Genomic DNA, 71,648 nt, shown 5'->3' with positions numbered 1-71,648 from the left:
ATTGTTACCAGAAAAAACAACAACTTTAAAATAAAGTGACATTATAGAATCTGAAAAGATACTCCTAGCTAACAGCTGTGCTAAACTAGCCTTAGCAAAATCTGACTGAGCCACTTTCTTGTTCTCACTTCCTAAACTGATTCCTCAGCTAATAGTTATACAGTTAATACTATTAACTGTATAACTAAGATGATCTTAAATTAATATGTATATGTAGATTAATCAGTTTGAAAATGAAGTGTAGTTCAAAACCTAACTAGCATGGTTTAGCAGATGCTGTTCCAACTTTTTCTCCAGTCCTCGTCCTTGGACTTAGTACATATGCTGCAATGTAAGGCTGCCTCTATCTCTAGATTCAGCCCCCACACATACGCAACAATATTCTCAGATCACACTTCAAAGCCACACATCCAGATTTCTGTAAAAACATAACTTCTTTCTGCACATTACCTGACAAGAGAAGCTGGGTTTGCAGTGGAAAGTGACAATGATTTGCATCGCCTACATCACACCTAATGTAGTAATACGACTTGAGACGTTATTTTCAATGTTACGCTTAGTTGATTCCCATTGGTGGCTAAAGAGGCATTTGAGTCAAAATTGAAGAAAGTTAAAAAGGCAGCCATCTTTATCTGCTTTGGTTAATAAATTGAACAGTTGGGTAAAAAGAGCAGTAGACTGAAATGATGGAGTCAGTAAAGAATGACAGCATGTTATTCATCATGATCAGCTTGACCCTGTATAAAGGAGGAGACAAGGGAAAAGGTAATAACTGGAGCATAGTCAGAAATACTCATTTAAATTGAATCTATCAAGGCAAAGAACCTGTAAGACAAAGTCTTCCTGCGCACTCAGAACATACATGAACAAAAATATATAGAAAAGTGAATTTGAGTGTAAGAGTAAAAAATAAAGGGATGCTGCAGATGTAGCATACTATCGTCCTTATCTTACACTGTGCTATAACATATATTGTATGCTGAATTAACTAAATATTCTATATTATAGAACAGAATAAATGTCTGGCAATCTTGTGTTTGGTGGTGGAGGTTTAGTAGGTAGCGAAGACGAGTCAATTCCTAAGTTAAGAGTTCTGCGTTATCAGGCTGTTTGTTTTAAACCTCTTTAGTCCAAAAGAAGGCTGAAACCCGTGAAGGCTGCATGTCACGTTTGCAGCTGCAGCTTTGTTGTAATTACATTTCACTCTTCACTGAGTATGGCATTGTAAAAGAAAGAGTGGTGGTTAAATTAGTCATGAGTTTTGGGTTACTTTTAGGGATGCACCGATTGCAGTTTTCTGGCTGATCGCAGATTGCCAATCTTTAAGAACCCTGACCTTGACCATTCCAATAGCAAGAAAGTTGCTGAGTTGGTAACAGTAAAGTAACTATCCTTAACTGCAAACATGCAGACATGATATGGTGGGTCGGTCTGTCAGTCAAACCTCTCTTGTGGCAGAGTAAAGGAGAACAGTGGCTGATTTTTAGACCTTTACCCAGGTAGTTAAGATCAGTGGACAACATCAGCTTCATATGTAAGTATCAGTCGATCACTGATCTCCGAAAATGAGGGAAATCAGGCCTGAGTGATTGATTCACCCCTAGTAACTTTAGTAGTAAGTTGATATATTTTAGAGTATAATTTAGAACTCCCAACAAATAAATATTTTTTTCTACAATTAAGGTGCAAAAATCATCTTCCTCCTTGACTAATAAGACATAGTTTGGGTTTTGAGAATTTTGAGATTACATTAATAGTAACAATTTTAAATGTTGATGAAACATTTAACTTTTTCCTCTTGTAAGATTTAACAAGAAGAATGTGTTCACTCCCCGCTATAAGAAAGCTTCTTGTCAGTTTTACCTTGAAGAATTGAAGCAGAAACATCTTACCTGAGCCTCACACACGGAGAAATAGACCCAGAAGTATACTAGCACACTTATTTGTCATATATCAGAAGTCTGCAAAAGACAAAAAGCAGTAGAAAACAAACCTTTTAATTTGGTAGCTGGCTGGCTAATATATTATCTTAAAGCTAAAGTTAAAAGAATTGATCCCATAGCAGTCATTGTTAGATAGACCATCAAACTAAAAGGAAGAACACAGTGGATAGACTTTTGTTTGGAAACATGCACCAATCACTTTCAAACGCAAGCAAGTTCAAAGAACAGCTCAGAATAGCAGTCACTGAAAAAGACCTGAATGAACCATCAAATATTATCTTAGACCTTATCAAGATATAGGTTGATTCAAAAAAAATTCTGATGAACATGACATTATTTAAAAGTCATGAAAATTATCCAAAACACTGCAGTAACCATGCCAGACCTATAGGCGGCAGTACAACACCGCCATGACAAAAAACACCCAAAACAGAGGCATGAACTTGAACGTCACATGTTGATGTTCTTGAGGTTGAGAGTTGCGTTAGAGCTGGGGTTCTGTCTTTAGCTCAATGTTTTATGGTTATCAACATGAAAACTCAAAGGTGGCATAAGGGGAAACACCAGGTTGGCACTGAAAGACCTTTTCAGACCTACAGTTTTCACGGCTCCTAAAGCATGCTTTTTATTAGAATGCAAAGCTGAGACAATAACAGCTTGTTATGTACTTTGCGTGATGTTATTCCTGTGAGAAGAGCAGTTCAGTAGAAGCTAGTTATGCAATAGTTAACTGTCAACCTGTTAGCTTGCGAACCTGAATATATCAATGTTAATATGTCCTTTATTCAGCATAATTAGCTTATATTCACACCTTTTAGTACATGAACTGAGTTTGTGTCACAGCTCAGAACTGTGCAGATCCACCCACAGAAGATACCTAATCTCTACGCTGTAAGATTTGACTTACAACTTGAATGTTACAAAAGATGCGCTAATTTTATGATGATTGAAAGAAAAATTTTAAAAATAAGTAGAGCAAGGAAAAGTTTTGTAGCCATGTAACAAGTGACAGAAAACAAGTTTGATTGAGGGTGAAGGGGAGAAGCCTAATGAGAAATTCACCCACCTAACACTACCAGTGTCTGCACTTGGAAAGTTGAAGTTACTACACTCTATAAAGCCTTTCGCTTTCAACTGTGACTTTCAAAAAGGGCTTAAAAGAGAGCTGAAGGAGTTTTTGTTTGAGTTACTTACTCTTGTGTTTTTGTAAGATGAAAATGGTTGGAAAATCGTTCCAAACCTTCAGTTTTTCCCACTTAACAAGTGGGAACAACAAGTCTCACAGCATGTCTCACAATTTTCCCATGATTCCAGTTTCCTCTCAGTGTCATCTGTACAAATAAAACTGTTACAGTTTTATCAATCCTACCCTAAGTTAGTGACTGCATATAGAAAAAAAAAATAAAAAAATTATTTTCCTTTACCAATTCAAACAATTCTTAGTGAGACATTAATACCTCTAGTGTCCATCTTTCTTATTACTAGTGTTAATTACAGATGCCTTAAATGGAACCACTAACCTTAGTACCATGGTCTATCTGCATGTAAACATCTTAACTACAAATATCCTCAGATTCTGATGGTATGCATCTATTTACAAGATGATTAAAGGTTTAAAATCGGTTTGGTGTTAGTGCACACAGTTTACAATAACAGGAGGAGCAGCACACCGATTTACACTTATTGCAGTATGCTGTGTCTCTTTACACTATCAACTTCAACAGCTTCCTGTGATCTCTTTGCACACCATCTCTATAGTTTTTATTATCTACGAGTTACAACAGAGTGTAGGCAAAACATTGCACAAACTTTGACAGGTAGACCTTACAATCATAAGTCCGTTTGCTCCTGTACTCAGAGAAGGGCATATGGCTGGGTTCTGTTTTTCACATTGGGTAAGGCTCTATGCACCTGGTGTTATGTCTCACTACATAGATTCCACCTGCCAATAAGACTGGAATGCACATTTCAGTCTGGCAATAATCCCAGCTCTTAGAGTGACCCAAACAAAGACAAGGGCACAAGTCACAAAGTAAGGAAGGAACAGTGGCTACATCACAGGGTGCTGACCCAGAGTGGTCTGGGTTTTATGGACGGCTGCAAGACGAGGTGAGATCTCAGTGCGATGGGACAGTTTATGAACACAAAGAATCAACAGTTAGCAGTGGCAGCCCTTCTCCGGGGAAGCAGTTGCAAGTTCCTCTTCATCATCACCCGGGTAGAGGACCTTTGCAGTGAGGCCACTTTTAACGCCATCCCAGCCATCACGGGTAACGATCTCCCCCATCTTCATCAGCTCGAAGATATCTCTGGTCAGCAGCTCGAACGCCCGGTCCACATTGCTGTTGCACTTAGCCGACGTCTCGATGTAGCGGATTCCCAGATCGGCGGCAAGCTGCTCGGCCTCATCCCGGCTCACCTTGCGGTCCTTGTTGAGGTCGCTCTTGTGGCCGATGAGAATGTAGACCATGTGGTGGGGCAGGATGTGCTCGCTCACCTCCTTGTGCCATTCTTTCACATGGTCAAAGGTCTTGCGGTTGGTGAGGTCAAAGACTAGCAGTCCCCCAACAGAGTTGCGGTAGTATGATGTTGTGATAGACCTAGAGAAAAAAGAAATTATTGATAAATTCATAACTCAGAACAAATGTATTCTTCATCAAAGCAAAGCTTATGTTGGTGTGCTCTAGAAAATGACTGGTCATTCTCCTAAGATGAGTGAAAGAAAGTCAGAAATTTGAGCTAGGGGGTTTAGGGAAATTGGAAAAAAAAGTCACATTGTCTAGTAGACAAATTAAAGTTGTGCAGAATCCACATCAATAGTTTCCTAAGCTCCATTTTTTCAGAGACATACATTTCCTGCACTATCAATCCTGCTTTTAGTGTAGGTCTGAGATTTATGTCTCTTCTGAGAAGTCCAGATACAATCCGATTCAAGGTTAAAGTTCTTGTCAGATCAAGTGTTGAGTCAGGTCTAGAGCTGGTTGAGATCACACCAGTCCCTCAATATTTTACACTATCAGAGACAAGCTGTAGGTCAGCTCATTAGATTTTGGAAGCCATTTTACAAGGTCTGCATGAAAAGATTTAATCAGCCTGTGTTGTGTGGGTTTCAAAGGAAATTCTTAATCAGCTCTGATAAAGATGGCTTGATCTCACACTGACAAACTTTGAAAAATCCAACCTCTAATTAGAGAATGTTTATTCAGTGGGGATAATTATCTATATTAAGAAATAAAATCTTTGTTTACACTGTGGGTTAGTGGAGGTTTTTTTCTACATGAAGGTTCTGGCATTGCTTTTTCTGATAGGTTTTTGTGGACTCAGTCTTGTTTTTGTGTCTTTCTCCATTCCGCTGCTCTGAAACCAGGTCATTTATGTTTACTCCCAGTCGGTCGGGACAGATGCCCTCTCGCACTGAGCCTGGTTCTGGTGCTGCTGGAGGTTTCTTCCTGTTAAAGGAGAGTTTTTCCTCTCTACTGTCACTACGTTTACATGCTCAATATGAAGGATTGCTGCAGTGAGTGACACAACTCTACATGCTTGTCCAGGAGGAGTGAACGCTACAAATCGATGACATGATATAATCTGCTGAGTTTCCTTTGACAAAATTAATTTTACAAATTTGAATAATAAACTGAACCTGATGACACTGATAACTAGTTGAAATATATGTACTTGGCTTTTATTCTGACTATATGACTGGATTTAATTGGCTTTACTTTGTAAAGTACCTTCAGACAATACTTCTTTTGAACCAGCACATTATACACTAAGTAAACAAAACTGAATAAATGTAACATAGAATGAGTCTTTTCTTTTTGACATAAAATTAACATCCTCACACATACTCCATAACTTTTAGCCTTTCCTGGTTATCAGGTCGCAAAGCAAAATTAATGTTCTGGTAGAAAAACAGAAAATGGAGAAAGAAAACAGATTTCAACTGAGACCTCTACATAATTCAGCAAGAAGCAAACTTGATTGACCCAGACAGACACCCACCGAGCACCACTAGAGTGGACACACTCCCAAAGTGGGGGAGAATGTAGGATCTAAAGTTTCTACAGGTTGTTATGGAGACACGTTGATTTTAAGACGGGGTCAAAGTCACTCTATGGAAAGCTGTTAATACTAAGTAATTGTGCTGAAAGCTTTTCCAGTGGGTTCAAATTTGAAAATAAAACAAAAGCACATTCACCGAGGTAAGCACTTCATAACAGTGTGTAGTTCAACTGCCATCTGCTGTACCATCTGAACTGGCTGTCATGGTAACACTACATGCGGCATGTGTGACTTCACCAGAGTTTCCTTATGGCATGTTCCAGTTCTCAGCAGCTTCCTAGTCTGTATTCCTGATATTTATAGCGATTACTGAGTCAGCATTTACACAATGTAAGATGACAGCAGATGTGCTACGCTAAATGCAACACTACCACGGTTCATAGTTTAAGAATGACATCAATAAATGTGCCTGTGATATGATGTATGCATTCTGCTAACAGGAAGAAGTGCAACACAAACAACATGTTGGGAGGCCGTCTGGATAAGGCGCTACGTTAGCATCAGTCATGGTTACTGATAGGGAGACCAGAGAATCAGAACCAAGCAGTGGTCTTCAACCCTTCATCTCAAACTGGGCAGGTTGCATGATCAATAAATATAGCTGACTTCCTGTACACTCCCTTATTCAGCGTATTAATGATATCAATGCATGGATGGATAATTTCCTTCAATTAAAGGCACATAATGACATTTTATAGCACAATCAAGTAATTCTATTACTGCCAGGTGTTGTAAAAATGTTTCCTATAGATCAATATGACATAGAAATTTTACTTTCTATATTTTTATTTAAGGCCTTGAATTTGGACCTCTGCTCTTTCTAAAACTCCGCCTTCAGGAAGTCATCAAAACATGGCTCCTCTATTAACTCTTTAACAAAGTTTTTTATTTCTTTTGCTCTGAGAAGTATCTCCTGTAATGAGCTCAGCAGATTTACAGTTCCACCAGGTGTTGCTAATTGCTGCTAGCTAGTCTGAAGGAGCTGAGTGGGGGACTCACAGGGAGGACTACTCTGAGACAGAAACTGCAGCTCAGAGGAGGAGCTAGCAATAGTGGAGGCTGGTTAGGCCATTTGAACAGCCGAATGGTTGCCATGGAGATTAAAGGATTTCTCAATGCATGAAAGGATCAAGGTAACACTCCAGGTATGTTTTTGATCAGGGAATAAACATTATAACATGATCTAAAGCTAAAAAAGTCAGTTTGACATGATACTGTCCCTTTTAAATAAAAATAAGATAGAAATGCATCAAAATGTCAATGTGCAATGGTGCAAAATGTCTAGCACAATACGGAAGCCTTTCTCAGTTCACTGTCTGTTAAATGCAGAAATGAAACATGGAATTTGGTCATAAAAACAAACAGTGATTCAGTTTGGAAAAGTGGATGGATCTTCCTGTTATCATTCATGTAAAGGTTAACACATTTTCTATCAAAGGGTGACTCTGAAAAAACAAGTACCATATTTTCCGCACTATAAGGCATAGAATGAGTCTTTTTCTATACGCATTATAAGGCGCATAGAATAGACGCTACGGTTACCATCCGTATTGAACCTATAGGAGACAAGGGTCCCCGAGTACCTTATATACTACGCTGCCCCAGTCATTGTTTCACTCACACTCGTGTGCGTGTGTGTGTGTGTGTGTGTGTGTGTGTGTGTGTGTGTGTGTGTGTGTGTGTGTGTGTGTGTGTTGGTGTGTATGTTGCATAACCACACACTATTTACTGTGGGGAAGAAGAGCAAGGCTGGTGTGTGAAAGCATTGGTCCTATAGCAGGAGTGAATCATGATGTACAGGATGTGTGATGACTGGCTGAGGTCACAAGGTCAGCATGGGCATGTGGACCACCCAATCAAAACAACATCTGCTATTAAAATTCACATCCAGACGTTCTGGAAATATATTTTGATGAATTTAGGTACATAATTTAGACAAAAAAAAAAGATTTGTCTCTATATAATATTAATTAGTGGGAGGGGAAAAAACTATGACATTTTGGTTTCTGGGCTGAACTTTGACAACAATTTGTCACATAATAACCAGAGATTTTAATATGTTTTATTGAGATTTTATGACACAGTGGAAGGAAAATGAGATGTAGTCTCAACATTTCTCTCAAATAATACATTTCAGAATTGTGGCTTGCATTTGTACTCAGCCTTCCCGAGAGGCAGCACCTTACAGAGGAACCTTCCTCTGAACTAACGCTTTGACTCTACCAGCTGTGAATATCTGCAGACTGACCTTTGAACCCGTCCTGCCTGAGAACTCCGGCTCAGGCAGATTGGATGGAGAATAAAAATCTTTCTACCAGCGCTGGAACTAATGATTATGTTAGTAACTGATTATGCTGATAATTAATCAGTTAACCAGATGAAAAATTGTTACTTACGGAGATTTTGTTTTTCATTTAACCATGTCAGCCTTTTTTTTAAACACAATACAAGGAATGGCTGGAAAGATGCAAATAAACAGTTCATTTTGTTTAAATAAGAAAAACTTTTTTTTTGCCTAAAAATTAATAATAGCATTCATTTTGTAGCAAAAGATGCACCTGCAGCAAAAAAAAGCCATCCTAACATCAACATGTGAAAATCTCAGGCCTTTCTGAGGAGTATTCTTTTGATTAAATGATTAATAATTGCACAACAAAAGGTGCTTAATATGAGATTTATATTTGTTTGTTTTCTTACAGAATCGCAGATGAAGCTAAAACTGCCACATGAGGACTTCTCGAAAACAAACAGCATGAGTTCTGTTTTTTCTGGGTGAACTACATTACATAAAAAGAAAAACCGAGTGGCATCCTTGAGCGGAGTGAAGCCTGATGGGAAACACCTTCAAAAGGAAAAGCAGATCTAAGAGCGAAGCTGCTTCTTAAAAACAGAGAGTCATTTCTGTCCGACAGCCCAGCAAGCATCACAAACAGCAACAGCTGGCTGACTGCTACAATAGTTACACAAATCTAGATTAGCTCTGACTTTGGCGTTGCCCTGGAGACCGTGGGACGGGAGGATGGGGATTCAACCCGCGGCCTAAATAAGAGGAGACTCCCCATCATCCGCGAATGAAATGCTGCGTGTCTGCTGCTGTTCCCCCGGCCGGGCCGTCTGTCCTCACAGCCTCGTTATGATTCTCCACACCGAGGCAGAGGGACGGTCTGGGTGAAAAATGACACACAGGGCGAGCTGCCACACACACAGGCCCGCATTATCGAACCTAAACCTGGCTCATGATGGCTGCTGCGTCGCGGCTCAGCGTTCACATCAGATCTGATCCCCGTCGTACCTGAACCGCTCCTGTCCGGCCGTGTCCCAGAGCTGCAGCTTGATTTTCACCCCGGGCTCGATGTCCAGCGAGCGGGCGTAGAAATCCACCCCCACAGTGGGATCCGCCACGTCGCTGTAAATCCCGTCCGTGAAGCGCTTCAGCAGCGACGACTTCCCCACGGTGGAGTCCCCCAGCAGGATGATTCGGAACTGGTATTGCCACAAAGTATCCATGGCATGACTAGCGGCAGAGATGCGGCGGTGGAGGAGGTGTTGTGTGTGTGTGTGTGTCGGGTGTGGGGGGGGATGCTGGGTGGGAAACAAAGCCGTGTGTTTTCCACGGAGCCCCGGCTGCTGCTGCTGCTGCTGAGCGGCCGCAGCAATCATGTGACAGCTTTACCTCTGCTCCACTCCACAGACACAGACCGGAAACAGGAGCAGGGACGGAGCGGGCCAGGCGGCTTGTTAACAGAGCGTATTAGTGAAGTATTAACCAGCTTCAGCCTTTATGTGAAACCTGTAGCATGATGCTAACACTGCTTTAGCTTTATTCCCCCTCTGCTGGTAAACCTCTGAGCTCAGAGCCGGAGCTGTCCGCGGTCCTGAAGACTGATGTCACCCCCAGATTAAAACTGCTGTGGTGGTCACGTGCTGATCGAACTATTACTGGCAATAAAAGCTGGCGATACCTTATACTGCTGTGTTTTATTATTTGGAAAGTCCAGTTTCTGCATGCTTGGTGAGCTCAGTGGCCTCCATTGCTGGTCAGTTGGAGGAAGTCTGGAACCAGCAGGACTTTTCCTGGAGCCGCTGCCTTCTGAACTGAGCCATCAGCTCAGAGCAGAAGGGCTTCAGTCAGGGAGGAGACCAAGAACCTGATGGTCACTCTGTCAGAGCTGCAGCGTTCCTCTGTGGAGAGAGGAGAAACTTCCAGAAGGACAACACGTTCTGTGGCCAGAGAGCCACTCAATAAGTGTCATGGCAACCAGTCTGGAGTTCACCAAACAGCACCTGAAGGACCTCTTAACAGGACAAACAAGATTCTCAGGTCTGATGAGACAAAAGTTGAACTGCCTGGTGTGACGCCAGAAACATCCTGGATGAAAACCCGCTGAGGAGCGTCCTGACCTCAGACCGGGGCGTCGGACAGCGACTCCAGAGCACACGATATCCACTTCTGAAAGGCTTCAGAACCAATCTGTGAATGTCCTGAAGGGGCCAAACCAGAGTCCAGACACGAATCTGATTGGACATCTCTGGAGAGAGCTGAACATGGCTGACAGACGTCTCCATCCAACCTGATGGAGAAGAACGGAGCAAACAGCCTAAAGAGAGGAGGCTGAGCTGGAGGCTGCAGGTTCAGACTGGAGGCTGTTAAAGCTGCAGAGGAGATCAACATGTCTGTATATACTTAGAGTAAATGTGATTTCTTCGGTTTCTGTTTTTAATAAATGTTTTTCATTTAATACAATTAAAAAGGCTCACATAAAAAAAACAACTGATTCCTTAGAGGACTAGAGTTTGACACATCTTCTCATAAGGATAATAAATAGCAGAATCAGAAGAATTTTATTGTCATTGTCATAAAGACAACAAAATTGCAGCTCCAGTACAACCATCCACCCCACATGGGAAGTGGGAGAGGGGGGATAGTTGGCTGAGGCCTTGCAGTCCAACAGGCGCCGCCTTGAAGAGGAAATAGGTAAAATAAGAAAAAATATGGGTAATAAAAGTACTTTTTTTCTCTCTACTTAGAACTGATTTTAAACATTGATGTACCTCTGTTTATGTGTTCATGCTCTGCTGTTTCTAACTGATTACAGTAATTACAAGCCCCCGTTTGATGTTTCCCTTTAAGAAAAACAGAACCCTGTAAGGCCAGTTCTCAGACGTTATGTTACTACTTCTTCTCTCCAACTTCCATCCCTACAACTATCAACCCTCATGGTCTTTTGGATGTTATTTGCTACAGGTGTCATTATTACCCTGTTGTTCCTGCCACATCCTAATTATTTTTGTTTTAAACGACAGATTTTTCCCGCACATGCTCAGAGGAAGGTCTAAGTTAATAACTTCAGGGCCTTTTTCGCTTATCTATCTACTTCTGCATTTCCGTCAACAACTAAAATTATAAGTTAATTCAACTGGTGCGTAGGTATCCCTGCGCCCAAACTATTCTTTTCACTGGCGTGATTAGCAGGTACCCTCAGGAAGACAGCTATTTGATAAATTCAAACAAAAACACATATCCCATAATGCTTCTGGGTCATGTGACCTACAACGGCCAATCGGTTAGAGACAACAGCCTGTATAAAAGCAGAGGAGGCGGCGCGTTTCCTTCTCTTTCTTTGAGAATCTCCCGAAAGAAGTAGTGCTGTAGTAAAATCAGAAGAAGAAAAAGCGGTTCTGTAGATCTGGTAAGACCTTGTTGAGTTTAGCTAACATTATGCTGAACGTTAAAAAGCAACTAGTTGATTAAGTGTGTTTTAATATTGAGCGCAGGCGGCTAGCTAATGAGCAAGATGGGTAGAGCTAGCAGAAGAAGCTACCTCACTGTTGCAGAGTGTTACATTTTAAAGATTTTTTCTCATCTGTATTTATAAATATTGCAGTCGATGTCTGAACAGAGTTAAGACATGTTTAGGGTAGCTAATTTAAAGTTAGCTATAGCATGACTGCTAACATTGACCCACGTGCTCCGGCCTGCTCATTTCTCACGCGAGGAGGTGTCGTGCTTCACTCATTTTCCCTGCCGTGCAACAACCAGATCCGTTTACCAGTTCCGGTACCTGACAAAAACCCCTTATTCATTACCAATCCTCAGCACACCTTCAGTTTGAGTCGTTAAATTCAAAGTTTATCTGCAGTGTTGTTGTATTAGTCAGGATTAGCATGTGGAACTAGCCTGATCTGACTGTTGTGCTCTACCTGCAGCTTGCAGTCTTTGCCGTCTCTGCAGTTATGGATCTGGACCCAGGACCCAGGTACGTTTTGCACGGCAGCCGCTCATCCCGGTCCAACACTCAGGCTCCTATCGAAGCCGGTCGTGCTCTGCTGTAGCAGCGGTCGGTCAACAGGAAGCCCAGATGAAATCTTTCACCGACGGTCGCTGTTCAGTTGAATAGTAACTGCTCCAGCAACATTAAGGGAAAGGACACCTGGTGTCTGTAGAGGTCAGATTGTGACGTCATGTTTCCGTTTTGATCAGGTCTCGGTCAGCGCTGGGGGAACCACATGCAGGTCCAGGTGAGCCCCAGAACCAGCTGCTCTGGCTGACAGTCCAGGCTGTGATGATAAACTTGCCCTCACTGATTATTGATCTGACTGAGTTTTTGTTTACTGAGCCTTAAGTCTCACAAAACACATGGAAGTGTGATTTATTAAAAAACTGACCTAAGTGTTTGCATTTAGGTGACGACCCTGGCTGACGTGAACATGAGCTGGATGGACTGTACAGATCCAGGTAATGTTTCTGAGCTCTGCAGCCGTTGGCTAACAGCAGCATGCTATCCTAAGGATCTGAGCTGCATGTGGCTCATGGTTCTCCAAATGCATGCGAGAACATGGGGTGGTCTTTGACTGCTGAGGCCCCTCTGCCTCCAGCAGCCACTCAACCGTCCTACAGGTCAGCAGATGGGTCAGAACCACTGACTCTTCATCACTTTTTCAGAAGGTTGTCCACCTTTTCCAGAAGGTGTCCAGGTTGACTGGGAAGTGAGCGCTAGCTCTGTCCTCTACAGGTATGAACCAAACCCTTCCGTAATGTCTGGTCGATGATGACTCTGAAGTGAGCAGACTGTTGGATGAAGCTTGCGGATATGGGACTGAGATCAGACTTAATGTTTAGTGCATTTAGATACTGTATCAGAACTAAAAGTTTCTGTTTCAGATGCTGGTGTGAGAAGATCACCATGGAGACCAGCTGCAGGCCAGGAGTTCAGAAAGCTGCTGCTTTGAGAATGTGCAAAGAATCCATGACAAATGGTTGTGAAATCAATGCTGTAAAACTGTCAGATGTTGGGTTGGAATAAAAATCACTGAAAATACTTTCTGTTTATTTGATTCTCTACATGCTTTAAAGATGTACATAAAACATGTAGCAATATTTACAGTAAGGCCACAGGAGGACGGGTGAATCACTCCAGTACTGGATGAGTTTATTGACCAGTTCATACAGAGTTCACACTAAAAGCAGCTGCCACAGCACAGCCAGTATAGAAGTTCATGCAGGATCAGTAACAAGTGGGAATCTCGGATATTTCAGAGTCCGGGGTGCTGCTGCCACTCCTGTCGCTGTACACGTCCCTGAAAATGACACACTTTCAGACTGCAAGCTTGTTTTTCCTTTTATATAATGAGCAGAAAAGTTGTGGGGTTACCGTGGAGACAGCCGGCATCCTTTCTGTAGATAACCCTGGAGCTTCCCTGCAGCTGCCAGCAGCAAGCCCAGGTACGGAGGAGATGGCTTGATGGGCCGAGACGTGAACTCTGGGTGGTACTGCACTCCAACGAAGTACGGGTGATCTGGAAGACTCAAGCTATTAGAACCTGGAACCAGACAGCTGGAGCTGACCGAACAGGTTTTAGGTTTTACCATCGAGTTCTATGATCTCCATCCGCTCTCCTTCCACATCCTGTCCAACGAAGCGGAAGCCTTTGTCTTCAAAGTGACTCTTAAGTTCAGGGTTGACCTTAAAACAAGACAGTGTACTGTCAAATAAAACTAATGGGCAATTCAAGTGCTTATTGAACAGAAAATCACTCCACTATTCTGTTTATAGACAGTGTTGCCAGATTGTGCAAGTTTCCACCTGACCATTCAGATTTCTCAAAGTGTCTGTAATTTCAAACTTCAATGACAAAAGTTGCATTTTATCTGACTTTTATGTCACAGATGCGAGACGTGTCAAATCTGGATTTGTCACGTCCAGATTTGACAGAAAAGGTAAAATCTGAAAATTATGCAAGTATGAAAGCAGTCTGTCAGTGAAGCATATCACAATCCCTCCAGTCCTGGCTATAACCAGGGATGAAAGTTTTAATTTCTTGGGGGTACGACAAAAAAAATAAAAAATAAAAAAAAAAATATATATATATATAAAAGTTGGGTAGCTCTTGAATTGCAACAAAATAAAGCTGTATTTCCCTCAGCCCACTGGCTGCAATGTTGACTCCTTGAGATGCCATGAGACCTAAACTCTGAACATCATGGTATGGAGTCATCCCAGTTTTTCATGTCTACCATATAACCATTCATTTTAGCTTTTAAACTGGTTATATGTTCCTGTGTCCAGACAGAGGGATGATCAGTAGCCCAGCATCATGAACTGTTTGTTCTGAAGAACCTGCAGCTTCCACTTCTCTTCCTAACATGGCGCCTCCTCATCCTGACTCTCATACTGACAGGAGGAACCACAGAGCTCTGTTAGGTTAAAGATCATCTTCTGAAGTTGGGATATTTTTCCTCCAGCAGGTTCCAGAGGAATCACCTCAAACCAGATGTTGGACTGGATTTTATTTCAATGTTATTTATGAATGTTAGAGCCTCATTTTAGCTATAAAATGCTATAAAGGTTGAAAAAGGTTATTATTTTGGAGAAAATCTCATCAACATCAATATTTCCACTAAATAAGAGGCAAAAAACAAAATTGTTTGGTAAAGGAAAAGCCTCTCAGACTCTGAGCCCGACAGAACCACACTATGTTTTTATATTAGACAATTAATTTAATTTCACACAATTATCGCTGTAGAAGCCATTTATTTGTTAGATACTTAATGAAACATTTACCGTGTTTGATGTTTGTTGTAAATGACATATAATCACAACGAACGAGATAGTTAGTCCAATTTTGTCGTTTATTGAACGTTCATAAATTACGACTGTGATGCACCACAGCAAAGGTAAAACAACCTGAACAGGTGATCAACTCTAAACCACTCGCACATTTTTGCTCTTCGTCTGTCATTAAAGCACACCCGTTGACATGGCAACCTCCTGCGCTCCACAAGCCGACCAGATTATGAGATTATGTTAAAAACATTCAGTCCGTTACGATATTAGGTTTGCAGGCTTGATATTTATTTTGCGGTCATTAATAAGCCTCATGAACTCAGTGGTGGTTGATTAGTTCATTTTAAACTCCTGCTCTGCTAGTTATTTTGGTAATGGAACCGAAACGCACAGAATTGCGCAACATCTTGTTGAAACAATAATCACAGATTATTATTGTTGTTGAATCATTAATTTGAACACGTTTTATTGATTTTTTTGTTGTGGTTCTTTAATAAAGTTATGAACGTTTTGATAAGGAGTCAGAGGAGGACGTGCTGGTCTCAGCGTCTGGCTGCGTTCAGTTTGTCCTAATGCTGAGATCGACTCAAAACCTTCGACGATCGACATGTTGCACCGCTGCTCTAGCAAAGCACGAAGAGTTCAGAAACAATATGAAATGGGGAAAAAGTTATTAACTGATTTAAGTCTGTTTTAGATTGTTCTTGAAAAACTAATCAGTCACGGCTAATTAGTGGGTGAACTCACTGCTGCACAGTGAACCCACTGATTTTTTACAGCAGACAGTCGCTCCCCTCTCTTGCAGGTACTGCCCCCACTAAATCTTTTAGGGGTACGCAGTACCCTGCCGTACCCCCTTACTTTCACCCCTGGCTATAACTCCACAACCCACAACTTCTCTACAGACGTTTCAGGCATCAAAGCTGCGCCACCTCACAGAAAAGACTTAGTACAGTAAAACTGCTGTGGTTTTTACCTCAAAGCGATGTCTGTGCCTCTCCTCCACATATTCTGCGTCTCCATAAAGTTTCCCTAGAGGACAGAGTAGTCATTAGCAACAGCAACAATAATCAGCTACCCGACAACGAGCAATTAGAGGCTCCCTACGCATAATGCTGTTGCTGGTTTTGAAAATGGTCCGCCTCTTCCCCAGCCTCATGGTTCCGCCCATCTGCCCAGGGTTGTGCTCTGGCATGTCGATCACCTGGGAACATGACAGCCAACAATTAGTCTGATCCACAGGAGGCGAGGCAGCCAGAGATTACTGCTGAACAGGAGGAAAACCCACCACAGGATGTTTTGACTCTGGGTCGAACTCAGTGGAGTTAGCATCTACAAGTCACACAGAATGAGAGCTTATTGGGTTAGTTGCCATCAAAGTTGGTTAAAAGTTTGACTTTATAAAATGTGATACCACCAGTCATACCTGGCCAGCCCAGCACGTTCCTGGCATATTCACACACAGCCAGCTGCATTCCAAGACAGACCCCTGCAGAGGAACAACCAGTCAGTCAGAGTTCAATGTGTTTTGTTCTAATAAATCAGTGACACAGGATGGTCCAGTCAGTCAGTGACCTCTCACCTAGGAAGGGTTTCCTCTGCTTCCTGGCCCAGTTGATGGCGTGAATCTTCCCCTCAGTTCCTCTAACACCGAAACCCCCCGGAACAAGAATGCCACTAAACACAGGAGGACGTTAAATGTGCATCCTTTAAACTTGGAAGCTACGTGCGCTGCAGATTAATGCAGGAAACTCACTCAGCGCTGCAGAGTTTCTGCCATGCGTCGTGGTACTTCACCGGTTCCTCCTGCAGGGTGGTCGGCTCCAGAGATGCCGAATCAATGTACTGAAAACAAGAGGCACCATTTAGACAACAGTCCAGGCTGGGATTGTCATATCAGGTGCAACAATGAGGGGCTGTGTGAGATGTTTTACAGCAGGCTCTGGGAAAATCCAATTCAATCAAATATACTTTATTTGATTTGACTTTTGATCCTTGACCAATTCCTACGAACTTGGAGCCGAAATGGAGTCCCATGTTCACCTCAACATCAACCTGATGCTGCGATCCAGCTGTAGTCAGAACTGGGATGATCAACCTAAACCCAGCGCAGAGTTTCAACTTCCCAACTAACTGGAACGCAGCACAGGAGTGAGAGGAAACTTTTCTGACTAAAGATTAAACTTTCCCCACTAGTATGTTTGAATACAGTAAGCTTCATGATATCCATGTATTTAAGCCAACCAGTGCAAACATCTAAACTTTAAGTGAACACATCAGCCTCATTGTGATGACAGGCTCACAGTGGGAGTGAACACACCTTAACCTCCAGTCTGTGGCTGATGGCCAGAGCAGAATGTTCCAGAGCCTTTATAACCGAAGCGTAAGAATCTGAGAACTTGGTGTACTTCCCCACCAGAGCTATGGAACACTGCTCCAGTAGTCTGTCGGACCTGCAACCACACCATCAGCATCAGTACACCACCTGACTCTCTGAAGACAGCGACCCAGACTCCTCCAGAACCCCCCACTGCCCACCTGTCTGACATCTCCTTCCACTTGGTGAGCATGGTCCTGGACTTGGTCTCGATGGGCATGTTGAGTCGGCTGCTCAGGTAGCCCACCACGCCCTGATCCTCCAACAGAAGGGGGACTCTGTAAATGGACGAGACATCATGGACGCAAATGACCTGCAGAGACGGAGACAGGAGAGGTTTAGAACCGCAGAAGAACACAAAGACTCAGGCCGTAGCGCTCCACCTACCTGCTGAGGCTCTACGTGGCAGAACATGGAGATCTTCTCTTTCACTGAATTCTCCAGAGGGGTGGTGCAACGGCACATGATCTGGAAGAGGTGGGACAGCGAAGATGAGGTTGGATGTCCTGAGAAAGGCTTAGACTACAACTGAATGCTAGAGAAGTTCATCCAGAGCTGGTTCAGTCACACTGGTTGACCTTTTATCTCTAAAACATCTGTGTCAGTGTTGGACCTGCTGTTTTTGCTCTGACTAAATGACTGTTAATGAAGAACCTGCTGTCATCCTGAATCAGCACCGCTGGTCTACAACGCTTCAACTGTTCAGGCAACGTTGCAGGTTTCAGCCATGGAACATTGTTATGAAAATTTGTGGCTGTGTCTCGATGGGCATGTTGTTCTTTGACATGAACACAAGGCAATAAATTGATTTTAGAAATTAATTGAATTTGCTGCTTATAGGAATGTGATTTTTAGTGAAAAAAGATTTTTGCATTAGTCTGGCTTCTGTAGTTTACCGTTTCCATAGGTAAGACGGAATTGACCCCTCAAATCCTTCAAGCTGGACTGCTGGGAGTCAATCGACCAATCAACCCAACATTCTGACTTATCCACTAGTAGTTTTGAACTTGAACGAAAAAATTGCTGCCAGAAATAAAAATGGCAGATTTGTGAAACTGGTTAGCTGGAAGTCCTTGACCTTGTTTGGCAGTTGCAAAGCAAATAGTGTAATAAACACCCCTAACCCTTTGTTCTTGAGCTTATTTTATTAATTTTTTCATTTTATTCATTTATCTTTTCACTTCATGTATACATGTTTTTTCTCACTCGGCTATGTTAAGAAAATATGAATAAATCATGTAGGAGGTGGACTGAATGCCCTGCTCATCAGTATGCACTACTTGTTTTGTGTTAGTTTTTCTTCATCTTTATCTGATTTACACAGATGTGACTTATGTGGTATAAGTAGAACCGATTCCTGTTGTAATGCCCCATTTCTCTGAATATATATAAAAATATAATATACTGTAATAGTTTGAAAAACATAACAGGGAATAGAGGAAACGGAATAAATTGAAAAATATGACTCAAACAGAATATAAAGATATCTACACTGCACCAGGAGAGACTCAATTAAACTCTTTTGCAGCTTAAGAGATTCCAAGTTCACAACAAAATGTGTTTAAGGGCAGAAAAAATGTGTTTTTGGGTGATATGTTCCATTTAACAAAAGAAAGGGAGGAAAAAAAAAAAGAAAGCCAGAAGAGAGACATTGGACTTTCTCTGACTTTAAAGCCTTCAAGAGTTTGGGGGTCATTATTAAAACAGACAACCAATGAAGAAGAAATCCAGTTCAACTTCAAATCAGAGCCGTAATGATTCATCAAATAAATGGAGTACCTTGATTATTAAGATTCCTCGAGGCAAATTACCTGCCTCCAAGCTTCGTTAAATTAGGTTTTAGCGCCATGTGTTGATGATTATTTATGTTGCACTGCGCTCTTACTTCCACCTATGTGATGAATACTAAGTGCTGTTACACGCCTTAAAATAAAAAAACTTATAGTTATGATATAAATTAACTATACCGTTGCTATTGCCAGTTTAATAAAAAGTGTCTTTGAATAGTGCAACAATTGCTTCTAACAATACAATTAACAAGCTAAACACTGAAACTTAAATAAGACTTCAGTACATTTCAACTCAAAACAAAATGTAAAAAAATGTCAGTGCCCTAAAGGTTTGCCTTACAGGCAAAAATCCCTCAACATTAAGTAAGAGTCCTTTCAATGTTTTAGCAAGTAATTTAGAACATGCAACATAAAAATCACAGGCGTCTACAATGTCAGCCGGTGTAACGCTGACCTGATGTGGTGAAGCTACTAGCTGGAGCGGAGATGCGCCTAAAGCTACAAACACTGAATAGAAGAAGAGCTGCCATCGATACAATTGCAGCCAGGCATGATTTAATGTTACGAAATACAGTTTTACCAAGTTGCTCAAAGTCTAAACTGGTATTGTTGTGATTGTAAGGTGTAAAGTTTACCTTCGACCAAACGCCCCCCACAGGAATCCCAGCGCCTCCCTTTTGGAAAAAGTTCCGCCAACTTCCTGTCCTCTTTCCTCTAGCCATGCCCAGCGCCACTTGTTTTTAATTCCTTTCTCAAGTAAACGTGTTTCTTTACCGGGTGAGACAAACTCCATCTTTTTTCATATTGCATTTGATATAATTGCTGAACCGAATGCATGCGCTTCTTTTCTACAAACCGTTTTACAGTCATTGGTCAAGAACACGGGAGCTAGAATTCTTTTTGGCAGACATCTTTGTCTATTATCTACAGTTTAGTTGAGGCAGGCTGTTTGGTCCAATGCTCGCTTTGCTTGAAAGTCTGGCCCCCAGACGGAGCTCTTAAAGCCCGGAGACTACAGTTTGGTTGAGGCGGACCGTTTGGTCAAAAGCCGGAAATCCGGCCCCCGGCCGGAGCTCTTTAAGCCCTGCTGTTAGCACAATGTAGGGTGACTGACCTAACAACCATTTCCCCTAGACAAATCCACCTTTAACTGTTTGTTTTATTTTATCAATTTTTTATTCTATTACCTGTCAGAATAATTGAGATTATTCGATTACTAAAATAATTGATTACACCAGCCCTACTTCAAACTACTGCTGCTGCTAACGTGGCTAGCCACAAAAACTGTTGTACTGTAACCTGGACTCTTCTAATGGAGGACATGCTTCTGTAAACTCACCAGGTCAGGAGAAAGGCCCAGGCCCCTCAGCTCTCTCACACTGTTCTGTGTTGGTTTAGTCTTCTGCTCTCCTGTTGCACTGGGCTGTCCACAACACACACACACACACACACACGCACACACACGCGCACACACACACACACACACACACACACACACACACACACACACACACACACACACACACGAGGAAGAAGCAGTGGGTTGTGTGAGCAGCAGGTTTCCCAATGAAATGGCGTGAGGTGGTTAGCGGTTTGCATCCTACCTGTGGTATCAGACTGACGTGGATGTTACAGAAGTTCTCCCTCTTTACTTTAAACTGGAACTGCCTGAACGCCTCGATGAAGGGCATGCTCTCAATGTCGCCGACAGTTCCTCCAAGCTGCAAACGCAAACAGAGATCAGGATTAACCCTCCCAACAGGCTTTTTAACTCCGGAGGCAGAAACAGTTATCAAAGTCCCTGCAATAAAACCCAAAAGCTGCAAACCAGAGTTTACCTCTATGACGCAGACTTGAGGCTCTGTTTCATCACCATCGACGGGAACTTTGGCCTGTTTCATCACCCACTCCTGGATGGCATCTGTAATGTGTGGCACCACTGGAAAACAAAGTGCAGCAGGAACGTTAGCGTAGCCCAGATCCGATCAGGATCAAAACATGGTGATCGTGAGCAACATGTTAATATTTCATAACCACAGACTGGTAGGAGTTAACATGAAGTTTTAACCAGGGCTGTCAATGTTAACTCATTCGTTTAATCTGAAAATTTCAATGCGTCAATATTACGCAACGAAGATTCATCAAACTACCTAAAAGTCTTTTTGCCATGGAGGGTTACCTTGTTCACCGCAGAACATTATGAACCCGACACATAGGGAGCGAAGAACAGCCAAAGGTGAAAGTTCTTCACGACAGCAACAAAAGTTAAACATTTTTTAGTCTACGTGTTTAAGGTTTCACATGCAGGAATTCTGCTGATCGCTCAGCCGGTTGATGACAAGAGACCGTCGCCTCATTGTACAAGTTATTCAGCAAATGATGGAGAGGGACATTTCTAAATTAACATTCAAGACAAAATGGCTTTCTTAAACCTTCCTGAATACAAAAAACACAGAAAACTGAAAATCTTCAGACATGCTTGAGATAATAAAACATTTTCTTAAATATTTTTTTTTAAAACATGCGGACAGTGACAGTTTTTGAAATAGGATTTATGGGCAGCTGCCCAGGGCAGCATCACAAAGGCTTGGGGCACCAAAATATCTAGAAAATAAAATGCATCTCATCTGTCAGTTGAAAAAGCAGCTGAGCAAGTTTTCTACTACTTATATGTATGTGTAGTGGAATACGTTTCTCTTACTGCTTGTTGAGTACTGGTAGGCTACATTACCTGCTTTCTGCTGCTGCAAAAAACCATCAGATAACTGCTTGAATTCTAATTAGTTGGAGTGGGCAGAAGCAGAGGCTTGCCCATTCCTGCAAGAACCATAACTGCGTGCATATTTATATTTGAAGCTTTCAGAGTTAGGCACAGTGATTAATGTGGACTCATTTACCCTGCACGGTCTTGCCCAGGTAGTCGCCCCTCCTCTCTTTGTTGATGACTGACTGGTAGATCTTCCCGGTTGTCAGGTTGTTGTCTTTTGTGAGCCGGATGTCGAGGAAGCGTTCGTAGTTGCCCAGGTCCAGATCCACCTCGCCGCCGTCGTCCAGCACAAACACTTCACCTGGACACGGACAACGTGAGACAATCGTACGCCACAGCGGTAAACTGCCGGGCTCGCAGACGTACCATGCTCGTACGGTGAGAAGGTTCCAGCGTCGATGTTGATGTACGGGTCGATCTTGATGGCGGTCACATGCAGGCCGCAGGACTTGAGGATGGTGCCCACACTGCTCGCGATGATCCCTTTGCCGATGCCTGAGATGACGCCGCCCGTTACCAGGATGTATTTCATCATGGTGCTTTACTGCCTGGAGACGGAATAAGACACGGTTCTCATTCCAACGTGGTACTTTAAAAGCATCAGGCAAGCTCTGGGACACAACACTAACAACACCAATGACACAAAGTACGTTTATTGAACATTAGACTGGGCAGACATTAGGTCAAGTGAGTGCTAATGCTGCTCAGGACACCGTCTCAAGCTCTGAAGCACTAACTGGCTTTTAAAATAATGTACTTTAATTTCATTAAATTATTTATCCATTTACCATTTTTATACCAATCTATTAAAATATGCCAGGAAAGCATCTTTCAATTTTCTGCTATTTGCTTTGACGAAATTATAGTCATTTTGAAAAAAAAAAAGTCTCTGCCACCCAATAAGTAAATGAATATCTGAATGCTCCTGGAGTACGTAAGTACGTAATGCAAAAGGTATTTAAGCGTCTTTATTCCCCACAAATTGACAACAAAAGAATTAGCAAATACGATGCCTTTGATTTAGTGAGGCAAAGGTACAGTAATGCTTAACAATAGCGACTGAAAACTGGTGTTTATCTGATGAAATAGCTTGGACTCAGTAAGAATTCAATATTTGAACTTTGAGTTGTCGGGTTTTACTTGCTGCTGTTGTGCTGGGCTGCATTTTACAGAGCACTACGATGATCAATATCACGAAAATACGCTGTTTTGAACGGTTGAGAACAGCGGACCTTCATAAACAACTTTCAAAGATTCCAATGTAATCTGAGGGACCAAAGCGGACCCCAGAACGTCTTTAGCTTGAATGTTCAGCCTTAATACTTTGTATCTTACTGCTCGTTCAGATCTAATCGTTTGTTTTGAGATAAGTAACTTATTACCAGACTCTCTTGCCGGTTAAGGTTTAATTAATTAATTAAAACCAAAAAAGCTCAAAACAAAGGCAAGGAAAACGTTCTAAAACAAAAATAATGCTGCTTAAGCATAAAGATAAAGAAAAAATACCAACTATCGGATTCCTGGTTGATAACGCAGGAACTAAATTGATGCGGCATTTTCCCGGCATAAAGTTGGGCAGGCTTGGGGCGCTCGATTGCGTTTGCGATGCAGTCCTGAAGGGCGGAGAGTCACGCACTATAAAGAAAACGAGGCAAACCGCTCGTTCGAGTTAACCCTGTGGAGGAATATATCCCAGCAGGACCAACCTAATGCCGCCAGTACAGTTAGCTTTTTGCTACGGGTACACGTTAGCAATGCTTCACAGTAGCTCTATAGCGTCATAGTGAGAAATGCTGATAAACGGCTTTTACGCAAATGTTTTAAGTCATAAAAGACAAAACGATAGCTCCGTCTGAAGTCTAGCAAACGAATTAGTGCAGTGTACACTGCTTTCAAATTAAGAAGCAAGTTAAAACACAGATCATTCCCACCAGCGTTACAAACTCTGCTGTGTTAAGAGAGGTGTAGCACATTAGAACATCAACTGTATGAATTACAATTGCCTAGGCAATTTACGTATTTGGAAATATTTGTATTACTTTAACCGGATGCTTAACCCAAGTACATATTGTAACCTAACTTGATACAAGCTAACCAACAAACCTGTCTGGACTGCATCACATTTCAACTTACCGAAAATAATCCTCAACGATGGCGTCCTACTTTAAGAAATAAACAGCTACACAGAGGCTCAATAAACCTTTACCCGCCGAGTCAGTTTCACGTCCCAAATATTGACGTTTTTCGTAAAAGTGCCTCTTCATAGAGCCATCGACCCCTCAGATTTTCTCAACACGTGTTGGAAGCACGATACGGGCTGCTACATCACTGATGACAGTCCTATGCTGCCTTCACGGCCACCTCGAAACTAACATTACACGAGGACGTTTTCTGAACACTTGTCCTGGGGAGGGTTACTGTGGAAACGATTATAGTTCTTACTTCCGGTAGAAATAGGAGACGGACATGCCGTCTGCTGTCAGAGAGCTATTCAGAACAGAGGAGCGTAATTATGAGTTTAATCAGGAACAGCGCCAGGAACACATGGTTAAGTTTTAGAGCAGAATGACCGAGATTTTGCAGCACTGCTAGCTTCTCGTTTCTCTGAATAAAGGACAGTAATAAAGAGACAAACGGTGCAGCTCGACAGTGTAAAATATCGGAACTACATAATATTACCATGTGATGTGAATTTTATTTTTTATTTGGATTTGAAAAAGAATAATACATTCCATTCGTGCCTATTGGTTTACATACTTTGTGTTACCTAAATCTAAAAAGTTACACATTTAAAAAATAAAGTGTCAAAATTTAGTTATATTTATATCAAAATAATCAGCTGATCTGAGTCTTTATGATTGTGTTTGGGCCTGTAATGAATTTCTAATAGACAAAATTAAATATCCTATGGCTGCTGCTGCAGCACATTTTTTAAGCTGTTACTTTTTTCTTCCAGGGACTAGGGCAGACTTAGTTACTTGTACTTGTTACTTACCTAACAGAGGTTCTCATTGCATGTGTTCATTCTCATTCTGTAACAGTCCCCAAATTATTGGAACCTGAAGAATAAATCTTATAATCAATTCACCTCAGAATTTACAACTTGGATCTTGGAATGACATTACACTAATTAAACTGTGTTACATTTAGAAGTCACTATATCTATGGCATTTTTATTATTGTCCTTAGACTGTGACTAACCATTTTAGATGCTAAAATAAATTGTGTTCAAGGAAATGTACAAGTGAGTTGCTGAGTTACCGAGTTCTAACGACAGGAGTCACCCTGGTTAAATTGTCCAGGTTGGATCTGTAAAAGTACAAAAAGTAGAACTGTAATACCATTCTATTCAAAAGCTCTACTTAGTCATTCAGATTGTATATGTTACACTACAAACAATACTGTAGTACTTTGGATGTAAACTGTCTGATGTACCTTACAAACTTTATTACTGTATCTATCACCATGAGCCACGCTGTATCTTCAGTTGGTGAAAAACATTTGACTTTCTTAGTTTTATTTCTAACTTATTTATATTTATGTAAATTGGGTCTTGTAGCCTCAAACAAAATACATGTTGCTGTAGAATTTGAGTACATAAAATGCAGAGAAATACATCATGTTGCTAACAGTGCATAATTTGATCAGATAAATCCTCTGGTTTAGTAGGAAACCGTTCCTCCTACGTTTTCAGATTTCCAAGGTACATTGAATACACCATAAAAAATGAGGAGATGTTTACAAGACAGTGAGATACACCTGGTGCTTTACATTAAGGTTTAATGGACAGTTGTCACAACAGCCATTTAACGTGAAATGTTTTGACTTAACTGATTAATACTCATTTTAAAAGAACAGTGATTTAGTTTGTTATGTCTGGCATGTATTCCACCAAACTGGATAATATGAGAACATATTACCTGTTAAAATTGCTTCGTAAGCAAATGTTATTGAGCATGTGCAGAATGACATTCCTCCCTCAGCTGGCTTTAAACAGGAGAGGAATCCAGCCTGTTAAAACTGTGCTTAGCCCTTCTGACCCCCTTTCTGTCTGTCTGTCTTCATCTTCCCTGAATTTATTTTTAGCATCAAGACATGTGGTTTATGAGTCTATATTACCATAAAGTGGTTCCCATGTTTCTGCTTGGAGGGATTTCAGCCTAGCACTAGATATCCTTATACATGGGTTCAAATGGTGTGAATACTTTTACAAACCATTGTATGTTTAACCTAAAAAATTTTATAGGGTATACATTATTTTAAATCCCAAACTAAATTTAAGTTGTTGGTATGTATATATAGTTTGATACATATGCACGCTTTGTTTTAGTAAACAGAGTCTTCATACCGAAGCTCTTAAAGTTGTAAAGGTTGCTGTGTCCCACATTAGATGTTTTTTTTTTATTTGTAGATCTTGCAGTTGGCCACCAGATGTCTGTATTTCTCTCTGTCAATTCTGCCATCCAGCCCCGCCCACGCCTTATACTGCGTCACTCAGCATCTGTTTTTAACCTGTAGGGGGAGCGCTTGTCTAGGAATTCTGATGAGTACCTTTGGGGGGAGGGGGGGAGGGGGGGGGAGTAGAATATTTGAAACCCTTTTGTCTACTGATAATAAAAAAGATGTGTTTGCTTTAAGCTGCGAAGATTCCACCAGCCTCTTACCTGCACTTAGTCCAGTGCCTGATACACTTTGAAGTATAATTATTTCTTTTACTAGAAGAGAATCAAAAATATCTAGCAGGATTTATGAGAGTGAAAGTTGAAGTGGTCTTAATTCAATCACACCAAACAGAGTGGCTTTCAGCTGGGGCCGTGTATCTGCAGTCATAATGGGAGCCGTTGTTCAGAGGTGACAAAGCAAAGCTGAGTCGGTCCCGTTTCAGAGAGATGTGGGGTTAAAACACAGCGTTTCCTCCTTTTACTCCAGTCACTGCTCAATACTTCTCACTGCTTTGCTCCTTGTAATAAATGGCCATGGTTCACAGTGGTTAGTTACAGTGTTGTGTGGAAAGGTCAGCGGTCCTGTGATGCCGATTGCTTTCCGCTCTCCTCATTGTTCTCAGTGAAATATGAAGTCTGGCCAGCGCCTGGGCTCGGCTGTACCGTGGTGAGTTCAGGTCGTGCATAAAGAGCACCCTGCTGATTGTTTGGCTCGTCTTCAGCTGGGTTCACTGTGTCCACTGTGTGGGTGGGCACGAGCAAATTAAAATAACAAAATGATGGGACTAGCGGTGACTGATTGCTGACTCACAGAGCTCCAAAGCCGAGCATGTAACACCCAAACCTCCACTTGTTAGGCTGGAATACAGGAGGGAGGGGGCTTAATGAGAGTTTTAATTCATTTTTGACCCGAGCTGTGATTGAATTAAACTCCCACAGAAGGGCTGGATCCTCTACCGCACTAAAAGCCATTTCCTCCTATTAGAGATGGAGCAGGAGCCACAGTCAGACAGACCAGATGCTCGGAAATGCCAGTTTGTTTGCTTTTTTCCAACTTTGTTTAAAGAAAACAACACACTTCATGTTTCAGTAATTAATATATGGAAAGTTGTAAAAAATGAGTAAGCCTCATTTTTAACCTCTCAGGCTATAAATTTATGTACATTTTTGAGAAACATTTGAGACTTACTGGCAGGTTTGGACTTTTTAAAGGTAGCTATAGGTTAAATATTGTCTTTGCTTTTGTAATTCAATAAATTATGTGAAAAAGGAGACTTTAACTTTCAATTTGGAAAATAATAAAATTAATCTTATAGGGTTTTGGGTTTAGGAAGCTCATTGAAATCAGACAGTGATGTTGCACACTAATTTGTTACTACAAAAAGTACTTTTAGTAATTTTTTAATATAAAGATCTCAATGCCTTTTACAGTCAATCAGTAGAACAGCTTAATGTCACAGTTAAACATAGCAGTCTCTCCCTCCAGGATGTTGCCATGTTTAGTTTTTTTCTTGTTGTGGCCTAAAATTACAGATTTTATGACACCATTTTTCAAAAAGTTGGGGTCAAAGTTGCAATCTTTTCCAGTTTTAGTGAGAAGTCAAGCTCAGTTTATTATTAAAATCAATAATAATAATAATAACAACAACAATAATAATAAAACCATTTTATCTAAAGGAACTCCAACAGATTTTATTGAGTGACCAACTTTGATAAGAACCAAGAATTCCTCAATGTCTGATCTTGAGTAGTTCTATACAAAAGCCAACAACAATGAAATTGAGCCTGCAGTATCCTAAGATGTATAACAATAGGGCTGCAGTAAAATATGGAACCATTAAAGAAACCATTTTAAAAAGGCAAGTGCAAAGAGAAAGAACAGTATGTGGTTTGGTGGAGCCACGGTTCCCAAGAGAAATGCCTCCCAACCCCAAAGCCCCGCCCACTTTACACCTATTCATAAACTCAGCTCTGTGACCGCCTAAATTGGTAACACAGAGGTATTGATATTTTTATTATATGATGATGATATAAAACACAGCACTCTGTGTAGAACACACAGGGCTTAAATGTCAAAGGTCTACAGTCTGACAAGAACAGAAATAAACAGTTAGCCTTCCTTTGTTTTGGGTTTTAAATCACAGAGAGCAGCCTCTCCAAAGGTCACTTGCCCTAAAGCAATTAGTGGATGAAATGAGTGTTGCAGCTGTGGGAGCTTACAGCAGAGGGATGGAGGTGGGATGGGGGAGGGGCTGATTACTTTGTCTAACACCGTGGGGATGATGTCTCTCTCTGTAGACTGTATCCTCTCATTTCTGCAGAGAAAGAAACCAAGGTGCTGTTTTTGTCTCTAACAGGTTGATTCAAACTATGAATATTGTGGGTCTGCTGATTATTTGCAGAATCTGAGTGTAGGTTCTCTGTCCTGGTTCAAAAGTGTTGGTGTTACCAGTCACTCTATTTGAGTCTGACATTTACATTCCAAGTTTAGCTTATGTTTTTGCTTCTTTATCCATTAATTATAATATCTATTGATATTCTTTTTTTTTTTTTACCTGAAACTTGAATGTTCAGTAATGTCAACGTCAATGTGTTTCTAGAAATCACATTTAAAACAACAAAAGTCCTACTGAAACACCTTACAAGTACACTGGAGAAAAAAGAAACCAGTGAAACTAAAGTAGTGGTTGAATAACCTAAATAAATCTGATTTACAGCTAGAATGAACACAGTGGAGAAGGCTACTCTAGAAGTAGAGGGAAAAGTAAGATATATTAATATCTTTCCCCTTCAATTAATAAATGCTGGAAAAATAGAGGCTAACACAGTTTGTAGCTAAGCTAACCGGATAATCACAAACCAGATCTACCTACCTCTTTTTTGAGAAAAACTGGGTTACAAATCTTCTTTTTTTTTCTCTCACCTTGTTTGAAAACCTGGTTAGGAGCCATAAATCATCTGTCGTCCTGCAGTCACCAACTGAGGCAAATAGAAATGAAGGCAGCTCTGCAGGACCTTGTCCATGTAAATATCCTTGTCTGCATGTGGAAGTCAGAATATCACACACACCATCCTTGGTCGGGTTGTTCCTGTGTGAGGTCAGCCTTGACAAAAACCTGCAGTTTGATGGTGTCCTTTTTCTTATTTAGGAAACCTTGACTGGGACTGTTGAAAATGTCCTCAGAACCTTGGCTTTGAGGCTGGTACGCTTCACAAACTGTACTACAGAAACCAGTCACACACTCTTGCTATAGTAAAAGCCCTTTGGATAAATTGGTATAATTCTAAACTGTGGTTTGCAATCACATGCTTGTTCAGTTCTAAAAAATTTTGTTTTAAGACAGGCATTACTTTATGCAGAATCCATTCGATTGCTTTGTGTGATTTCCAGTGGGAAATCCTTCACATCTACTTGGATGACATAATTATGATGGGCAACGGTTTACAACAAACGCAGTTATAAACATCATTTAACTCAGATGTTTTTAAAAGTGTCTTTAACTCTGGCCTAATGGTGAAACAAAAAAGGCCCAAAAACAAATTCAACATTGTCTAAAAGTCTTATAAAAAAATTTTTATCAAAAAAATAAAAAATAAAAACGGTCATGAAATCTGGAATGGGTCAAGACTTTTGGACTCCACAGAAACACAGCGAGAAGCAAGAAAGATGTAAAAAAAAAAAAATATATATATATATATATATATATATATATATATATATATATATATATATATATATATATATATATATATACTTTTGCATGACACTGTCTTTCTCAGGTGAAGTCTTATATTTCTCCTGATGTGAGATTCAGATGTCTTCTGAATATATTCAGAACCACAGCACCTAACTGTTTAGAGTGTCATAAAACTGGCTGGGTGGTAAATTGCGTATCAGATTTTGTGTTTTCCTGACATCATCCTTTCTGTGCTGCTGATGTGGGACGCTGTCGTTCCCAGCTTAGCCTCTGATTTGCTCCTTGTGCCTATCTTTAACCAGTCATTGTTCCTCATGAGTCATCTAATTACCCAAACCAAATTTACCCAGAAGCAGGAGTGAAACTCTAGCTCAGGTTGCAGTCACAGACACACAGATAGTTTGAAAGGTTTAGTAGTAAATGTGTACAGTGAGAAGATTCTTCCAAGTTAATGGAAGAATTACAGAACTTGAGGAGTTCTGTAATGACAAATGTGCACAAACCTTTGTCTATATCCTGCAAATGTTGCAAAAACACAATCCTACAATTGCGGAATTTCTATGAAATAAATGCAATTAAAATTACACTTGAAGAAGTTTGTTCATGCAAGAAGTCATTAAAAATCATGGAGGCAACAGATATAAACATGAGATATGGTTCAGCCATGTCAGTAGTGCTCATGAGCCATCAGAGGAAACGTCAGCGTCTCATTGAGGTGTTGGAATGGAAAGCCTCTTATACTTGGGAGCAGTTACATTTGCAACGTTTTGAGAAAATTGTAGTTGGTGTTTTTACAGAGAGTTTTGAATTCAATATTTTCAAATGATAAACTTAAGTTCTGATGAACTTTGCGGTGCTGTGAGAGCTCAGGTGGAGCCAGCTGCATGTTGTCTAAGGATATCAGTGCCAACAAATAAACTTGTTGCTGTTGTTTACAAATTGTGTGATGCAAAAATAAGTGTTTCCGTTGCAGTTTGGCAATTTCGATATGACTGACAGACCAACTCATCCTAGTGTAAAATATTTTTAATTGAAAGATATTAGGTTTCTTTCCCCCAAAAAATTGTTCTGTTTCCATTAAGCAAATTTCTTATCCTAATTCCAATTTGCACAATTTTATGGTCAATGCAAACACAACGATTGAAGCCTGACTACTAGTCTGGCATCTGACTCTTCTTCTTGTATTACAGCGGTTGGAAAACAACTTGAGGTGAATTACTCCCACTTTCTAGATTGAAGTATGGGTCAGGTGATGTAATGCTACTATTTTCTTTGCAAAATAAAAGTTCTTCTTAAGAAACTAAAAATGCAGGTAAAAACAACAACCCTGATCTTTGAAGCAATTCCCTTACCTCTAACTTACTTTTACTCGTATTTAAATTTCTAATTAATATCTCTCTTTCATGTACACATTTATTAAATTCCAAGAAATATGTTCTGTGGTTTCCATTTGCCCTCAATGAACACAGCAACTGGTAGCATGTTGGTTCATTATTCTAAGAGTGCTGTGTTACCAAATCTCATAGTCGACATAATATCTTCTTTTTAAATTAAAATACATTTACTAAATTTCCCAACTTTCTTTTTGGTACTATAATAAAATCTAGCATGGTCTCCTCTTTCCTTTCTGCTCCTCCTGAAGCTCCTCCTGATTGACCCCAACAACCTCCAACTGGAGGACACACCTGCTGGCCACACCCTGTAATGAGACCCAGATATTAGAAACTCATCAGTGGATTTAGTCGTTAATTTTAGTAAAACAAAAACAAAAGTTTTAATTAATCAGAAAACGACATGGGAGAAAGAAACAAGAGGCCTTCGTTTTATAAAATCTAAAAGAAAACGGGAGAAATGAGAAGTACAGGGAGGACGAGGAGAGAAGAGACGATTGTTTCTCGTATCAGATTTGGATACTCTGAGTTCAATAGCACTGTTTTTATTTCAGGGAAACATCTCAGTTGTAAGTGTGACGATTGTGGAGTTGATGAGAGTTGATGATAGAACATGTTATTTTGAGTGACATTCTGGTTCACACTCCATACCAGACGGTGGAGGTAATGCACCAGTTTCATTGTTTGCCTACCACCAAAAAACATCAAAGAAGAAGAAGAAGCTCCAGGATGCACCTCCCTTCACACATGCTTCAGTGAATCAACCTGTGAAGGACCAACTTTAAGACCACTTTGGCACATTTACCCAAACTAAGAGATCTCACCATTTACCTCAAACTAGTAGATCTTCAGCTCAAGCGCAGAGTGATGTAAGAAGCAGTTATTTGTGTTTGGCTTGTGGAGGAGGTCTGATATTACCAACCTCCCTTCAGCCACCACAGGAAGAAAAACCTAATTTACAACTTCACACTGAATCCTCTCCTCTCCTCTCCTGTAATCCATTCCTCATCATGTATCCATGATGGGTTTCATCAGCATTCGTCTCTTTATAAGAATTATTCACGCATTTCCTCCTTTAACCCATCAGCAGCAGTCTGCTGACCAATCCTGGAGGAGCCCATGTGAGGCTGCTCTTACAGGAGCCCTGGATGGGTTGTGTAATTGTCTGTTATATAACTAAGTGAATGAGGCAGAGATATGACTAAAATGGATGGATGGGTGGCACAAAGGAACACTGTGTGTGTGGAGGGGGGGGGGGGGAAGGATCTGTCTAACAGACCAAAGGGAGGTAAAGGTTAGGTAGGTTCTAGTTTGTGTTTTATGGTGTGAAAAATGAACAGACAATTGCTGTAAATAATATGAAGAAGTGATGTGCAGCAGAGGAATAAGATGTGGAGGCACGGTGTGACAGCATGACTCATCACAGCTGATGGAGGCGTGGCCTGTGTGTGAAGAGCCTGTTTATGAAAAACTAAACTAGAAGGAAAAATGGACTTATTGTCTGCATTTAATCTCTCCTTGTAAGTAATTATTTTAAATTGAATTAAAAAAAAAAAACTTCCACCTATATGAAAACATTTCAACCAAAACATCATAGGATCCTTACCAAGTGAAGTAAATATCAGTCTAAATCAGAAAGACATAACTAACCCTATAAACCCTAAACCTAACACATTGGGACTCTCTCTCTCTTTCTGCCTCTCTCTCTCTCTCTCTCTCTCTCTCTATATATATATATATATATATATATATATATATACTTGTACCGTATTTTCCGCACTATAAGGCGCACCTAAAAACCTTCAATTTCCTCAAAAGCCGACAGTGCGTCTTATAATCCGGCGCGCTTTATATATGGACCAATATTGAGCCACAACAGGTCTAGCAACTACGGCAAGCAGCCGCCGACTTCATTATCCCCGTAGAAGAAGAAGCGGGTCGTGCATGCTGGGATAGTTGTCAGAACGCTGGTTTGTTAATAAAGTTTGACTCACAGAGACACAGACAGAGACTGCGGTGGCAGCGTGTCAGTTGGTCTGTGTTACCCAGAAAGCAGTAGGGCACAATTTTGCAACACCAAAACTGTGAGTGAAACAATGATTGGGGCAGCCTAGTATATAAGGTACTCGGGGACCCTTGTCTTGTAAAGGTTCAATACGGGACAGGTGGCAACCGTAGCATCTATTCTATGCGCCCTATAATGCGGTGCGCCCTATATATGAAAAAGTTTTAAAATAGACCATTCATTGAAGGTGCGCCTTATAGTGCGGAAAATACGGTATATATAACTTGTTAACTACAAGTTATTTTGTAGATATGTGTTGTGCAACAACAGGTTTGGGTTGGCTATGAATCACTATTAACAAGTGCCAAATACAATTATTAATAAAGTTTAACAAGTCGTGGCACCACATATTTCTCAGGAAATATTAATCTAAACAGCTCTCAGTCTCTGTCAGTTATTGTTTTATGAATACCTGCCTGCTGAGGTGTGTTATTAAATAACTGAGGGAGTGAGTTTGTCCCTAGATGTTCCCAAACAGAAAGCCTTGTACATCCGTAGAATAAACAGACAACTTCTCTCAAGAATATAAGAATGTATGAACAAAAAACTTCCATTGGGAGCTAATACTGTATGTATAAAATTGGGGAAACGTTCTGCAATGAGCTCTGATCGTTCTGTTGAAGACACACATAGATTTCTCATGATATCAGTGTTTCCATTACAAATGTGCACAAAACTTTGTTGGTATTCCACTCATGTCGAAAAAAGCATAATTTTGCAACTGTGGTGCTTCTATTGAATAAGAACTGCAATTTAAAAAATCATGTGAATAAGTTTGTTCATGCATTCATAAGTCATTTACAAAACATGCTGCACCATCATCATCATCATCATCATCATCATCATCATCATCATCATCATCATCATCATCATCATCATCATCATCATCATCATCATCATCATCATCATCACCATCATCATCATCATCATCATCATCATCATCATCATCATCATCATCATCATCATCATCCTACCACTTCCTGTTGTCTTCTTTGTCTTTTCCACCAGCAGTAACATCTGGCTGTTGATCATGTGACTCTTGTGATGCGAAAAGTGTGTTTCCATTGCACTTTTTCAAAATGCGCTAACTTTGTCACAGCTGAAAAACCATTTCATCCCAATGCAAAAAACCTTTAATGAAAAATAAGAGTCTACTTACAAATTACAAATTTATTTTTGTAATTCCATTTTGCACAATTTTATGGTGAATGGAAACACAGCTAGTGACACCTCAAAAGTGACTTCTGTAGTGACCATGTGATTGGTCAGGTTATCATACTGAACCCTGGTACCTGGCAGACATCCCACCAGACTCCTAACAGCTGTTGGTCCAGTCAACTGACCGTAAAATAAGTTAAACTGGTGAAAGTTATTTTTTGTCCCTTCTCCATTTTGGTTTGATCTCTTCCTAGCAGGCACCATTGCTGCTAGGAAATGGTGCAGCTCACATCTGGTGTTGTGTGAACTAGATCCCGAGTCACACTCGCCTCAGTCATGTTTCATAATTGATAATCTGTAGTCATTTTTTTTCTATCATCTGCTGTAAGAAAACATGGTTCTGTGACTGTAATAAATATTGAGCAGCAGGAGGTCTTTGAAGAGAACTGGTTTGCTTACTGGTACAAAATGGAAGTGTGCTGGGACAAACTGGGAGATTTATGGAGTGATTTTTGTAACTTGAGTTTTAGTATTTATATTGTAATTTATGAAACTCCATCATCATCATCATCATCTCTCTGATGAAGACTGAACAGCTCACAGACTGAATTTCGGCTGATTGTGGATGTTTAGGAATGGTCCGAGCTGTGATCCTATAACCATGCAGCACAGGCCAGCTGAGATACAGTCAGAAAAATCATTGTACAAATTAGTACAATAAAATAAAGTATTCTGACTTTAAAGCAATATAAAGTATTACCCTAATTAGTTTCACATTAGGCGGTAATTCATTCCTAAGCAATATCATTAAAGTAATTACAATCATAACTGTAATCATAAAGTTCTTTATTGTTATGTGCATTAAAAAAATTGTCTGTATTTGTCAATCTCACATCTAATGTTTGTAAGTGATCAGGTAGAAATGTAAACACAGAAGCTGCACCATCACGCACAGTCACATAAAGCCACTGTTACTGTTTGGTTCTTCCTGCTGAGACGTTCTGAACACCCCCACCCAGAAGCAGAGGCCATTAACGTCAGCTAAACCTTTCCTTTCTCCGCTGTCGGTGTTCCTCTGTAGTCAAACCTTTTCCTCTCTTCTCCGGTTATCTTAAATGGCAAAACATTAACCACTGACCCTTTCAAATCGCAGAGGAACTGCTCAGCCTTATTTATGTTTCTGCAGAACAGCAGTCACCCAGCTGATGGAGACCACAAAGAAAGAGAAATGTCACGCTGCAGAAATGCGTCAACACAACAACAAGCGAGTCAGCACTTGTAATTGGTAAGGAGCAAAAATCCAACTGAAGTTATCCACAACAACTTGACCAGCATGTACAACTAATTATGTTTAAAGAACCAGGATCATGTAAAATTGACTTTTTTGAGCAGTACGTCATGTTATGATGTTGTTCTTTCATCAGAAACTCATTTGATGGAGCCTCTGTGGCTCCACCACAGACACACAGAACTAGATGTAAGAACCCACATCTAGAAAATTACCAGTACGCTCAGGTCAGTTAATACCATACAGTCAAAATAGCCATGGACATGAGGTCAAGGGTCACCTTATTGTGACTCAACACGACAACGCAGCGTCGGGTTGTAAGGCCAGGCAGACTTTTAAGATGATTTCTTCCTCCCCTCAGGGTTCTTTGTGCTGTCTCCTTCCATCCCTGCTTGTTTCTGTGGTCAGACGTAATTGGTTCTTATCCACAGTAAATAAATCCCTTGAATCTGCTGTGCTGAGAGAGGCTGGATTGTTGCAGTGCTCGTTGTAATTAGACCCAGGGCACAACTTTGCAAAGAGAAACGTTCAACGCAAACCCATATGGCAATCCTTGTTGCTGACTTCTTCAGTTCTAGTAGAGATCAAAAAGTCTCAACAACTGTTTCCCAAAGCTGCCGTCACACTGATTCCTGTTTGGTATAACGAAGCAGATTAATGTGCCCCAGCTTTGCTTTATGTTCTGGGATGAAAGGCTGACATGGTACGACTGAAGAGGATATGCTGCTTTCATCTAAGTGTTGATTTCACCTGTTTGATGATCAACTGAGCATCACTTTGCCCCAGGTTGTCAGATTTCATTTGAAAGAGTTAAATCAGAAAGCTGGACTGCTGTCAAAGATTCAGCATAGTGAGGTGAGTCAATTTCAGTAGTGCAGAGTAAAGCATGATATTAAGAGATGTTGTAATTGTGCATAGCAGATTATCATTAACAAAAAAAAAACTAAGTCTTTTCTTTAGACAACTGTCAGCTCCAACTGTGTTAAAGTTATAACTGGTTATGGTGAGAGATTACCGGGTTCCTTTTCTATGCTGAACAGTGAACCAGGGTTCTTAGCTTAGGTGGAGTGTCTGCTCTCAGATCCAATAGGTTTATAGGTGTGGTTTTATAGGATTTTCAGAAAACTTATGGAGGTAAAGCTCCCTTACAGAGCTCATTTTGCTGACAGACAGCTCTGTTTGAGCTTGGCTTTGTTAAGCATAGTATGAGCTCCCCTGTTGTGTCAAGGAAACCCTCAGGGAATGTCTCACAGTGTTGCTGAAACAAACTCTGTGGACTGCTGCTCTGCACTGATGATATGCTGAGAGAAGGAAAGTTAACTTAACGTGCACCAGGATCGTATGACAAAGTAAAAAAAAAACAGTAACAAACAAACAAGCTTTATGAACTTACTGTACATGTAAAATACAGCAGCTTGTATCTGCCACAAACTGCCATATACAAGAAGACAAAAAGAAAAAAAGGAAACAGAAGAACCACTTTACAGTTTGTGATTAAGACCTTGACAGCTAAAAGAGAAGCTTGGTAATCACCTGCAATAGAATAGAATAGAATAGAATAGAATAGAATAGAATAGAATAGAATAGAATAGAATAGAATTTTTTGATCTCCCAAGGGGAAATTGCTTATATGCTGACAGCTCCTCCATCCAAACTGTTCAATATTGGTAAATACAATTATAACCATAAACAATATAAAATTTATTTATAAAAAAATAAGCTGTTTCAGCTGCCATCTCTAAAAAGCTACTTATCTCTATGATATAGTTTTAGTAAAACATCACTGAATGATTCACTCTTACAGTACAGACCATAAATGAGTGTGAAAGTAGATCACAAGAAGGAATATCTTTGTTTTCTCTGTTGCACAAGAGCAGCAGCCCAAGGCCCAGATTGTGCTCCTTCACCACCAATGACCATGTTACATAAGCAGATAGAGCCCAGCATGTAGCACTGTGTTACATGGACTGCTTTCTTTGGAAAACGGGAGAACTGTATGCATGTGTGTGTGAGTAGGAGGAGGTCTGGGGTGTGTGGGGGGTTAATGCTCACTGCTTTAAATAGGTCTAATCCCAGCCCCATCCTTGTGCATGCATCCGGCCACTTTCCTGCCGCTGGGTCTGAAACACAGCTTTGCTCAGCAGCTGAGCCGCCCCGGCTCACCCCCGGAGTGTGTGTGTGTTGGTGAACGGCCGGATCTGGATGTGTGTCTGTCTTCTGGACGTGATCGGCCGCACTAAAGCGGAAGGTGTGAGTGTGAGCCGAATGCTGAGGCGATCTGAGGACAGGAGCTGGGAGTTTAAAAGCAAAGGTAGTGTAACGCACGATGTGTGTGTGTGAGGGGGTGGGGGATTGAAAAGCGAGGATAATTTAATGACCTTGGGTTGTGATAAATCTGAAAAATAAAGAAACTGCAGTCAGGATCATGTCCCTAGGCTCAGTGAATGCTGCTTTTGGAAGAAAAAAAAAAACCGTTGATGAAAAGTCAAGGTTATTACACAGCCATCTGCTGTTTGTGTGCAAGTGACTTCATATTGCATTGTTTAATCTTCTGCTGTGCAGTAATATTCTCTGCACCACCACCTGTCCAACACACTGATTGGAAGCCAATGGTTACATACCAGCAAACCAAACCTCCACCTCCATTCATCTCTACGCCTGTCGGTCTTTGTGTCCTTCAGAGGTTCCCATATTGTCTTCTCATCATCAGATGATCTTCTGTGTCCTTCCACCTTGAACTCATATGTATGTGTTTTTTTTTTTGTTGTTCTGTGCTCCCATCTGACTAAAACGCCTTATTTTTCTCCAGACGTTTGATGCTGGTGTGTAGCTGACTGTGGATGCTGCGCTTGCCAGCAGCATTGTGTTGTTGTTTTTGTTTTATTACTCTCTAGACCCATTACAACCACAAACATCAATGTGTTTTAGTTCAAATTTAGGTCAGTGAATATGATATATGACAGAAGTAGAGGGAAAATTATGTTTTTCAAATATTTTTGCAAATGAACATCTGTGCCATGCTTTTGTATTTAATGGCTTTTACCCCAAAATAATATGAAATGCAAACACAGTTGCAGAAAAGTAGCCAGATCAACACAGGCCATCGATGCATTGTGTTGTTGTGGAAGGCTGCAGACAGTATTCAGTCATTTCATAAAGCAATGAAACATCTGTGTGTGTCCTTGTTTGGATGGGAGTACTCATCTTCACTTTCTAGAGTTGGACAAATTACGTTGTTGCTGTTGTGTTGGCAATATCAATAAAATTTGTAAAAAGTGAACGCAGCTGCACTGAACCTCCTTTACTTTGCAACATCTAACTCAGTGTTTCTCAACCTTGGTCCTCACTTGCTCTGCATGTTTTAGATGTGCCTCTATTCCAGAACATTTGATTCAAATAATTGCATGACCACCAAGTGCTGCAGAAGTTAATCACCCAGAGATACAATTCAGGTGTGTGGCAGAAGGAAAATACCTAAAACATGCAGGACAGGGGGGCCTGAGGACCAGGGTTGAGAAACATTGGTCTAAATAGGGAAAGCGCTTTACTAAACAGAGTCTGTGTTTAATTGAATCTGCTGTTCTGTCCCTGGTTTGTTACAGAACTTTAGGTTATTTTCACACCTGATCGTCCAGTGGACTCATTTGGATTGGGAATCAAGTTAGCAGCATTTGTTTCATTTTCAGCTGCTGTGGTTCTCTATCATCTCTCAGTGTAACAAATGAGCCAAACCCTTTGGGCGACCTGCTCACCTCCCCCACATGGGGCGCTGCAACAAGAACCACTGAAGGAAATAACTTGAAAACCTCTGAAGAAGACAGAAGCTGAGTTTTCCACTGATCATACAATTGCACAGTTTGACATTAAGTGAAAATAAATTGACTTAATGGAAACAAGGCATTAAAAAAAAAAAAAAACTATTTTTGTTTTGGCTCTAGGAGGAAGGATTTTATTATTTTTTTGGCCGTATCAAAATTGGTTTATTTCACAAAACTGTAAACTGGAAAACACTTTTTTTTGCAAAACATGAGTCACATGATCAAAAACCGAATGTTACTACTGGCAAAAATGATGAAGAAGACAACAGGAAGTATTTGGAGGATGGTGGCACAGCTTGTTTATTAATGTCTATTTGGGTGAACAACCTTATTTACATATGATTTTAATTGTATTTCTTCCATAATGGAAACACCTCCATTGCTAAGTTGTGTTTTTCCAACATTAGTGGAGTATAGACAAAGTTTTGTGCTCATTTGTAATGGGAATGCAGCTACCAGCACCAACTTTCTTCTTCATGGAATGTAAACAAAAATGGAGTGGAGTCAGATTTTAGCAGTTGGAGGATTTCTCTTTTGTTTTTGCCAATTTCTCCCCTCTGGACATACATGTTTGTCTTGGTTGTATTTACCCAGAATGCCCTGTCCTATAGAAAGCTTTCTGCTTGTGGAGTGGTCTTATATGTGTCATGGTTCTAGGGTGATTAGCATTCCATAAACAGCTCATTGGTCAAATTCTTTGATCAACCTTGAAATAAAGGCTGTAATCAAGGAAGAGAGAGTCGTTAGATCAGGAAATAGGGAGCATAAAGAACTACTGAGGAAAATTATTTTTAAAAAATCTACAGGAAGAAGATAGAGGACCAGCAGTGGCGGAGCGACATCAGTGGATCTACAGGCCACAAACCAAACTGCCATGCTGCTGAAAACTCAGGGTGGATGACCCAGCCCTTCCCCAACTCCACACTTTCATAGCTGAATAATTACCCTGACAAAGCTTTCAAGTCAACACATTGTGGCACGACTTAAAACAGAAAAACAGATCTATCAGTAACAATATCAGTAATATCTGATTCCTATCTCACTCCCCCCTCCTTATCCTAATCTTCCAATCATGCTGCAGGCCACTAAAGAAATCTTTTGTTTTGGGTCTTCCAGATCCAATAAAGAAGCAGACTTTGTTCTGTGCTCTGTTCCTCTTTCTGCCATCCCCCCTCCACTCAACAGGCAGATGGTGAATGATTCAGGGACCAGTTGCACGTTACATGCTGGATGAGACATGCTGGATGTTTAGGTGTTCAGACAATGTGCTTTTTATAATTTTTGTGTGTGACCTTGGGAGACATTTGGTAATCACTCTGATATTCAGGGCTTTTGTAAGTGAGGTTGGTGCCAGGGTTATAATAGTTTTGAGGTTTTACTAATGTAGTTTAATTTTATTTTGCTGTGATGTTTTGTCTAATTCAGTAATGCAGTTGTTTGCTAGTTTTTATCAGTTAGTATTTGTTAAATATTGTTTAATTTTAGTTGATTTAAAAACTTTCAAACGGTAGTAGATATAGTTTTTTTATACTTTGGTTAATTTTTGGGTACAGAATTACAAAATCTCAAAGTATTATATTGTGATTACATATACATCAATAGGGTAATGAATTTTCCAAAAAATGAATTTTATTATTGTTGAACAACAACTGACTGGTGATGAGTAATGAAAAGTAATGACTACATCATTACTTTTGTTGTTGCCATTTTGCAGACTAGCTTCGGCGTCACCAGGAGGAGAACGGAGCAACATGATTTGCTTACGTCAAACTGCTGGAGTATAAAAAAAATGACATCAATTTCACATCAGTTTGGTAATAAATGGATTCATGAACACAAGAACAAAGAATATTATATCTATAATTTCAGTATATTTTAATTTTATAAATGCGCAATATAGTTCTGTTTTCTTGATTTCAGTTTTCATTATTTAATTGGTTTTATTTAATTATAATAATCTTTTTGCCAGGGGATAGACTGACAGTTTTGTGGAGGACCTGCATGGCCAAGCATGACTTGACAGTTTAGCCCCAAAACTGTTCATTTGAAATCAAAACAGAAACAGATGATCTATTCTTTTCTGGTTTAGCCTTCTCATGAAAACAGTATCTGATCCTTTTTTTACACTTTCAATTCACTTAAAAAATAATAATAAAAAAACCTAATTCCTTTCAGACTCTTGGATCAAAATACGCTCAACTGGCCCTCAGTTTGATGGTTTGTACCAAGGAAATGCAGCATCTCACTTCTGCTAAAGCACAACGTTGGGGGAAGCAGTTTAACTGGTGGCAGTCCGTGTTCACATCCAATCCGGTTAATCTAATAGCAACGTAAAGTAAAGCTGAGGGATTTTCAGAGCTGCTGTGTTCAACATGGAACAGCAATAAAGCTGAGAAATCAGGTCACAGTCAGTGGCTCTCCTCTTGCTGTTCAGCAACCCAATGCGATGTATTACAACAGAAATATGACTTTGCCCCTAGTGCATCTGTTAAGACATTTAACAGAAAATATGTTTTCACAGAGTTCTGGAAATACAAATCTGGATCCGTCTGGCATGGAGGAGATCAGCCTTGTGTCCTGATGAGGTTCTGATGAGGCTCTGGAAGCCCAGATTCCTCTGACTGCTGTCTTCAGGTCATCTGCCTTGGTGAGTCTGATGTCTTTCATCTTCCTCTTGGCAACAACCAATAGATGCTCTATGGGGTTAAAGGTCAATCAGGAACAGGAACTCCATGGTCACTGAAGCAGCTGTTGGTACCTTTGGCAGTGTGGGCCGGTACCAGGTTCTGCTGAGGAATCAAACCAGCATCAGCATCCAGTTTGTTAACAGAGGGAAGCAGGAAGAACTCTAGAACTTCCTGGTAGACTGGACTTTAGAAAACCCAGTGGACCAGAACCAGCAGATGACATGAGAAAAAAATGTGTTCAAGTAAAAGCACATTTACTTTGATAAAATGCTATTTACCAGTTCCCAAGTGGAAGTAAAAATTACTTCACTAACATTTTCCTTTAAGTAAAAGTTAGTTACTTTTTATCAGCAGAAGAAAGTTCTGCTCTTGGATTCCACAAAGGAAAAAGAAGAGATACGTGTCTCAAACTGTTTTCAGTTAAAGGAACACCTTCATCAATAAAAATGCAACACAAAGTGAAACTTGTTAGCATATGACATAATAATATATGGAAGGAATATGTGAAATTTTAATGAGACATAAGTTTCCGACATCTTCTGTGAGCTGCTGTCTTAATGGTTCTCTACAGCTGGTTTTCCCAGTATCCTTCACTCCATCTAGAAGCTTCTTTGTGGGTTTCCTCTGAACGTGGCACTTCGGTGGAAGAGAAAGTGACCTGTCCACATGGTCGCTGTACCTCCCATCTAGTAGTTTTAAGTAACTGACTCCAAACTTGTATAATTTATACAATTACAAACTGTATAATTTACATTTAATAATACAAACAGTATATAATTTATAATACAAGTTATAGTTACAAGTACCAGATAAAATTGATATTTGTTGTTAAAAAGTCTTTGGTAACACTTTATTTGAAAGTGCTGGGGGAGTAAGACTATCTTAAACATAACATAAATCTATTATAAACATAAAGGAGTCTTTCTGAATGTCAATGCCTGCTGTCATGAAGTGTCATTTGGTAAATAATGACACTGATAATGCAAAGTTGACACTTTTAATGTAACTTTTAGTACAACTGACTGTTAAGTCACAGTGAGAACAAATGTATATTTAAAATCAAAGTCTTGGTGAAAACGTGTTCATACATGAAGTCTTTGGTGCAAAAAAGTGGTGCTAATGCGTATTCCTGTTTGCACAATATCTCTCTGTGGAGATGGGACTGCACTTGAAAACAGGCCTTTATGAGCCATTCAGATGACTTTATTACCCTGTGAAAAAACAGAAATAGTCAAGGAAGTTTGGATGTATTTTTCTTTCTTTCCTTCCTTTTCACAGAAAGGTTCTGTCATGTTTCAGTATGGAGTAGGGATGGAAAGCCCAGGTTCGACCTGTCTTTCCTCTGGCATTTTGCACATTAGTTTGCAGTGTGTTTTTATCCAAAAGAAAAAGATATAAAACTTAATATGTCTCACAAACAAGAAAGCCTTACAAAAACCATAGATTGAAATATAAAATCTATTTCGAAGTAACAAAAAAGAAAGAAATCCCCCAACCTCCCCTATGGGGTTCTGTACTTTTTTTTCCCCATTATGCTATGCTATTTGTCATCATTATTCTTCGCCTGAACATAAAATGTCCAGTGAAGTGATATCTCCGTGCATCAGCCACTAAACAGGCCTTGGGAATTTCATTTTGGTTCCACTAACATGACAGAGACATATATGTGTGCTCCTGTTTCCTTCTGATTTCTCCCTTTATTTCTCGTCTCATTTGTCTTCCCTCTCCAGTTCAGCTTCCCAAGGCAGCATGTAGCCAGGTTCATTGTTTTGTTGCATCAACTATTTCCTTCTTTGCAGCCTGTGGACACATGAGCCTGGCTCCATCTGGTACACACACAGAAACAGAAGCTGACAGCCAATGGAGAGAGAAAATGAGAGGAGAGGGATGGCTTCAGGCTGTGTTTCCAATCTAATCGTCTGTTTGTCTGACAGGATCTTTGTTCTTAAAGGCCTTAACTTCAGATTCAATAAGCAGATCTCTGGCTGGGATCGCTGGTTTTCTCCGTCTCTTCCAGATCTTCCTCTCAGTCTGTTTCATTCCTGGACTTGCTGGTCAGGGTTCTGTGGTTCTGGGTCACAGTGACCATGATGAACAGCTCACGATAACGAATGTTCCTCATGGTGATTGAAACATGTACCAGTCTATGTCATATGTGACCGCCTTGGAAAAAAGTATTCACACCCCTTGCAGTTTGTCACATTACCTCTACAAAACTCAATGCATTTTACTGGAGGCAAATTAATGCCTAATTATGAAGAGAAACATTATTCATGGATTTTTTTTTAAATAAAAAGATTAATTTAAAATTTCTTTATTCTGACACTACAAATTACTTGATTCTCACATCAAGTAATCTATCAATTATTCTGATGATTAATCAAGTAGTCAAATAAAAACCTGTCCCTTTCCACAGTAGCTACAAAAAATAATGAAAGAGAAAATGCTGGTAATAAACAATTCAGTTCCTTTTGTTAATAAGAAAACATTTTATCAATGCAATAGAACATTTGAAGTATAAAAACCCTTTTTTTAATGAAATCAATATTTCTAATACATTTTCTTCACACCGTTGCTTTTCTTGATCAGCAGGTCCGTGTAATGTTAGCTACAATGTATTTCCTTGTAAATGCATAGCACGCCAGACTGTAAGATCAGATCGGCTTCACACGTAAGTAATGGGATGAACACAAATTCCCAAAATTAAGGAAATCAGGGTCGATTGATTGGCTGGCCAATTCATCGGTGCACCCCTAGTTTCCCTCCGTATTAAATTGGGATTTGTCTTTGCCAGTTATTGTAGGAATGCATGAAATATACTAAAAACCCATTTTCTGGGTGCTATTGAAAACATCTACTGAATCTACATGAGCTTGTTTTCTTGCCAGGCTCTTAAATATGTCGAGGAAGAAAAAATGGTGATGCTTCAGCAGATGCTGGTGAATGAAAGCTCTATGGATATCAGCAGTCTGGGACAATCCCTCCTTTCTCTTTTGGCGGGGGCGGGGGGGGTTCTGTGCTTTCCTAAAGGTCTGCAGCCTTCCCAGTCTTCCTCATCATCTGGTGGTGGCAGACGTCAGGTCGGCTCACAGAGGAGCAGGTGGTCTGTAGAGAGAGTTAACCTCTTCTGACTGGCTGAACTCTGGGTTGGCTCCACATGAAAGGTTCTCGGTGCAACCCGACTCGACGAAGTCGGCCCGTGCGCTACGGAGCGTGTGTGCTTACAGTCGACAGTGGGAATCAACATCTGCTGATCTAATCTGACAGAAAGTCCCATGTTTGCACCTACTGAACATGAATGATGCACAGTTCTGGTTTGCTACAGCTGAGAAGTCCCCTTCACCATTGAGTTTCACTCAGAACTCATTTTGTTTCTTCTTTGTACTCCTGGTCCAGTGAAGCATGAAGACTATCCAGTCATGCTCTTGATAGATTTTATTTTTAGTCATTTTCTGGCGAAGAAGAGCAGACAGCTGTTGGTCAAAATGATTAGCTATAACTTTGAGTAGAACAGAAATAAAGCAGTTTATACATTATCTTGTTTTCCTGACATGGACTCGCACTTCAGACCTCCTGTCACAATATTCTGTGACAGAATATTGGTCAAACAACAGTCAAGCAAAATTCATTTGTATTGCCATTAACCCTGTGTCACTAGACTAGAGGTGGGTGGATTCAGACCTTTTTCAGAGAGGCAGGTAGTTTTCCTTCACCGGAAATCTCTTGTTTACCACAAGATCTCATTGGGTTCAGGAGGAAAGGGCCTTCCAGATGGTTTTCAACATTAACTCCTGTACAGGCTAGCCATACACAGGAGTACTTGGACACATGTTATGGAGAATTGCCTAAAAGTCATTGTCTTTTTGAAAGCTGCAGACTTCCTTCTTGGAGAAATGTCTTCCAAAAACCAGCAGTAGGTTTGCAAGTTGATTTGATTCTTGCTTATTCATTGTCTTTGGACCAGTAGAATGCATGATTCGTATCTGAGGTATAGGATTTATTGGCTGAATGTTTTGACTGTTAGGTTTAGTTATTTTGTTATTAAATAGGAAATGGCTTGTGTCTATTCCAGTATTTGTGTCCGTCCGTCCGTCCGTCCATCCATCCATCCATCCATCCATCCATCCATCCATCCATCCATCCATCCATCCATCCATCCATCCATCCATCCATCCATCCATCCATCCATCCATCCATCCATCCATCCATCCATCCATCCATCCATCCATCCATCCATCCATCCATCCATCCATCCATCCATCCATCCATCCTTGTGAGGTCACTTGTGCAGCCTTACCAGTTAAGCTAAGATGTGGATTCTCTGCTGGAGTTTCTTCAACTGTCTCTATTACTGAGTTCTGTTTCAATGAAAGCAGGAGCTCAGATCTTAATGAGGATGATGAGGTTCCAAATTCCAAGAGCCATTCACCTACAAGACGGTGAATGGCTTCTTGTAGCCATTCAAGAAAGCACTTTAGAATGGCTCCACCTTCTTCTAAAGTGCATAGCATGTGGCCAATGGCATTTCAGTAAAGAGAAACAGCAACTACAAAGCTACACTGAGCTGAAAGGAATGAAGAACGACAAGCTTCCTACAAATGTAGTGGAGTGAAAGTCATAGGTTTGCCCAAAAAATAAATACTCAAAGATACCACTAAAAAGCTATTCAAGTACAATACTCGGGTACATGCACTCTGTTATTGTCCACCACTGAGCCGAACATTGTCACATTTCAGTTGCACAAATATTGGGCAATAACCACCATAAACATAAACCACAGTCTCCGGTCATTTACTTCATGTCTTCCTTCACTCTCTATCCTTCTTCCTGTCAAACTACTAATGAAGACATGTCACTACTGCCACAAAAACCTTTATTAATTAAACATAAACAAACCAGGCACAAGTCCCTGGTACAATTCCCAGTGTGGATTAGAGCTTCCTTCCCTTTGTCTGTCTACCAGAAGTGGATAAAGTAGCAACAGTCTCCAGGCAACTCAGAAGATGGAAATCTGATAAATGACTGATAAGAGGCAGAGACTCTAGGTTAAGATAAAGTGTTAGCACAGTACTGGTTCATGCTGCAGTCAGACAGCACACCATGTTTCTCTAAGACTTCAATTTTGTGAAATATCACATTAAACTATATGTAATGTAATGTATTAATACAATATAGAGAAAAAAGTCTACAAATGTTATCTCAAGGCACTTACCAAAACAAAAAGACCCAGTTTGTATCCAGAACCGTTGATGAATGCAGACAGATTAAGTCTTAGCAAATTTTTTTTTGAATGAACTCAAATTCTGTTCTTTAGTCAAATTGGAAAAAAGTATTCCACCTAAGAAAACTCAGTGGATTGCTTTGAGTCAATGACTATGAAGCAATCTCTCAAACTAAGCATGCATGTGGTGACAGTCAAAAAATATCTCTCTTTTGACAGGAAGAAACCTGAACAGAACCAGAACTTGACTCAGTGCTAGTGACCATCTACCATGATGGACAAGAGATTTGAGAAGATCCTCATAATGTTCTATTTCTGTAGTTTAAACATCAAACATGTGTGGTGGGACGGTGTTCCACCTTCCCCCACTCTGTGCACTGGGCACCGTTGATTGGTGGGCCTTTAAAGTTGGGCGAGCCACTGCAGGTGCGTTGTTTCTCCCAGTGTTGCTACGGTCAGCAGCTACATGTCGACTTGTGGGTTTGGTCGACTCGTCTGCGATTGTAAGTGGCAGTTTTGCTATCCGTGGCTGAGATCATGGTTGGTTTTTGGGTGCTACACCTATCGTGCATTTCTGCATTGTTGCTCTGATGGCGTTGCCAGCCGCAGCTGGGGGTTGCTGTGGCGTGCGGCGTCCGTCTGGTCCTCACCTGCTGACCCGCTTCCTCCCGGGTTAGGCTGTGTTTCCACCCCTGGGTAAGCTACCTGCTATTTAGCTTTTGATTTCTTTTATCTGGATCCACTGTTAATGGGTTTTTCTGTTTCAGGCACCTGATTGTGTTTGGAGCTTCAGCGCTTTGGACACTCTGCTGTCTTGTCTTGTCTTGCCATTGTTTGTTTGGGCCGCCCTCAACTAAACCTGTTGCGGATTGGGCCGGCTGTGTTGGCGGGGCGTTACTCCTCTGGCCCCATAGAAGGGCATTTGGAAGCGGATAACAACGATTTGTGCCATTGTTTTCTTTTAGTTTTGTTTTGTGATTGAAGTTACTAAGTTGTTTGATTTACTAATTTCTTTTGCATTGCATGTTTGTTGTTTTGGAATAATTGATCTTGTCTGTCCTTTTCCTTATGTGTTCCTTTTGTTCCAGGGACCGAGTAGTGGGCCTGAAACCTCGTTTTTAAAAAGAACTGTTTTAAAGAATTGCTTAATAAAATATTGTGCACTGCTAAGTCTGTGTTCGGGTGCATCTTGTCACTTTAAAAAAAAAAGATCTACACCTGCTGGTCACACATGCATTCATACACACAGCAGACGGCATCTTGGTACCAACGCAGAGGGCAACATCTACCGTCTTCTTTACTTCTGCTCTTGGGGAAACAACCAATCAGCAGCAGGGAAAATAAATTACACTTCTAGACTTCCAGCAAATAGCGTGTGAAGCATCATTGTGTCTATAAATGTATTTCAGCTTCCCAAGTTGCAGTTTCTTTAAAATACCTTAGATATGGCCAATGAAAACCTTTGTGGATATTCTGCAAAAAATTTGGATTTATGTTCTACAGAAAAATCCACAAATACTGAACTGTGGATCCACTGTACAAACACCGGACTGCGTTAGATAAAAAGTTTTAATATATAGCAGCGTGTAAGGAGAAGCTGGCCTGAATATCAACATCCAATGAGTTAAAAAGACAAACCAAACCACTCTGAAGGGCAAATCCATCCAGCTGGATGTTAACTGTCATAACATTAGCTACAGGCACCGAGAGGTCAAAGGTGAAGTAGATGCCTTAACTCAACTCATGTTTGTTCTTTCTTTGTGTTTGGATAAATGGATAAATCACATCGGTGTTTTTGTGTGGTTTCTCATCTCTGTTGTATAAGGGCACAGGTGGCAGTACTGGCATTTTTCAAAGTAAAAGCATGTGATGACAGTCAGAGGTTTTGCACTCGGTTTCAGTAAAAGAATGGAAGGAACAGCTGAGGTCTTGAACAGTACAGGACGACTGAAACCAAGACAACACGATAATAACAAAAGACAAACACCTGGAAAAGATCTAGAGATTGACCTTGAAAACTACAATCAGTGTTTAAAATTCACATTTTTGAAATCTTTGACAAGATTAAGAGCTTATTTATTGTTCTTAAAACAATATTACTCACGTAGAAGAGAAATGTACACTGCAGTAAAACTACTTCTAGAAGTACTTTTTATTTTCAAAACGTTACTCGAGTAACTGCAGATAAGTAAATGTAGCTTATTTCATCTCTGAATGTCATAGTTTTAGCACTTTCTGATCTCTTTTGAATTCGCTTTTATTAACATACAATTTTGTGGTTTTACAATAAATACCAAGGATGATGTAAGATCAGAAAATAAACTAAAATAAAAAAAGGATTTGATTTCTGGGGAATATTACAGTATTGTTTAGACCAAATGGTTCATACAGTTTATACAGTAACTCACTGAACAGTGTAGCACCACAATACATTAACGATCTGTTGTTGTCATAGCAACCTTCTAGACCTCCCAAATCTTCTGGTTCTGGCTCTGCTCTGCATCAGAACGAGAACCAAACATGGAGAAGCAGCATTCAGCTTCTATGCACCATAAATCTAGAGCAAACTTCTATAAAACTGCAAAACGGCTTAAATACTGAGTTCCTATAAATGTAGACTAAAAATCCAGCTGTTTAGAATTACCACAATAAATGAAACATTGACCAACATATTTGATGTGTGTAATTTTAGTGATAGCACTTGAATTGGTGTATCTCGACTGGAAGTGAGTTGCCCAGCGTGTTTGCTTTCAGAAATCTCTGTCTTGCTTCTCTATTTTCCTAAATTCCACTCACCGGAGCGAGTGGCTGTTTGAAAAGCCATCTAAAAGACCATTTTACCAACTCTGAACCTCACATAGATGATTGCATTTTCAGCTGCTGTCAACTCACTTCCAAATAAATATTCGGCGCGCCACCTGAAAAACACCCAGAGCCACACAAACAATGGGAGCAGTGGCAGGGCGCCGCTCAGCCTCGCATCCTGTTGTGTCTCCACACGCCTCTAAATTATTCAGTGTCACTCAAATATTGATATGGAAATCACAGCTGACTGAACTGATGGAGAGCAGGCGGCGCGGTAAAGACCCTCTGTCCTTTTCCTCTAAAGCCTCTCGGCTCCATTTGACTGATACCTTTCGCCAGCAGCTGCTCATCCTTATTTCATGCCCGTCTCATACAGAATTCAGTGAATGCTTTAAATGATTGCCTGGTCATTCAGGTCCTGTTTTTCATGAAAAAATGAAACCATCTCCAGTGATTTGCTCAGTTGTTCATGAAGTATGTTAATGTTGACCGCAGCAGAGCCAGTTGAGGACCGTTCTGCGGCCGTGTTTTCAAATGCACATCGATCCGGCGCCATCAGACTCCGATTACAGAATCAGCTCTTTCTTTTCACACCTCCTGCCTAAATAAATACTGACACAACACAATCACTGCACAGCCAGAAGCCTCTGCACTAGGAAAATCAATTCTGCTATGTGGGAGTTTAGCCTGTTTTCCACCGTCAGTGGCATCTCGTCACAATGCCAGACTAATTAGCAGCATAAAGCCAGGAAACCAAGCGGGAGTCGTGAAATTAAGGCATAAATAAACTCACAGGCTGCATCACTTGTTTGATAAACCATCAGCTGTCCAGCAAACACACAGGATCCTGCAAAATTGTCACTATAGCATGAAATTGTTTGCAGTATTTTGCCACAAGCATCAACGTGGTTTTTAGGGGTTTTGCATGACAGATGAACACAAAGCAGTGCATAATCGTAAAGAAGAACGAAAACAAGACAAGGTATTTAAAATTGAGATTAAGATTTGCAGCCGTTATTATTAACTCAGGGCAGAACCTTCTGTCACTCTAATTTAAAGCTTCAGGTTTTTACCAACTTTGAACTTGTACACTTAGTTTCCCAAATGATTCTTTACAAATTTCCTAAAGCTCCATCACAGATAGAAAGCTTGTCGCTTGTGATTTTAGATTTGGATTTGGAGCTTGATCTTTCGAATGTCTGAACCAAACTCTGATTAGAACCATGGTGCTTGTAGCTCTGGTTTCATGTTCAGGGTGGAGGTCCTGCTGGAAGGTGAGCCTCCACACCAGGCTCAGGTCTTCTGTGGCCACTAACTGGTTTTCCTCCAGAATTGTCCTGAATGTAGCTCCATCCATCTTCCCATCGACTGACCAGAATCACACTCTCATGCATGAAGACTGAGACTGCTGTCATGTTCTTTTAACAACTTCAGACAATTTCATTTTTTAACACTGTAGCCAATATATAGAGTTTTTCTGTAAAAATAATCAAGTCCTGTCAGATTTGATCATTTTAAAAAGTCCATTAAAAATGCAAACTTTGCATTAAAGTGTCATTATTTACAAAATAATGCAAAGTTGGTAGTTTTAATGAACTTTTAATTCAACTTTTTGAGCAACTTTGCAATAAAAGCGTCATTATTTATGGAATTGCACTTCATGACAGCAGTCAGACATTCATAAAGACTCCTTCATGTTCATGACAGGTGTTATGTCATGTTTATGACACTGTCATATCAGTTATATCACATCCCATTAAACAAAGTATTACTGAATATTTTTCAAGCATCTTTATGTGAAAACACTCAGGCATGACTAAACGTTCTCCACTGACTGTCCTCTAACCAACTCCAACCATTCCTGCTCCAACAAGACGTTTGTTATTATAAGAGGATCTCATAAACTTGGACTAAACCACAGCAGCTTTACTGTATAAGTATTTACAGTCACAGAGAGTCGGTGACATCATGGCTTACTGTGGGGTTTTTAGTTACTTTAAGCGATTTCGAATATCCAGGTGTCTTTGTTCTGCTCCCAGCTTCACACCATGCAGACAGTCAGGCCCACAGAGCAGAGCACTGTGTGATGCAGACAGTTTCTGATTGGATAACAGCTTACATAAGCTGCAGGCCACAGCAGAGCGCAGAAGGCGGGGACAACCAGTGCCATCCCAATGAGCTGCTTAGGAAACCACTAATTCAGGGAGATCCAGCAGGATTACAGACTCTGTAAAAGGTCACTCTTATGGTGATGTGATTTTTTTTTTATGTTGCAATGTACCTGTTTCTTGCCCATTGTCTTCTGAGTTACAAATTCACCTTGTCAGCTACAATATTAGAAGTGTTGGTTGGTCACCATGTCTGAGTCTGGCTGCTGAGAGCCACAACCACCAGGCCCCACCAGCAGTGGTGAGCTAACTTTTATCAAGGTAAGACCTAAGGAAACAGGGACTGCTTAAAACTTTAGCAAACTTACTAATTTTGCAGTACTGTTCATTCATACAGCGAATTGCATTATATTTATGGAATTCTCTGTTTCTCTGTTTAGTTTTATTTTCCACATTGTGGTCACCCTACATCATATATTGTTCAAGTCATGGGATTTCTTTTTTTTTTTTAAGTACGACTGTATTTTGTATCAGTCGTGCCTCACACACCTGGTAGCCATGACACACCAACATGCTTTAGCTGCATTCACAGCTCTGACTCACAGGGACCAAGTGTGATAACATTCAAGTGCTCCAGCATACATGTTATAAATGTCTGAACCCCAGTAAGCAGAGTGTTAGGCTCAGCACTAACATGTGAAAGACCTGCCAACAGTGACCTGCAGCACTGAAGCAGGAAAACACTGAGGAACATGCAGGACGGCCCACACACAGTGACATAAAAACTGTTTCTATGTTACATATAATACATATTAAAATAACCCAAATACCAGCACTACCCAATGATGATTATGAGTTGTTGTTTACATATTGTATAAATGTTTAATAAACATGACAAAAAACAGCATGTTAGTGTAATATCTATGTAAAATTATGATTTGTCTCAACGTCCCTTTCTTCTTTCATTAAGCATACAGAAGAACTCCTCAAAAGTGTGTGTAATGTGTGTGTGTGTGTGTGCGTGCGTGTGGAGGGGGCAGGGGGGGCATGTGTGTGTGTGGTTAAGGAACAGTGTGAGCCTGAGATGATAGGTGGGGCTGTGTGGAGGAGGAATGAAGGGGAAGTGTTGAAGAAAAGACCAAGATAACAGCGTCTGACAGCAGGTTACTGTTTGTGTTTGACTCACATCTTTTTAAAGGGTTTTATTCATCAATTCCAATGCACTGTTTATAAACTGTGCTTTACAATAATATTCCATTCTCACCACTTTGTGTTCCCAAATTAGTCATAAAGTGTGTCACATTGTCAGCCATGATCATCCTGATAATCAGAATCTAAATCTTAGTTTTCACTCGATTCTGAACATCCAGCTGTCAGTTCAGCTTCATGCTGGTCTGACTGGATGTCCTTTACTTCCATAAAATATTCTGGTAGTTCTTTATATACAAAAAGCCGTATTCTTCAATTTACACTAATAAATGTCACTTTTAAAAACAAATTTTTGCTTAGAACACCTTAAGAAAATTAACAGTAAAAGCCCCACAATGCATGTTGATGATATAGGTAATCTAAATTTAGTGCAGAATCTATAGATCATGTCTGGAATCTTCTATTTTACATAGTGAAACTTCTTTATCTACAAATCCTTAAAAATCCTCCAAACTTCCAGATTTCCATATTAATGTGACAGATTTGTTTTGTGTGTCATCAGAATCCACTCTGGGTGTGTACGTTGTGTTGTTTGTGTGCATGTTGTCTGACGCCTAATTTCACTCCAGCCACTTTTAAGTCTTTGTCTGATTATGAAACAGAACATCAAGTAAATATTTAATAACCACGCAGCATGAATCATTCTGAGAAACCACACAGCTGCTGTTACTTAGAGGAAGAGCCGCCGGTTTGAATCAGTTTATTATATCTGGGTGAAAAGCACCATTTCTTGTCTTTATTCATATATTATATGAAAACCTGATTTCACATATCAGCATTAACATGTTCTGTAATTCACAGAAACAAACAGCACCAAGTGACACCGTATGCTTAATGAAACCTGCTGGCACACGTCCCGGCGCGCCTAATCAGTCCTCGAATATTCACACAGTTCCAGATGTTTACGCGTAAACCTGGCTGTTTCCTTCTCCAGCCCACCCCCGTGAACACTTACAGTGACAGATCTGCTAGAAATGGTAATGTGGCTCCTCTCATGCGTCTGTGATAATGAGATGAGCCGGGATTTGCTACAGTCTGCAGCTTCTGCCTCTGCATTTGTGTCACCAGCGACGCCTGCCTTTGATTAAGGCGGTGAAGGAACTTGGCCAAGACGCGTCACTCGCTCCGGCCGGCATGCATCCATTTTTGTGTGACTATGCATGAGACCGCTTCATTTGAGCTGCTGCCTTGTTTTGCATTAAACAGGATCTGACAGAATGAGACACTTTTTTTTGTGCCACATTTAAGAGGTGAATAATAAGTTACACACAAGATTCTCAGACTGCTGTGCGAGAACTGAGACTGATTACTGGTACTTGTTGTAGTTTAGCTTCAACTGTTTACAATGTTGCTGTTATCTGAGGCTACTGAGCAAAAACAGATAAGACAACTTGTTGAAAGGAGCTATATTATGTATTTTCCAGCCACATAGTGTCATTTTATAGCAAAATCAAATAACTGTTACATTCAGTTGTAATTTGACTTGAAAGAAATTTGACTTCCTGTTTTAACACCTTGAAATTGGGCCTCTGTCTCTTTAAAAACTGCTGTTCTTTCTCAAACTCCACCTTCAGGTAGTCATGACAACATGGCTCTTCTATTAACCCTTTAGCAACGTTTTTACAGGTCTTGTACATAGAAGTAGCTCCTATAATGAGCTCAGCAGATGTGCAGTCCCACCAGGTGTTTGCTAATTGCTGCTGGCTAGTCTGAAGGAGCTGAGTGGAGGAGTCATGGGGAGGGCTACTCTGTGGGGCTCAGTGAGTTTGATCCACCCACAGTTGGATGGTTGAAAGGGTTTCTCAAACATGCATAAAAAAATCAAGGCAACACTCCAGGTATAATTTGATGTGGGAATAACAATAAAACATGATGTAAAGCTCGTAGTCCATGAGGGAGTGGGGGGAGGAGGGGCACCCTGAACTGCGGGGGGAATCTGGAGAGACTCCATGCAAATAAGAACATTCTTTGAAGTCCGGATCTTCCTCCTTTAGCAGCAATGCCTGCAGCTACCTTTGCTCTACAAGAACATCAATCAATCAAAGTGCTTTACATCATGAAAACAAAAATACAAAGTAATACGAGACACAATATGGTCAAGAATTGCTAAAAACAGTAGCAAACATTACATTTTACTGAGTGCCATTGTCATAATCTTCAATACTCATCAAATATGTTGATCAATGTTTCATTCAAACACGCAGCGGTGTGGTGAAGTATATAAACCACTCCAAATATAAACCACTGTCAGGATTGAACATGAGGTGAATGTTTGCACCAATCTGTCGATCTTGCCCCATATTTAGTTCTAAGCCATGTTCTACATGTTGTGCTTTTAAACACATTGATGTTCTTTCTGTTTTCTCCACCAGCTTTGCTGTAATGTCCTTCATACGTCCAAGCTCTCAATCAAAATATTCTGAGTGTTTATTTAATATTTCCTGCAGCGAGTCAAGAGTCTCTATCTTTAAGCAGCATCTCTTCTTCTTCCAGTGATCAATCAGCATCATGTTGTCTGTGAGCATCTTTCACCTTGACGCTGTGATGTGTCCCTCAACAGCAACATGTTGCGCCTTGGAACACGGACTGATTCATTGTTCGGGTGAGTCAGGGCCGTCTCTTCAGCTGGTTTCAGGAAAACATGGTCATTGATCCGTGGTGAGGAGGCTGAACACCGACTCCTCCTCTGTGATAAAACCTGAAAATTCATGACTGAGCTGAAGTTACTTAGCAAAAAAAGAGTGGGCAACCATCTCAGCGTAAAGACTGATAGGTGGAGGTACAGCTGAAGTAACTGAGGTAGGCTGATGCGGTTTTCTCAGGTAGGCCCATCACAATCATTCCCAATAAAATAAGACATTTTAAGGTTTAAATGTGATCAACTGTGAAACCAAACTCAAGGGGTGTGAATACTTATATACAGCTCTGTTTTTTGTTTTTATGGTCAGGAGAGAATTAGTCATACATGTAACCAAACAAAACCAAACAACCACACTGCATTTCACAACTATGGAAACTTTATGTTTCACCTCCTGCTTCCTCTAATCTAATCTAAGAGAAATAGATTATTAATGACCACCACTCCCCATCACAATCATCACAGCAAAAACAGGAGCACCAAGACATGTTCTTCATGATGATTAGTTTTCACACTAATTGTGAGACAAAGCCAAGCACACAAGGAGAAAAGTGTATTTCATCAGCAGAGTTAAGATTTGGTCCTGTGGATTTGAAGACTCCTTATTAAATACACAGAATGAAACTGAGAAACATGCAGTTCAGCTTTATTCTTACGGTTTTGTTGGCTTAAGTGGCCTCTATTTGATAGAGATTAGATAGGAAAGTGGGTAATGAGAGAGAGGGAAGACATGGAGCAGAGGTCATCAGGCCGGGACTCGAACCTGTGACGTCTGCGTCGAGGACTCAGGCCTCCAACCTCCACAGCACCCGCAAATCAACTTTTTATCATGTAAATATTTTCTGACAGAGTGTGACTTGAAAGGAGTCAAATGTAATGTAGAGGAAATCCAACCTACATCAGCAGCCCGCTCTCAGCTTCACGGAGGATTTTATTTGATTATTTTTTTCAGATAATTGCTTTTGTTTCTTACAATTAACGTGACAAATTTTATTTTCCCACTGGAGCATTAAGCAGTACATGAGCGTGAAATACTTCAGTCTTGTTTTTGTAGGATCAGGTGAAAACAGCTGGGAAAATATCAGATGTTGACATTTGTAACTTTAGGATCTGACTGAGTCATATTTAATGATGTTAGAGTTGTGGCCAGTGGTTTACATCTCCTCATCATGGGCGTGAGCACATCTTAATTTTAGTTCTGTAGCAACCTACTTAAATGATTGTATTCCAAAATGGAATGAAAATTCAACATGTAGATAAAACTATTTTAAATGACAGATGCGACGTCCCTGCTGCCTCCGTAAGACAGCTCAGGTTGGTAAACCCTGATACTCCAAACTCCAAGTCCATCACTAAACAACAGACATTCCCAGCAATGTCATTTGCTCTTCAGAGGCGGTAAGCCAGCAGTACGGCCCACAGGCGCCGGTCTGGAAGTGATGGACAAACATCGTTCCAGCTACACCAGCTGAGACAAGCTGGCTAGCGATGGGGTTAGCCAGCTAGCTTCTCTCTTCTTCTAAATTGTCTGCCTTGAAAATTGATTTTTAATGATTCCTGAGACCAAATCAATTCCTCCTTCTCCTTCAGCCACTGTGGGCACAAAATAAAAGAAATTCATGAGCATTAATGTGCGCAGATTGCTGAGGATGTGCTTTGGCAGTGATGTCTTTGCACAGCACACTCTCCTGCAGCCTCCACAGCCTGGCAGTGACTACTGTATTTTAAAGCAGAATATAATAACACAATAACATAAACGATGAATCTGAATGATGACACAGCTGTGTCAGGTCACTGCAATTAGCTCACCACAAAGAGCTTCACACAGCATGCTCCAACAGAGCGTCAAGTTAGCGTTTAACTTTAATATGCTGTCAGTGTGTTTACAATATTAAACACACTGACAGTACAAAGACTGGTGTCAGGTACTTATTACACTCACTGTACATGAGTTAATAGAAATGTTTTATGTATTATTAATAATTTTCTACACTCTGTACTGCACAGAGTGCCAGTGACTACAGTAACCAGCACCATATACCCAGTCACACAGGCAGGGGGCGCTATGCCTTCACTGCACTGACATACTGTACGTGGATTTACTGTATACCACATAAACACTGTTACACTAAGTTGTCATAATTAGTTTGTTTTCTCTCTATTTGGGCCCTCAGCTTTTACCCCAGACATTTTGATGAGAAAATTTGTGACATATTTAATTCACTGTCACTCCCTAACTTATTTCACAAGAATATCGCAAATCAGTTCAGTTCAATAATTCCATAACTTTCAAAGGTTTATTAAAAGTACACAAACCTGTAAATGCTGCTGATACGTTTGTTGTAAAACTGAAGAACACAACAGGGACAACAACATTTAATTAGTTAATTTCAAAAAGCAAAAATTGTGGCCATTGTCGCAGAGTAGATGAAGGTTCCCAACCAGGGGCCGGGGGGCCACTTGGAGGTCTGTTAGGAAAACTGAACAGGTGAATGGTTGGAATGTGTTGTTTTCTGTTGCTGTTTTGTTGTTTTTTACCCCATAAATAAAGTGTGTCAGGGCAGACACCTGCATTGCCTGTTGAATGTTTTTGGTGCCTCATTGGCTGTGAAAGCCCAGACTGGGTCCATCTGATAGTTTGCACAGTAAGGGGAGAGACGAGTGACTTGAAAAGAAAAGGAGGGTGAGGAATGATTAGGTTTTCCAAAACGCCAAAATGAAAGGAGGAAGAGATGGATGGGTTTGAAAAACATAGAGAGGATAAAAAGAAAATGTTAGCGCAGAATGCAGCCAAATGCCCTGAAGTAACACCAACAGCAGGTTCTGTCACCGTCTACATGCTCTAGATCTGCCTTACAGTGAGTTTGTTTTTTTTAGACGTATTCAGGGCACTCAGGACATTAAAGGCAGCCTATCAGCAATGTTGCACTGTACCTGCATAAATATTTGATAAATTAAAATCAATCCATTCACCAAGAAGGCATCACCATGAATGAGCTTGCTGAAAAATGAATCCATTTCACCGAGTGCTGGAGTTCACCGTGTGTTTCAGCTAAACTTAGCATTTTAAGACAATTCCAGATGAAAACGTTCAAACTTGTGGGATGTAAGACCATGTTAGCAAATAGCAACAGTCTACAATCTTATGTGTGAAGCGAGATTTTCTTTTACTTAACACACTTGGTGCTGTTATGCTCAGCTGAACAACATCCATATTTCTATGTGAAGATGTCTCTTGTGTCAAACCACCAGATCACTGCGATGTTTTTTCAACTATGACACCAAAGGAGCTCAGAGACACTGAGCTGAGAGGTGAGGCTGCAACTCAAAAAACAAAAACTAATAATTTAGTGCCTCTGGATAAAAAACCTCTGGATGATTTTAATTAAATGAGGAAAGTATGTCTGATGGTCTATGTTGAAGTAAAAAAAAAAAAGTTTTGACACTCATTTTTTGTAAAGATTTGTGTAATTGTGTGTTGAGTTTCCACACATGCAGCTGAAGGATTTCCATTTCATTTGAATGTTTTTGACCGTATGACCTTTGCGTAAATTTCAAATACGTTTGCGTGAATCTTACTGTGCATTTAATTTATGTTAGAATGCTTGTGTATATGAAATGCTAAATAAATGTTTTTATATATAGTTTCAGCTCAGTCCTGCAAGTACAAATATTTATTAGTCATTAGTTATAGTGGAATTTTCATATTTCATAAAAATAACTTCTCTTGACAGGTTTGGTTGTTTATTATGCAGTGATAAAGTGAAATATTAGTTGCTAAAGAGACATGTTGAAAGTGATTATACTTGTCATTATCTCAAATACACATAATCTATAAATCATGACCCAGATGAAATGATAGTTTTAGGTTTTAGACACGATAAAAGGCTGGTGCATTCACTGTCAAAGCTATAAATGTATAAGTCATGTAATGCTTGGTTGGCTGTATCAAGTGCTGATTTTTATAATTAATATCTGGATCATGTTGCTTTCTCTGGTTCACCTGGAGATTCTTGAAGGATCCACAGTCATCTGTCCAACTACACATGAGCAGAGACATGATGGAAATATCCAACCAGGATCACTCAGGAAGGAGACGGGTTCTGTGCTCCAGAGCTGAACGGGTTCTGGTCTCGATTCTTGGGCATTTTTGATTTGCGTCTGTTTTTGTCATTTGATTATTTCATTGCTTAGATCTTAATTCAGTTTATTTTTTTGTGTTTGCTTTCTTTGTTTGTTCTTAGATTTTATTCATTGTGGATTTCAGTTGTGGTTGTTTATGCTCTTCTCAGCTTGCCTCGTTTATCAGCCTCTTTCCCTCAGCATGCCTGCTCTTCTTTCACACCTGCAACCACCAGCCACCTGCTCCTTTTCCAGTAACCCAGCTTCTGTAGCGTTAAGATCTTCACTTTCTTACCATTGGTTCTCTGTGACGTTATCCATGCTGTATGTAAGTTTCCTTAACTTTAATTTTCATTTCTTCATTAAGAGACTCGTCCTATTACTAAAAGGTCTCTTAAAAAAAAAGTCAAAAACCTGGTGGCGATGCTGCTGAATTTGGTCCACAGTGAAACGTTTCATTTACAGGGATAAAGGCTTTCAGTCCCTAAACAAACCATTTCAATAACATCAGAGGAAAGAAAGCTGTTTGTTTAGAACTCTTTCTTTGAACTAAACAAACTGAAGTGACATCAATGCTCTCAGAGGTTCTTAGTGGATTTTACCAAATGTATTTTATTTCTATTTTTACTCAATATGTTATTTTTTATATTAGTTTAATTTTTAAGTACTACTCACCTCTTCTGTGTCCTGCTTTGATTTAAATTTGACGTGCGGTACCGATAGTGTGTGTGCGTCTGCATGGACATGTATGCTTTGTACCACTGCAAACAAATCTAATAAACCTAACCAAGCACACGTCATAGTGGACAGAAGGAAAACAATTGAAAAACAAACATTAAAAATATCAAATGGGAGCAATTTGACAAATAAAGTACTTAGATTTGTGTGACTCAAAGAATAACACCAAATTAGTTGAAGAGTGGTTTAAGGTCAAGTCCAAGACTGGAGTGACCTTCACAAAAGATAAGATGTTATGAAAAAACCTCATTCTGATATTAAGTACAGTTGCAGAGAAACTGTATTTCGTCTACATGCAGGTTATGCAGTTTATAAAACAGAAACCAGCCTTCACTGTCTGTAAGACATTAACGTTCTGAATGAGAGGACCATTAGCTGCTATGTATTGTGTAGGTCTCACTTCAGCACTTTTGGTTGCTCCACTCAGCAACACATGCCGGCCCGGTCACATGGTGTGAACAGGTAAGGTACTTTCCTACGTGACACTGAAGGCGAGCTGGGATTGGCTCCCTGAAATCCAACCTGCTGTTTCACTAGCTTCAGAGGGAGAGAAAGGTCTGTTTGTGTATTTCACAGTGCAAACTAAATCCCAGATGAGAGTGTCAACAGTTTAATCTGATGCAGCAACAAGTTTGTCCAGAACACCGGTGTTGGCGAATGCTGACTGGAATCATAGGCAAATCCAAAAAATTCAATGCTTTCACACCCTGACCGGTTCTGGTCTTTGGAACATTTGTCAGCAGGTTCTGCTGTTCAACAGATGCTTTCAAAGCAACAGTCTCTAGTAGTGTGTCCTTTACATCTGTTGGGATGACCGTACTTTCCAGTCAAAGCAAACGACTCGCTGCCTCCTTGCTGGAAATGCAGAAACTGACGTGGTAGATGCTGGTGTGCTTGTGATAAACAGCCATGCCAATAAAAGTCAGTGGATTGAGCTGTGAGTCAGAGAGCGTCTCAGGTCGCTTGGCATGTAGCACCATGCTGGGGGGGGGGAGAGAGAGAGCTTGAAGTGGGGGAGGGGAGGCACTGTTCCTATTATCTCTGCTCTGCCAAAGCACTAAATTACAAAAAAAAAAGGAGGAAGCCAAGGAAATGCAAACAAAGACGGAGCCCAACGTATCTCTCACCACACTGCCAGGAAACTGGGTTGGGTTTAGAGAGAGGGGCAAGAGGCAAGGGGAGAAGGAGGAGGGGAGGAAGAGAATGAGACCAAACCTCAGCAGGTGTGCTCGAGCAGCATGTTATGTGTCAGCATAGACTGGTGCCAAAACACTCTGCAGTCTCTGCAACACACACACATGCACACGCAGGGAATTCTCTGCGAGCAGACAGAAACGTTGATTAATCTTTCACCTCTCTGAGCATTACTCTTGATTTACACAGCTCACGCCTTGGAAGCAGTCTAACATGTCCTCCATCCAAAATGACTACTCCCTCTCAAAAAACAGTCTAGATTTGTCACTGAATCGAGTTCACTCAGCTGCTGGGCCCAAGGGGCAGTTGGCCATCAAAAATACAACCAGGACCCTGCCGCAAAAAACCTTCAAGGCAGAATTTAAGTGTCTTTTGTCAGTGACTGTGCGACGTGTGAAAGAAAAAGATTCGGCAACGGGATAGAAGTTAGCCCACCTCTATTACTCCTCTGACTCACCAGGCCAGGTTGTCACAGGTCTGAATTGGCTGTGAGCTCTGGGCAGCAGGTTTGTGTTTCTCACACTGCATTTGGTTCTCTATGGTCTCAACCCCGTAGAGCTAAGACTTGTGGGACAGAATGAACCGTCCATCGTAGGGGCTGGCAACAGAAGTGAGCCAGTGACAAAGATGAACGTCGTCCAGGCAATTGCTGGTAAATTTGCATCATGATAGACACAAAAATGCTACATTGCTGGCGAGAGTAAATTAGCAGTAGCCTCAACCACCTCAAGTCACAAAATGCAGTAAAGATGTCTGCGCCGCTCAAACTTTTGCCTGACAGAATAGTTCCACAAGAAAAACAAAAAGAACTACAGAGAATATACAAGACTAAATATATTCTGCCAGAACTAAATTTAAACCTGTGATTAACATATTTAGGGCCAACATAAATTGTTTTAAATTAATTTAATTTTGTGTGTCTAAAATTAAGGCCTTAATTTTAGACACATGAGTACGAGACTTTTTAGTGATGCACGGACAAATACACTGTGGTCTGCAACTGTTTCCGTAGCGACTGAGGGTAGACACTGTATGGTACACCCACATTATGTTTTAAATATAAAAAGTTGTGGATTAGAAAACTTTATTTTTAGTTTCGTAGTGAGGTTTATTTTTTGAAGGGTGGCACATGAGAATATTTTATGATAAAACATTTCAAACATTGTTTTATAGACGGTTTTTCCACCTCAATGCTAATTTGCAATTAGCCTAATTCTAATATATTAAAAAAAGATAAATTGTCTTTAAACCAGAGCAATCTAACTGAACAAATAAATGTCTGATCTATGTGTCTCTGTATGTAATGAATCTATATTATGAGTCTCAGCTTTTGAACTGAATTCCTCCACTGACTCTTAAGAAGCAGCTGAAGACATTGTGACACTGGCAGGCTTTTAACTAGACTGCTGCATTTTATGACACTTTTTATATTCATGTTTTTATGTTCATGTCTTCATGAAGCACTTTGTGATTTTAATGTCTGCGATAGGTGATACATTAATATTCTACATGCATAAATAAATGACCTGCACTTGTAATTTGATTTAGAAGGCCTGCCTGTAGGTCACAGTCCTTCTCAAAAACAGATTTGATTTTATTTGATGATCACAAATAATCACAGTTAAGGTCAAAATAGTTCATGTTCACTTCTAAGCCCTCACTCACTGCCCTGCAGCAGCTTCAACACTCATCTAAAAAGTAAGAAAATATTCTGACCACAAATAAAGCACTTATTTTACTGACGAGAAACAAAATCCACTTTAAAAGCCAGCGTGGTTTTTACAGTGACATCAGCAGATGGCTGTTGAGGTCGCCCTGAAGTGGAAGCCTCTGCAACTGAACACGGCATTACAAAGTCCAGCTCTCTGCTCAGGTGTCGTAACACATGACATACCTTATCATTCTCTGGAAAGTGAAGCCATTTGCTAACTGAGGCAGAGCTGTCACATGTATCCAGGAGTGCTGCTTCCTCCTGTTGCAGAGGTGCCCGTTCCCCTCCACACCCCCACCCAACCAACCGTCCACCTTTCCTCCCTATGCCCCTCCCACCCCCATCCACGTGCTTTCACTTGTCTCTGAGGGTAGAAGCTGGTCTACATCAAACACGTGCTCCGAGCCACCCCAGAAAGCCACCCCGCCCCCACCGCTATCAGCCTGCTTTCCTTTGCCCAGCCCATCTTGCTCTGTGTTGTGTGATCCACTGAAGCCTGGGAGACATGTGATTGCTCGACTGGATACCGAGAACTCTGGTCAGCAGTGTTTTGAGACAAGGAGGAAGAGAGGGAACAAGGAAAACATTCTGACACAAGCACATTCTGTACAACTTGAGAACATGATGATTCTGCCAGAGGACAGGCTGATTATTCTGAACAGGAATGTGTGTCAGATGAACTTTTCGCTTGCAAAATAGCTTTTGAACAGAGTCGTTAAGCTGAGTTGATCACCTTTTGCTCAAGTTACTCTATTATGAAAAAAAAGTGTGTTACAAAAAGAAATCTGCTTAGTACTTAAATGTTCACCTGAAGAGGTAGCTAAGTTAGATTTCTCACTATTCCTGGCCTTACAGCCACTACTGCTGCCTTGCATATTATTCTTAGTTGTAATCACAGTGAAATTTTTCTTTACACACCTGAAGATTTTTATCTCATAAAATCTTTCGCACTGTACTCAGTTTAACCCTGACCCTAACTTCAAATAAAAACCCAGCCTCTTTTTCAGTCTGTGACTTTAAATGCTTGAAGTTCTTAGTAGTTATCTGTTAACGTATTGGTGATTAACTCAGTACACTTACTGTAATGCATGCAAATCTTTAAAGTGGTATAAGCTAACAAGCTAGTCAGATATACTCTGCTAGTTCTTGCTAGCTTTAGCTTGTTCTAGCTAGCATTAGCAATTTCAAGCATCTATGTAAACAATAGTTTCTTCCTCTGCTACAATCAATGGATTGGCAAATGAAGATGGTGATGTATTATTTTACCGTGTCTATCTAGCAACAAGCTAATAGAGATATACAACATATCATTACTGCATGTAATGAACTCATAATAGCATTACAAAGTTTCTCTTCAAAACATTAAAAAAAAACGTTAAAATGTGTTTGTTTTGATTCCCACACCAAGTTCTGACTTTATTTGTTACTGGTGTCTTCTTCAGATCTTAACATTTTTCTCTGCACGTGTCTTTCTAGAAAATTTTGAAAATATAGAAAGCACATAAGCCTCTTTGATTCACTCTTGGACTGGTTGGTAACCTGGCGAATGTGTGTGTGTGTGTGTGTGTGTGTGTGTGTGCGTGCGTGTGTGTGTGTGTGTGTGTGTGCGTGTGTGCGTGTGTGTGTGTGTGTGTGTGTGTGCGTGCGTGTGGGGATGTGTGTGTGTGTGTGTGCGTGTGTGTGTGTGGCCTTGCATTTGATACATTTCCCCATCAAATACTATCTTGTGGGGACCGACTGTTCTCTTTAGGCCCCGAAGCTCGGGTCCCAGAAGAAGAAGTGTTGTTTCTGGGTTAGGGATTAGATTTAAGTGTGAATGTAGTTTATTTTAGGTTTAGGCATGCAGTGGTACTGGGTTAGGGTTTAGGGTAAAGGTCAGAGTTAGGCTGTAGAAATGAATGAAAAATGAATGGAAGTCAATGTAAAGTTCCCATGAAGAAACAGAGATGTTCTTTTTAAACATCTTTCTATCTTGACTCATTTTTTGATTCACATATTTCCATGTAAACACTTTTTATCGATTTCATTTATTTTAGTTAGGGCATATTTAAGTTACTTATAACTTCTCTCTTGTGTTAAAAATGTTATATCATATATTTATATTTAACACTTTGGATATGAGGAGCACAGCAGTAAACACAGCAATCACAGCAGAGAGGAATGACTGTTAGGAGTTCACAAGTTTGGAGGAAATAAAGATTGACATGTTATTGGGTGAAAAAATGGTACAGGTGGAACGTTCATCTGCTGAATGGAACCAGAACTGGACAGGGAGAGGTCAGTGTTTTGGTCCAACAGTACGTAGTTCCTCACAGCCTCAGACTGTTGCACCTCAGAACTCTCTGATGAAAAACCAGCTTGGGGAATTTTGACCAATCACACAAAAGTTTTGCATCCAGAGGCGGGGTGAAAAGGTCACCAGGGGTGTTGCGACAAGACGGGCCGGATGACATGAGGCTGAGAACAAAATGACCCAACTTTCATCACGCAACTGTGACGATGAGAAGTGTTTCGTCAGTGTGGCTCAGCCTTGCAGAAATCTTCACTATTCCAGTTCAGATGGCTGGTCATGCTCTGATGTTCTCAAATAAATCGCTCCTTAAAACTCATGCTTGCTGCACACTGGATGGAGTCTGCTGGCTCCTTCCATAGATGGATTATCTTATACCAATTGGGATTTTAGATTAGGTTAGACTGTAATTTACCAAGGATTGTGTTGCATAGGACTGATCAGGCTCCTCCCTGTGGAACCAGCTGCCAGCTTTAGTCCATGAGGCAGACATCCCGTCTAATTTAAAGACCAGGCTTAAACCTTTGTGTGTTGATAAAGCCTATAGTTCAAACAGTTTAGTTATGCTGAGCTTCTAACTGCTGAGGCTGCTGGAGGACAAACTGACCACTTCTCCTTGCTCTGCTACATTCTACACCTTCCCTCTAATTTGGTGTTATTTGCTGTTATTTCAACTTTCGACATTATCTTCTCTGTTTTTCTCCCTTCATAAGAGCAATGGCAAAGATGTCTCCAACATCCACTGGACTTCCTGGTCCGGTGTGGGAGTTGTGTTTTGTCTTCTGTTCCCCTCCATGTTTCTGTCACCTCGCTTTCTGATTGGCTACCGGCTCATTCAAACAGGCTGCGTCCTCCTTTGTCCTCGAAGAACAACACAAGACAATCCAACATGTTAAATAGCCCCAATTATAGATCAGAGTGGTTTCAGTGGACTGGATCGCTTTTAACACACCAAACACAACAAAGAGTGAATGCTACAAGTCAGTGTCTGCACTGCATAGTTTGACAACTAGGCTCAGCTGGATGAATGTGTGATTGGAATGAATTAGCTTGTTTTTAAGTGTGTTGAGGTGACGTGTTGTGAATTTGTGCTGCATAAATGAACTGAAAGGAAGTTTTACTGTTGTCCGGTTGGACAGATGTAGATATAGATTCATTCCTTCCTCTGCTAAACTACTCCTCCATCAAATGTTTAACCTTTTCCAAACCACTCTGAACAATCTCATGTTTGGCTTAACTAAAGTCACATCAACTTTGATTATTTTCAAGGCCACATTTCAGAGCCTTAAAAGGACTTGTTTAGGTTCAAGATGACAAATGTACTGTTTTTTTTTCCTTGAAAAAAAAAAGAACAACAGGAAGCTTGTTATTCATCTTATGGTGACTGTTCTGTCTCACCAACAGTTCAGCAGCACGTCACTGGCCTCAGGGTCCGCTTGTTATCCCGGCTCTGAGCAGCCGGGCCAAACAAGTTTCCTAACATGAGCCGCGTGAAGAGAACACAAACAAAATAACAGGGCGGAGGAGAAGCATTCCAGGAGCACTAAGAATAGCAAAGTGGACCTTGAGCTCCTGTCACTAAGTTCACCAACTGGTCTGAAGCGGCAGAGAGAGAGAGAGAGAGAGAGAGAGAGAGAGAGAGAGAGAGAGAGAGAGAGAGAAAGAGGGAATCTGAGCGGAAAACAGAACGGAGCTGAAGGAAGCAAACTGTTCTTGAACACCAAGTTCATTTGGAGAACTGCTGAGCTCTGATGGATCACTCTTAGAAAAGTTGAGAAAAGTTAATTCTTGCTTTGCTTTAAAACAAAACAATGAACATATACCACTAAAGTCTTACACGAATCTTAAAAAAGTTAAAATATCCAAACAATGCCAGTGCTGCTCTACAATCTGTCTGTTTGACCTCATGACAAGTCACTTCTACTGACAGCACAGCCGGATTGAAGAGAAATGCTTGCACTGGATTCTGTTTATGGATATTGGTGTAATTTCTTCTCTGATTTTAGTTTAAAAATGCCTACAACATTGCTTCCTTCAATCTCCTTACTATTCACAACTTTTTGTTTTTAATATATTTGGTAGGGACAATGCACATTAATTTATATTTAGTTTTTTTGTTTAGTTTGGTTTATTTGACACAGTGATGTTTGAAAGTGAAGCACACCAACTGGAAATTTAATAAATGTTGCAGTTTTGGTTCTAAATCAAACCGGGTCTACCGGACTATCAGGTGTGAAAACACCCTTAATGTCTCTAAATTGTCAACAGGTGGGTGTGTGTGTGTGTGTGTGTGTGTGTGTGTGTGTGCGTGTGTGTGTGTGTGTGCGTGTGTGTGTGTGTGCGTGCGTGTGTGTGTGTGCGCAGGTGTTTGAGTGTGTATGGTTCTTTGTCTCTGTGTTGCCCTGTCTTAGACCGCTGACCTGTCCAGGGTATAACCTGCCCCTCAACCAATGACTTCTGGAAATAAACACCATGGTAAGCAGGTAGGGCCAGTGGATGGAGGCTTATTTAGTTTTATTAATATTTGTATTAGTTATTTTATCTGCGCCTGATTCACCTTCTGTCAACCACTCTGGGTTACAGTTACCTATAAGTGCCATACAAACAAAGCTAGACTGATGTATTAATGCTAATACTGTGTAATGATTCTATAATGTGAACGCTGACAGCAGGCAGTTAACACGTAGCAGCAGAGTCACATTGAAGGGAAACCACCCAGCTAAAGTGACATTTTGGATCTTGTGTAGAGCACCGAGCTCCACTGAGGTGATGACAACATCAGCTCTTTGTGCTTATTTCACATTATTAGCAGTTTTGCTAGGAAAAAAAAACTGTCAACAGAAGTCACCATGCAGATGTGACTCATAGGGCAGCATAAATTATCATGAGCAGGCATCTCATTTCAAACAGGCACACTGTGCTCCTACATCCTTTTACACTGTAAAAACTGTTTGTCCTTGATGTTTTAGTTTATTCTGTCAGATTTAGAGATTAATCAGTTTGTCTCTGTAAACAATAAAAAACAGCTTTTTGCTGTTAAATACAGCTGGCTGTTGTGACCTGCAGCAGAGCCAGTAATCCTTTTAACCCAGGTGGACTGGAGCTGTGCTTCAGAGTTGAGGTTTATATTTGAATCATTTCTCTCTTTTTCATTCTCAAAACTGGTTCCTGAGAAAATGTCTCCACGTTGGCAGCCACTGGTTTGGATGTTTTATGGCAACAATTCAAAAGGGAGGATCAACAGCTGCGTTTCAAATGTGTGCAAAACTTTAGAAATATTTCATTATTATCGAAAGAACAAAAATTTGCAATTGCAGTGTTTCAATTAAATAAGAAAGACAATTAAAATCACATGTGGATACTTTTGTTCATGTGATAAGTCATTAAAAACCATGCTGCTCCTACCACTTCCTGTCGTCTTCTTCTTCGTGGTTTGCGCCAACAGTAACATCCTGTTGTTAATTATGTGACTCGTGTGAAGCAGAATTTTTTTTGTGTGAAATAAATCAATTTCAATGTGGCCAAGAATAATCACCTCATCCTGGCGGCAAAACATTTTATTGAAAAAACGAGTTTCTTCTAAATTGCCATGTTTCTGTTAAACAAATTTATTTTCAATATGTCAAATTGCATAATTATATTGTCAGTAGAAACACAGCTAATGTGGCCAGGAAGAGCAACAAGACGCAGAGCTTGAAAACTTGATGAACTCAGAACAGGATATTTTTTCCAGTCAGCTTTAAAAAAACGTCCAACTGTAGATTCCATCAGACGTTTAATGTGAGGACTTCAAGTTTAGAGGAAAAATGCAATCGCAGCAAAAAAAAAAAAGTCATATTCTACACCTTTGGGGTGAAACATTCAACAACTTTCAGAAGGATTCACACACCCTGTGCATTTCCACATTTTATCACATTGCAGGAACAAACATCACTATATGTCATTGTCGGAAAATGACTCATGGCCTCATTGGGTTTTTTCAGCCCAGCTTACTCTAATTCCTCCAAACGAACCCATAGCAACCAAACGGCTTCAAACATCACCCAAAGTCCACATGTGTGTGTGTGTGTGTGTGTGTGTGTGTGTGTGTGTGCGGGTGTGTGCGTGTGTGTGTGTGTGTGTGTGTGTGTGTGTTAACCTGTGTGAAGGCTTCAGAGGTTTGTTAGAGAATATTAGTGGAAAAACAGAACCATGAAGATCAAACAGCAGGTTTGAATCGTCTTGAATCATCAGATATTTAAAATGTTTTATGAGCAAAATTACAAGTAAACAAAAGAAGTTTAAGGAAGCATTCACACCTTCCCTGTTTAGTCCTCTATAACCTATTCCAGCTGTTTCCTGGACGCTCGGGTTCATTTGGTCATGTGTTAAATTGGCCTATGTTAAGTGTGGAACTGTGGTACATCTTTCTGTTGGAAAATCAATGAAGTTCACGTCATTAAAAAAAAAAAACCGATCCAGACAAATTAAGATAAAACTAAAAACTTACAACGCAAACTTTTCACTTATCTTATTTTCATTTTAATTTGATAGTTCAATTACATTTGTTATTATGGACATGATTAGAGGAAATCCATGGACTTGGACTATACATGGACCACATTATTGCCGTCCTTCATCCTGATTCGTCAACATAACAGGATCTCCTGCTGCTACTCATTGCAGCTTGTTTGTGATAGGACATGCTACACAGGCCAGAGAGCAAAACTCCAGTGAGTCATTTGTAGTTTCATCACAAGTCTTCAGGTAAAAGACAAAACAATGTACTGACAGCAGTCACCTTCGCAGTGTTCTGTTCTTTATGTTTAATCTTGTTATTCAATAAACTTTACAAAAAATCGTGACTAGCAACATGCTAGTAGGAAGAGAGAGAAATCGGACAAGTTGCAGCTGTTCTGTTTTTAGCCAGACAGAAAGCAACCTCAGACATCAAATGACAACTTCAGAAAAGAAATGAGATAAAACTGATTGTAGATAATTTGTGATGTAGTTTAAATTCTGAGATAAACAGGTTGCTCAAGATTGGGATTTAAATGATTTTCTGTTGTGTCCTGCTCTGAT

At 40.4% G+C, this 71,648-nt stretch overlaps 2 protein-coding genes, 2 long non-coding RNA genes and 3 other non-coding genes across 10 annotated transcripts in view; 5 read left to right on the top strand and 2 right to left on the bottom strand.

Moving 5' to 3' along the window:
• The window catches only part of rab42a (RAB42, member RAS oncogene family a), a 10,277-nt gene extending 281 nt beyond the window's left edge, over nucleotides 1-9,996 (bottom strand). Inside the window, exons 1-2 of the mRNA XM_008421298.3 lie at nucleotides 9,298-9,996; nucleotides 1-4,543 (exon numbers count right to left, since the gene is read on the bottom strand). The exon at nucleotides 1-4,543 is cut by the window's left edge and continues 281 nt beyond it. Of these exons, the coding sequence (XP_008419520.2) occupies nucleotides 4,102-4,543; nucleotides 9,298-9,665 (810 nt within the window). The 5' untranslated portion in view covers nucleotides 9,666-9,996 and the 3' untranslated portion in view covers nucleotides 1-4,101. The remainder of the gene's footprint in view (nucleotides 4,544-9,297) is intronic.
• A 1,561-nt stretch (nucleotides 9,997-11,557) lies between these two features.
• On the top strand, nucleotides 11,558-13,324 carry LOC145553645 (uncharacterized). 3 transcript variants are annotated; one of them, XR_014089701.1, is made up of 6 exons: nucleotides 11,558-11,695; nucleotides 12,213-12,402; nucleotides 12,487-12,524; nucleotides 12,690-12,741; nucleotides 12,949-13,018; nucleotides 13,168-13,324. It is a non-coding gene; the product is annotated as an uncharacterized LOC145553645 (long non-coding RNA). The 3 variants fall into 3 exon arrangements; XR_014089700.1 differs by having other exon boundaries at nucleotides 11,562-11,695; nucleotides 12,213-12,262; XR_014089699.1 differs by having other exon boundaries at nucleotides 11,559-11,695; nucleotides 12,213-12,524.
• LOC145553922 (small nucleolar RNA SNORA16B/SNORA16A family) lies at nucleotides 12,302-12,438 on the top strand. The gene has a single exon (XR_014089993.1). It is a non-coding gene; the product is annotated as a small nucleolar RNA SNORA16B/SNORA16A family (small nucleolar RNA).
• LOC145553929 (small nucleolar RNA SNORA44) lies at nucleotides 12,778-12,905 on the top strand. Its single transcript, XR_014090000.1, has one exon. It is a non-coding gene; the product is annotated as a small nucleolar RNA SNORA44 (small nucleolar RNA).
• On the top strand, nucleotides 13,044-13,114 carry LOC145553932 (small nucleolar RNA SNORD99). The gene has a single exon (XR_014090003.1). It is a non-coding gene; the product is annotated as a small nucleolar RNA SNORD99 (small nucleolar RNA).
• Nucleotides 13,325-13,410: 86 nt separating the features above from the next.
• On the bottom strand, nucleotides 13,411-24,430 carry ctps1a (CTP synthase 1a). 2 transcript variants are annotated; one of them, XM_008421294.3, is made up of 18 exons: nucleotides 24,138-24,430; nucleotides 22,371-22,552; nucleotides 22,135-22,305; nucleotides 21,076-21,176; nucleotides 20,842-20,958; nucleotides 20,577-20,660; nucleotides 17,835-17,915; nucleotides 17,609-17,760; nucleotides 17,391-17,523; nucleotides 16,827-16,915; nucleotides 16,653-16,747; nucleotides 16,497-16,559; nucleotides 16,359-16,402; nucleotides 16,178-16,274; nucleotides 16,047-16,102; nucleotides 13,873-13,969; nucleotides 13,658-13,802; nucleotides 13,411-13,583 (listed from the first exon to the last, which is right to left on the bottom strand). In XM_008421294.3, exons 2-18 carry the CDS (start codon nucleotides 22,537-22,539, stop codon nucleotides 13,511-13,513), a joined length of 1,767 nt encoding a protein of 588 aa, XP_008419516.2. In that variant the 5' UTR covers nucleotides 22,540-22,552; nucleotides 24,138-24,430; the 3' UTR covers nucleotides 13,411-13,510. The 2 variants fall into 2 exon arrangements, with proteins under 2 accessions (XP_008419516.2, XP_008419517.2); XM_008421295.3 differs by lacking the exon at nucleotides 24,138-24,430 and adding an exon at nucleotides 23,515-23,538.
• A 13,434-nt stretch (nucleotides 24,431-37,864) lies between these two features.
• Nucleotides 37,865-49,033, top strand: LOC145553880 (uncharacterized). Its single transcript, XR_014089923.1, has 3 exons — nucleotides 37,865-38,357; nucleotides 42,386-48,468; nucleotides 48,540-49,033. It is a non-coding gene; the product is annotated as an uncharacterized LOC145553880 (long non-coding RNA).
• The last annotated feature ends 22,615 nt before the right edge of the window (nucleotides 49,034-71,648 follow it).

The sequence above is a fragment of the Poecilia reticulata genome, chromosome 11 (assembly GCF_904066995.2).
Source record: "Poecilia reticulata chromosome 11, P_reticulata-male-v2, whole genome shotgun sequence".
Classification (NCBI taxonomy): domain Eukaryota; kingdom Metazoa; phylum Chordata; class Actinopteri; order Cyprinodontiformes; family Poeciliidae; genus Poecilia; species Poecilia reticulata.
Note: the sequence above shows the minus strand (reverse complement) of the source record. Positions and strands in the feature narration are given on the sequence as shown.

Coding starts and splice junctions, on each gene's coding strand:
- ctps1a (XM_008421294.3), bottom strand. CDS start 22,539: ATGATGAAATACATCCTGGTAACGGGCGGCGTCATCTCAGGCATCGGC. Junction 17,916..20,576: donor TGGGCCTTTCTCCTGACCTG/GTGAGTTTACAG, acceptor CACCTCTTCCAG/ATCATGTGCCGTTGCACCAC. Junction 16,916..17,390: donor GCCACAGACTGGAGGTTAAG/GTGTGTTCACTC, acceptor TCTTGTTTTCAG/TACATTGATTCGGCATCTCT.